Raw genomic sequence first — 72,089 nt, 5'->3', positions numbered from 1 at the left:
AACTCCGATTACCCCAAGAGCTTAGCAACATCCATCCTGTATTCCATGTCTCTAATCTTAAGAAGTGCCTATCCGATGAAACCCTCGTGATCCCTCTTGATGAGATCGAAATCAATGAAAATCTGAACTTCGTAGAAGAACCAATCGAAATCATGGATCGGAAGGTCAAACGTACGAAACAAAGCCGCATCCCAATAGTGAAAGTTCCCTGGAATGCCAAGCGAGGTCCGGAATTCACTTGGGAGCGTTAAGACTCAATGAGACAGAAGTACCCCCACCTTTTCTAAGATCCATCATTGTATTTGTATTCCTTAATTTCGGGACGAAATTTCCTCTAACGGTGGGATAATGTGACAACCCGAAACTTCTATCCTATGTAATTGATCCGTGTATCGGTATTAAAACTTGAATTCATCACCTTTTAATGAATTTTGTGGGTCCATATGGGTGCTCTAGGCTTAGTATAATCTAGATATGAGTCTTAGGAAGGTTTAGAAAGTGTTTAGCATTACAAATTCGGGTCAAACACACCAATGAAGGTGTGTGCGGCCACACACCCAACCGCAAACACTCTCCAGCCTCACACCCAACCCTATATAATGGAGAAGACTCCCTTCATTCACTCCTTTCTTCTCTTGAATGCACCTTTTCCTCTCTCTACTTTCTTTCTCTAAAGTCATCAACCAAGAACACTTTGAAGGCCTCATAATCATCAACTACTCCATCATCTAGTTGGTTATAGTGGTAAACACTTGAATCTAATCTTAAAACTCATCATGTTCATCATGTTCTTCATCCTTTGAAGGTGTACGACCGCACACCTTTCATATGGTGGCAGCACACATTCAAAACTCCCCTTAGTGAAGAGAAAACACTTCAAAAATCAACATGTTGACTCAAATGAGGAGTGTACGGACGCACACTCCTGTGTACAGCCGAACACACCCTCTGTACGGCCGCACACTCTTGTGTGCAGCCTCACACACAAGCCTGGCCGCATTCCCCAACCGCACACTCATTTGCAAGGCCATACACCCACTCCAATGCCCATATTTGGCCCTAAACTTGCATAGATCACTAAGTTTGGAACATGAGACACTTAGTGTTAGTGATTCCAAGCCTTAAGGGTGACTTCCCATCATGTTTAGTCATGAAACACCCTAGTCTAACTCACGTATGTGTTATCACATGAATAATAGGGACCACTTGCGTTCAGGGCATCCGTTGACACTCGAACCCTACGTTAAACTGTGAGTTCATACCCCTACACCTTTTTCCGTGTGTTTCTTGTTTTCAGGGGGGGAATACAAGCAAAAGTACAAGGGAACTTGTACTCAGAACTGATTATTTCGTATGAAATGTTTACATGATCTGTATGCTTTTTACACCGAAACCCGTTTTACTAACCAACTATGAACTTAACTGTGAATTGGTTTTCAAAACTAAAACAAGGATACTTGTGAAACTTATTATAAAATATTATATTCCATATTTCACAAGGGATAATGACATACATAAAACAGATTTTTCCATATTATTACTTGTAAATTTGTTATTCTTATGGTTGGAGACATGTCCTTGGTAACACTCCCCGGGTACGAGAGTGTAGGACTACCCCTATAACCAGAATCACTTGGAGGGAGAACGTGAATTCTGTGTATAGATCTATACGGGGCTGACTACCCCACACCTCACTGCTAGCTACAGTCGGACCGGCAGGTCTACGGGTGACAAAGTCATAAATTTGATACTGACCTTGTTTCGAGTCATATCTAGTCTATCATATAGTTATAGAACTCGCAACTCAGATAACATAAATTTACTTTTAGTAATAATGAACCTAGTGAACTAACCTCAAAGTAATAATTGTTTTGATTACTAGAGGATATCGGTAATACCCTTAGGTATTAGTTCACTACCTACTGATTAGTTTTATATATATATATATGTGTTAAAACTAACGTACTTTTCAAGGATAACCAAACTTTCAAGGAAACTTTACTTAATGATGCAAGTATGGTAGATACTTGTACATTACGTTCCGAATCGATAACCAAACACTAACTTTTAAGGAAAATAAGGGTTTTTTCCTGGGATAACTTACCTTCATAAACCTGATGTTTAACAAATGGATAACTAAACTTCTTTTATAAGAAAATAAGGGATTTTCTTAGGAAACAACTTTTCATAAAACTAAAGGAACATCTTCTTTCACCAGAACAAACATACTTATGAACTCGCCAGCTTTACGTTGATATTTTAAAACTGCTTGTATTCTCAAGTTCTCGTTAGACAGGTATCCCGCTTATTTTTAGAGAAGTCAGAGTTTTCAGAAGTCTCGACCTTACTTTTGTTTTAACCTGATGTATTTAATCTATGCTTTCTACATTTGAAACAAATGTAAATAATCTTATGCAATGTAATGGTTGTGTTTACTATGCTTACTATGTACATTGGTTGTGATACTACGCATGACTTCCTCCACCCCGGAACGTTTTCCGCTGTCGGTTTCAGGGTGTGACAGATTGGTATCAGAGCCCTTGTTTATAGTGAACTAAGTATACCGAACCTTACATGGTATATAACTATAAACACTAAGGGGCCTAAGTGCTCTGAACTAAAAGTATACTTAAAAAAATACAAGTATTTTTCAAAAAGTATACAAGAATACTTAAACGCCAGAAACCGTATCCATGAGTAGAACGAAACAGAAGTAATTGGATGTTGGGCACTGCGGTTAAACCTGGGCAGTTATGTAGTTGTGTCTAGGGTCAATATAGCTTGATCAACTATATTCATTCGAGACACAGCCAACATGTGCTAGGGAGTGACTGTGGTGTTCAGCAGGCCTAAAACTAACAAAATACCCAAACAGGGTGTGCAGGCCGATGTTGGATCGCTCGGTGATCGTGTTCATGGACGACATATTAGTGTATTCGAGATCCAGCGAGCAGCATGAGGAGGGTTTGAGGGAAATCCTCAGGGTTTTGATATTGGAGAGGCTTTATGCCAAATTCTCCAAGTGTAATTTTCTGTTACGAGAGGTCCAGTTCCTAGGGCTCCTCGTTAACCAGAAAGGGATATTGGTCGATCCGGCCAAGATTGAGGCGGTGATGAGTTGGGAGGTGCCGAGGTCACCTACAGAGATCAGGAGTTTCCTAGGATTGGCAGGCTATTACCGGAGATTTATCAGGGATTTCTCCAAGATCGTCGTGCCACTCACCAAGTTGACCTGAAAGGGTGTTGCTTTTTCATGGGGCCCAGATCTAGGGGTGTCGAACGGGTAAAATTTTCGGGTTTCGGGTAGAACGGGTATTTCCTTAAGAAAATAATACCCGATACCCGACCTATATTGTAATTCGGGTTTTTGGGTTTTGGGTATTCGGGTTTGAGGTCGGGTCGGGTAATTATCGGGTATACCCAAAACTTTCTTAAATGACACTTATTGATAATTTATTTTTTTATTTTTACATGTTGGTTGGTTTAATAATGAATCGGGTAGGAAAATACTCCATACAATTAACAAGTACATATATAATAACAATACAAATCATTATAATATGTTATGTACTTTTTTAATTCCATTTTGTGCGATAGTGAGAAACTGAGAATTGTGATGACGGTTCAGGACTTCAACTTTAGCGTCGTATTCCCTTTGCAAGTTTGCGTCGACTGTCGAGTCATCGTTCATAAGTAGGAAACAAATGGTTTTGTTTTATTTGAAGTGTGCGTACGTGACTGCATTGTATATTTGATATTATTTAAAAAACGAATTCGGGTATACCCGAAAATAAATATTCATACCTAAAACCCGACCTATATTATTATCGGGTTAACCTATTACCCGAATGTTCATGCCCGTTACCCGTTCTACCTGACCCATTCTACCCGAATGCGAAACGGGTCGGGTGGGTAGAACGGGTTTCGGGTTTTTTTGACAGGCCTACCCAGAGCAGCAGGCCTCCTTCGAGACACTTCGCCAGAGACTATGCGAAGCCCCGGTGTTAGCCCTTCCAGAGGGAATGGAGGATTTCGTGGTGTATTGTGACGCGTCGATATCAGGACTGGGAACGGTGCTTATGCAGAGGGGGCATATGATAGCATACGCATCGAGGCAGCTGAAGCCTCATGAGACGAGGTATCCCACCCAAGATCTAGAGTTGGGGCAGTGGTGTTCGCCCTCAAGATCTGGCATCACTATCTGTATGGGGTCCGGTGTACCATATACACAGATCACAAGAGCTTGAAGTACTTGATCTGAATATGCGACAGAGGAGATGGTTGGACGTGGTAAAGGATTATGATTGCGTGATCCTGTACCACCCGGGTAAGGCTAACGTGGTAGTCGATGCCCTGAGCCGTAGGGCGGAGAGCGTCCCGATGCGAGACGTTTGTATGAGATTAATAGTGACAACTCCGTTGTTGGACACCATTCGAGGGGCCCAGGCTGAGGCCGTGAGACCAGAAAACCAGAAGAGGGAGCGAGTTATCGGGCAGGTATTGGAGTTCGTTACCGATAGCCGGGGCTTATGACATTTCAGGGTCGGATTTGGGTACCGTTTGTGGGCAGGACGCGTACCATCGTGATGGAAGAGGCTCATCGATCTAAGTTCTCGATCCATCCCGGGGCCACTAAGATGTATTTGGACCTGAAGAGGGAGTATTGGTGGCCCTGTATAAAGAGGGACGTCGCGTGGTTTGTTGAAAGGTGCCTAACCTGTCGTAGAGTTAAGGCCGAGCACCAGAGACCGCATGGTAAATTGTAGCCGTTAGAGGTTCCCAAGTGGAAATGGGAATAGATTACTATGGATTTTATCACCAAATTGTCGAGGACTGCAAGGGGCGTCGATGCAATTTGGGTGATTGTAGACAGGTTGACGAAGAGCGCTCATTTCCTTGCTATCAGTGAGAGCTCCTCCGCTGAGAGGTTGGCAGAGATGTACGTGAGGGAAGTGGTATCGCGACAAGGAGTTCCGATCTCGATTGTCTCAGATCGAGATGTGCGTTTCACTTCCAGATTCTGGAACAAATTTCATGAGGAATTAGGTACGATGCTGCATTTTAGTACTGCATACCACCCACAGACTGACGGGCAGAGCGAGTGGACGATTCAGACGCTCGAGGACATGCTCCGAGCATGTGTGTTGGATTTCGGCGGGAGTTGGGACACGTATTTTCCCTTGGCAGAGTTTTCCTACAATAACAGCCATCATCCGAGCATTGGTATGCCACCCTTTGAGCTGTTGTATGGGAGGAGGTGTCGGACCCCCATTTGCTGGGGAAAGGTAGGGCAACGTGTGATGGGTAGTACAGAGATCGTGATTCAGACAACAGAGCAGATACAGCAAGTCAGACAGAGGTTGTTGACCGCTCAGAGTCGTCAGAAGAGTTATGCGGACAGCGCCGGTATGAGCTTGAGTTTTAGGTCGGCGACTTCGTGCTCCTGAAGGTCTCTCCTTGGAAAGGAGTGATCCGATTCAGGAGGAGGGGCAAGCTGGGGTCCCGATATATTGGTCCTTTCAGGGTGATTACGAGAGTAGGTAGGGTAGCCTACCGTTTGGAGCTACCTGCAGAGTTGGGTCAGATTCATGACACCTTCCACGTGTCACAGCTGAGAAAGTGTATAGCCGATGAGTCGGCAGTGTTACCATTAGAGGATATTCAGGTGGATGTGGGCCTGAACTATGTTGAGAGACCGGTGGCGATTAGGGATCGGAAGATCAAGGTTCTGAGGAACATGGAAGTGCCTCTGGTGCAGGTCCAGTGGCAGCATCGGAAAGGGTCAGACCTGACTTAGGAGCCGGAGCGTGAGATGCGTGAGCAACATCCAGAGTTGTTTGCAGAGTGAGACTTCGAGGGCGAAGTCTGATTCTAGTGGGGGAGAATTGTAACATCCGGATTTCCAGGTATATTATTTTATTCATTTATTTTGGAGTTTGTGGAGGAACTCGACGAGTTGGTGCTTAGACTCGCCGAGTAGGGTCGCGGATTCTCATTCGGGTTCATGGCAGGACTCGGCGAGTCCATGAGTGGACTCGATGAGTCCACGCTGTTTAATGAAACCCTAATTTCCCGGGTTTGGGACCTATTTAAAGGCTCTTAGGGCCGACATTTGCGGCTACCAAACCCCAGAGAGAAGGCCTAAAAGAGCTAGAGCGATTGTGAGAGGAAAGGAGCCATTTCTTGATCTTTGTGGTTGATTCTTGTAAGAATAAGCTGTTTCCAGCTTAGAGGAGACCAAGGAGGTGGTGCATCTATGGATTTCGAGCAAAAGACTTCATCTTTGAGGTACCATATCGCCCCTTTATCTGTTTTGTTGAAGGAATCCATAGATGTAGAGTTTTCATGTCCTCTAATGGAAGAAATTGTGAGAACATGGCCCCTATTCGCATTGAGACTTCAGATTTGGACCCATAGTGTTCTAAAGCGCTTATCTCAGTTTGCTTTATGTTGAGCTATGGAGGTGTTGAGCTTAGGATGCTATTTTAGGGGCTAAATCACCAAGTGAAGCCTCCTAGATGTCCCATGAGTGTCAAGATTCGACCTTTACGTGTTTATCACGCTTGGGAAGATCAGATCTATGGATCAAAGGAACAGATCTGACCTCAGGAGGTCAATTGAGTTTGTGCATGGCATGAACTCGCCGAGTCCAAGGACAGACTCGGCGAGTAGGGATAGGGTTTCCCGTAAATCACTTAGTGAGTAGACTTGCCGAGTTGGGGGAATAACTCAGTGAGTCAGAGGGGGATTAGAGGACTGGAGTTTAAGGCCAAACTCACCGAGTTGATCTTGAGACTCAGCGAGTTGAGTCGGGGTGGCCCCGCGATTCATGTCAGGTGTGACTCGTCGAGCAAGGGGAGGGACTCGATGTGCCAAACGAGACTTGAGAGTTAGTGGACACGTGTAGACTCATCGAGTCGCCCAAGTGCACTCGACGAGTCGGGTCAAAGTTTGACCGTTGACTTTTGTTGACTTTTAGGGTTTGGTCAACAATGGGGGCCTATGAGCCAAGAGAGGGGTAAAATGGTCTTTTACCCTTCTGAGGGTGCCAAGAGAGGGTGGAGTCTAGTCCCGAGAGTTATATTTATGAGAGTATTTATTTTTGCGTGATTAGGCGGAGGCTAGATCGTATTTCCACCGAGTCAGAGATTTACCAAGACATCTGAGGTGAGTCTTCTCACTATGCCTTACCTAATGGGGTAATTCTGTGTGACCGGAAGGTCTTATGTGTATGCTGTGTATGTGATCTATGCTATATGTGATATGTTATGTGATATGAGTATGGTGATATGGATCGGAAGGTCAAGAGGATATGGACCGGAAGGTCAACAGAGTTCTGGGATGGAAATCCCCTAAGACACTTGGATCGGAAGATCCTAGGGCCTGGAAAGGCGCATGTGCAGTATGTGGTATTTTGGGGAACTCACTAAGCATTCGTGCTTACAATGTTATGTGTTATGTGTTTCAGGTACTAACGAGGATCGCAGGAAGGTGCCAGCTTGATCAGTACACACTTGCAGATGTCATGTTTTTGAGATCTTGGGTTATGGATTATGTTATGTATTTTGTGGAAACATCAGATATTGACTTTTTGATGATTTAACAATGAAAATTTTTATTAAGAATTAAATGAAAAAAATTGGTTGAAATTTTACGTCATTAGACTCATAACTCTAAAAAAATCTTAATAAAAATTATAATGCAACCGTCAATTACTTAATAACTATCGTTTAGAAAAAAACAATTAATAGTTTCTTTAAATATAATTAATTAATTATGATTTATCACCTTCCAAATTGATTGATTACGTTTTTTATAATGATTAATAGTTTCTTTATATATAAATAATAATAGTTGATTACAAAAATACTTAAATAAATAAATTTATTTTAATTGACTTTCATTAATAAAGTTTAATTGGTTTTCCTTATTGAGTGGTATTAGCATAAATAATTTGTACATAATGCTTTAAGAATGAGTTAAAATTCAAGAAATTTTTAATATGTTTTATAATATATATATATATATATATATATATATATATATATATATAGAGAGAGAGAGAGAGAGAGAGAGAGAGATAGGTTCAAATGCTTTCAATATCTATTGTGTGCATGTATGATTGATTATGGACCAATCATTTTAGTTATTTTAAGAAAGTAATTAATGCATATTAAATGCTGAAGATGTAATTAATACTCATTATATCTTCAACATGTAATATGTATTAATTACTCTCTTAAAATAACTAAAATGATTGGTCTAGAATCAATGATAAATGCAAATAATAGATAGTGAAAACAAAATAACCTAACCTCATATATATATATATATATATATATATATATATATATATATATATATATATATATATATATATATATATATATATATACATACATACTTTTTTAAATAATTAATAATATATAAATAAATTGTTTTGAAAGGGTATCATTACAAATAAAATGGCATATAATGGCATATATTTTTAGTGGCATATGGTTAATGTGTCACTATATCATGGTTTTTAGTGGCACTAATTATATATATATGCCACTAAAAAATTAATATATTTATTGGCACTTAATCTTTTGTGTCACTAAATTTCATAGTTATTAGTGGCATAATTATTTTATATACCACTAAAATTTTTTTTTTTATTAAAAATACCATATAGATAACTCTTATAATAACTAAAAAAATTAACTATAATATTAACAAAAATTTCAATCCAAGTTCCTGAAATTACAATGAACCATCTGTTGAAAGAACAATTTTCCATTGTGAAGAGAAATGGATCCCACGTGGAAATGAAGCCCAAATTCATTTTCCTCTATGTAGTCTACGGAAGAATGAGCCCGATATTGATTATCAAGTACTTATTAACGACTTCTAGCTAAGTTTTTCGAACTCGGATAAAATGTATACGATTGGAATAACGAATATCATTTATTCAATAATGTTTATCGTCCCTAAACCCTTTAGGATATTCATTTTATAATTGAATACCCACCTTGACCTTTGATTAATTCCCTTACTTATTTACCTCTGCTAACGATCTAAAATGTTATTTGACATTTAATAATTTCCAATTTCAATGGTTCGATCTACTTCCGATGATAAAGAGTCTGCATCATATTCTTGCGGAGTAATCTGAACGCACCATCACTACCCTCTCTTCGGGGTTGTTTCGATAGCGAAAAAATAGACTGTTTATTGCTTAATCCCACCGCAATAAGAAAATTTAACACCCCGTTCCCGAGTTCAACTTAACAAGAGAAAATAAAGGAAATGAGTGGAAATGAGAAGAAAATAAAAGAAATTGGTGTTCCCGAGTTTCATTAAAGGAGGAAAATGGAAGGGAGTGGAGGGAAATGAGAGGATCGTTTTCTCTCCTAACTTTCCTACCGATTTGGGAGGATTTGGAAAGAAATAAGAAAATCATTCATTTTCCTTCCACTTCTCTCCAACTCGGGAACACAAAAGAAAATTTTGTTTTCCTTTCCTTTCTCTTCTTTTCTATCGTGACTTTCTTTTCTCTTCTTTTCTATCGTGACTTTCTTTTCTCTTCTTTTCTTTTCTTTTGTTAAACTCGGGAACGAGGCGTAAGTGTTTGGATATGAGTCTTTAAAAATTATCTTATTGCGGTGGGAATAAGCCAAATAAGCTGATTTTAATAAGTAAGAGGGAATGTTTATTGCTTATTGCATATTGCTTATTGGTCATTTTACTCATATAAGTTGTTTTATTTTGCCAAACACTTAAATGCTTATTGCTTATTCTCACTGCAATAAGCTAATTCAAACACATTTTAAAAAAATGTTTATTCCCACCGCAATAAGAAAATAAACAATAAGCTAATAAGCTAAAAACTATTTATCCAAACACCCCCTTCGTCGACGCCGGACCAACACACTGTCGTCAGCCTGTGCGTCGCTGCTACTGAGATCGCCACCGCTTCCTCGATCGCCGCCGCTGCATCCTCAATCTCACGGTTAGGTATTTTTGTTGCTCAAATAACATATTTACATATTTCATTTGTTGGTGAATTGGAAGTTGTATACTGCTCGATTTGTTGCAAAGTCATTGCCCAAACTGCTAAGGTTTATCAAATTTGAATGATGGATCTTTTGCTCTCTGTTCAACACATTCCTTAATGTTAGGGTCCTATAAAAAAATTATCCACTCATCCTTCTGGAGCTTGTCAAACTTTCCATCTTTTAATGTGTAAGAATGCCACCTTGAAACTGTAGGACACCTTTCTAACATATGTACATTAGAGTATCAAACGTACTGAATGCACTCAGAGTATCAAACGTACTGATCGAATGCACTCAGAGGCTTTCTATGCTCCCAAAAATTCAATGTTGATAATGAGGTCCTATTGCCCTACTGTAATTTCCATGATGCAACACAACACCCGATTAAATTGGAGTCAAATGTTTACCATTTTATAAAAGGAAAATTGTAGGAATTAATGAATTCCATAGTCATTTACAATCAAACTTCGGAATGGAATTAAATTTCAATTCCAACCAACTTCATAATTAAAATATCCTTTATATTTGCCTATTTGAAATTGCACAATCATCTTGTAGAAGAATCCAGTTGGGGGAAACTGTGATTGCATTCCCACAAACATTACCATCACTAAAGCCTATTTTCTTGTGATCCTGTTATTTTTACCATATAGTTAGCAATCAAATAATCAATAGAAATAAATAATAAAGGATATTAACAGATAACAGATGGGTTACCAGAGAGAGATATTCATGAAAAAAATATATATCCAACTAAAATTTTGTAAGTATCAACTTTTTTAGAAAATGACACAAACTTATGACCCCTTCTTTTATATTCTTCAGATTTCATAGTGACATATATTGTGAATTGACATGTTTTCTTTTGATTCTCCATACCCCAAGAATTTGAAATTAATATTGCAATAATTGTGGTCATATCATTAGATTGCATATATAATATTGGTCACAGACTTGGAACAACATCACAAACCGAATTAGAAATACCATATTTACTCCCCATGCTCATGCTTCGATTTCCAAGAAGTATTCTCAGCCTTCTGCTTTCATCATTAGCAGATTATGATGTCATGTTTTGTTGTGCCAATAAAAGTTGTTGTTGATGCTATGGTGTTAGCATTTGTAGTTGATGAAGAGGCTAGGAACCCTGCATGTATGACTTTTGTTGCTGCAGTAGACTAGACCGCAGCTGATCCAAACCTTATCATACCCCATTGAAGAAAATATGCCAAAAATTGGAAAATTTTCAAATTTAATTCACACGTCAAAAGAAAATTACTTTCAAATGATGATCACTCGTTATAAGATTTTAATCACATGTACAATTTGTATAGATACTTGACTTCTTAGTTGTATATTAGACACCAAAATTCCACCGTGTTGACTAGGCTTATTTTTTTATGACTAAGAGTTGACTAGGCTTCAAACTTGCACATGTTGCAACTTCCTCTAGTCTATGTTTCTTTATGTGTTCCAACATTTATGAATTTGTTAGTTTCTTAGCTTCCTCCTGTGTTTATATGATTCCATTAAGACTCATGAACTAAATTTTTGTGTGTTAACAACTTTTTTTATATCTTTGTTGTTTTTTTGCTTTTCCTGCAATAACTAAATTTTTTACCATCAATATGATTACCAAACTCGGTCCTATATGGTAACCTTTTTTTTAATGTCATCAGAACTTGTTTTCTTTTCACTGGAGCAGTTATGGATAGATCTTGGATGTATTCTGCACCAAGATGTAGTGAACCTTTTATAAACGGGGTTCAATTTTTCTTGAATTTTGCATTTGAGAGATCAAATGTTAATGGAAAGATATTGTGCCCTTGTGCATGTTGCCTAAATATGTATTATCGTGGAAGAAGGTTATTTTGGATCACCTCATCTGTTCTGGGTTTCGTTCAGAATACTTGGTATGGGTGTATCATGGGGAAGGGTCAACAGCTACATCGTCTGGTATAGTACATAACTAGATTATGACCCCGCGTAAAACGCGGGGGAACATATAAAAATGTACATGTAAATGTATAAAAAAGTTGGCACTATAAAAAAATAAAGTAACATAACCATACTTAGCATTATTGCTAACATTTAAATGTTTGAAAAAAAAAAACAAAGAAAACTTGAATATCTATAATAGTTGAAGGATCTCTTTGTAAACATAACGTTTTGTTTTATTAGTTGGACAATCTTCCTCGTAATATATGAGTACCTTCAATCCCTTTTCACTTGTGACGCAAGAAACAAAAAATATATAACTGAAAATGAGTGAAGACAAGCTTATGCAAGTATAATCCAACATTTGATAATTATTGTCATTGACTTTTGGTAGTGGCCATAACAAAATAAACTACTATAGGGAATTGCCTCCGCTGAAAACAGAATGAGATTCTTTCATTAGACGGAGTTAAATTCATGCAATGTATATAAGTAGTCTCCATAAAGAATCTATCATATATGATTCAGGCTTCAATGACGTTTCTTACAAGCCTAACAATCTATAATCTAGTACAATTGTATAGTCCTTTGGTTTGGTCGATATTACAAAGTAATATGACTGGAACACCTATTTTTAGTGTAAGTTTATGGTTGGAAATTCTAGATGCCTTAAAATCATTCAACACAACTGAAGAGTAAATTGATTCCTCAAAAAAACCTGGTAACTCTGTATCACGTAAAGAATTTGAACTCATATGTTGTCCCTTCATCTTTCATCAATCCTAAAATGTAGTCATTGGTAGCATCAAATTCTTCATTTGTAGGGACCAAAATAGCTTTATCTTGAAAATATGATTGATCATCAAGATGATTTTCAAAGAATAGATAAATGATGGATACAATTGAATGAATATGGTCACCTATAGAGCGAACAACAACGTCTTCTGGAAATTCAGTTTCAGCTTCACCATCATTAGGGCCGCCAATATTACCATTACCAATTTTAACAATCCACTCATCAAATGCTTTTGTCTCATCCAAATCTTAGTTATACAACCAAAATAAATCTCATGTTTACGGTTAAACGTAAAATTGTACATCACGCCGTAATTTGGACGAATATGATGCATGCACAGTGTCTGGACAATTGCCTCTTTGTATTGCTAGAAGAATTTTTCTAAAGCCATCTCCATATAAAATGGTCTGGCCTCCAAACGATTCTTAAAGATAAATACCTACAGAGCAATGATATCCTCTTTTTTGACAATATTTGATGTATAAACTTCATTGCCATTGAATTGTTCGTTAGAGTTCACTAATACTTTTGTATTGGCACGTGATATCCATCTAGACAATGCCACAAAAAGTTGGCCATGCGTGAAACCGATTCTGGGAGATAAATACCTACATTTGAATTGTTTCTCCGTAAGCTTTATTGATTGCCATCGTGAAATATAATTTGATTAGAAATTATTTTCTTATCAGCTTCAATGGTAACATGTCATCTTCATGCGGACATAGAGGAAACCTTGGACCAAATCTCTAGATAGTTTATTTTGACTATTAGTGATGCAACGATACCAAATAGTTTCTTTTGATGATAAGTTTCAAACGACTATTTAGGGGCTTAAGGTTTACATGGAGGGTGTGTTGCAATAAATATTAGCAAATTGGTTAAAAATGAGACTTATTTATGAATGCAAATTTTCATATGTTCTTAGCAGGAACATGCTATACTTTAAAGAACACGTAATATATTGTTCTTATATCATCTCTTATTCATATATAAGTATACATTAATCCTAAAAAAATAGTTATTTTGTCAAAATATCTGTTTAAAAACTAAAATAATATGTGAAATTTATTTTAAAATGGGTAGATGCTAACACTCTTTTTCGTAATATGATTTTCATATATGAAAAACATAAACCATGATTACTTTTATAATTTGAAAAATTAAAACATGATTTCTTTTATATATCTGACAAAATTTTCGTATAACAAAACTTTAGAATATAATTAATCGTTTAAAGATAATAATGAAATATTGAAATAAAGAATCAATTAATTGGTTGCTATCTTATTTTTATTTTTATAAGGTGATAATCTCGTTATGTCTTATTTAAAAACTTATATTATAATATAACTTATATATATATATATATATATATATATATATATATATATATATATGATAAATACAAAATAAATTAATATATTGTTATGATTCGACTTTTTTTTTTTTTTTTTTTTTTTTTTTTTTTTGCAAATTTCAATACTAAAAACAAATTTTCCCTAGAAAATTGTCATATTAATGACCTACTAATTAACAATTAAATTTATATACTACATGAATGGTTCACATGTGAACAAAAGTACGCAAATGATCCATATTTGAAATGTTTTTCTTACATAAATGGTCTATTATGCGAATGAAAATGAAAATGTACTTTCCATTAATAAAATGTTTTGAAAAAAATCCTATTGATTAGCTCTAATGTAGAAAAAAATAATTTTTTTCTAGATTAGCCAAAAAGAATACAGAAAAGTCATTTTTTGAAATTATGATGATATTAATGAACTTTTTTGCAAAGTTTAATGCTATTAATGATTTTTTTTGCCAGAAAACAATCGTTTAAATGAGCTTCAATATACAAAAAATATAACTTTCCATATCAACTAAAAATAATCCAAAAAAGTCATTTTTTAAGAGTATGATGCTGTATATGAACTTTTTTTTTTCAAAGTTTAATATTAAAAGCAATTTTTTTTTTCAAAAAAGGTCATAATATAAGGTTAAAAGAACATATTGTAAAATATTTATCGATCTACATGAGCATTCCATCAATACCCAATAAGGTATATAAATCATGCCTCCTTCTGTAATGAATTCCAACGCCCCACAATGTGGAATCCGCTCATTCGCAGCATTCCATAACTCAAACCACATCCGATAATCAATATAAAGAGAAGCTACAATAAAAAATAATAATTGTTACCATCTTATACAAATATTAGAGATTATTGGGGTATTAGATAGTGTAATAACTTGCAATTAAATATAATTTTCAAATAAAACTTAGTATGAGAAACTAAACAATGTGATCAAGGGTCAAAGAAGGCACTATAACTAAAACATAAACAAAGAACTATTAGAGATGAAACATGAAACTTTAAGGAGAAATATACAAATTTAAACCGTGAAGGATAACAAAGATCGACAAGTATATTTTTTAAGTAATTTAAACCAATATATTTTTAAATTAATTTAAATCGGGCCGCAAGTTTATCCCAATATTGTTCCCTTAAGCATTTCATCGAAAAGGTAGTAGACAGGTAGACCAAACAAAATTCCCAAGTATCCAAATCAAGGTCTCAAATCCTAACACATAAAAAAACAAATTTGTGATTTTAACAACCAAAAGTAAAGGATATGACATACATTGTGTATAAGTCTATCGTTTATAATTTTATTGCTCAACTTATTGAACAATTCATCAAAAGTATGAAAAAATGGGGAATCCCATAGAAAGATCCGATTCAAATTTCTAAATAACACAACTATGACAATTAATTTTCAAACCACAAAATTTGACACCCTCATAACATAAAAATCAAAATATATTTTACTTACGTTCACAAGAACTCAGATGAATTTGACCATTTCTGTTGTTTGTCAACTCGAATTTCGACCTACATAAAATCTAAAAAAAATCAAGCAACTTGAGTAACAATCATTTTCATGTTGTCACAACTTTAGCATAAATATCGATAAATAGTACAAATATTAGTTATCAAGAAATAAACATATATGAGATGACTAAAAAGTTGTCAAGTGGAATTTGAGTTACTTGTTTTATTACCTTTATCTGATGTATTTATAATTCCAGTCGTTCGACTACAAATCTAAATCGTTAAGTAAAAATCAAAACAACATGTTTTTCCCCATTTTCTTCTCCACTACAAAACTTAGGTTAGATATATTACGTAAAGAATTGAGGGAGGCGAGGTATTTTTGTATTTTATTTTTTGTGAGATTTAATTGTCATTAATAGAATTCCTAATTTAATTCATTTTATTTTTGGTGATATTTAATTATCATTAATAGAATTCCTAATTTAATTCATTTTATTGTTGGTGAGATTTAAGTGTCGTTAATGGAATTCTAATTTAAAACGTAATATACATTTTATAAAATCTATTGACAAAAATAAATGGGTTGACAAAGATGATGTTATCAAATAATCCAAAGGTGCAAAATATATGATTGAAATGCAATCAATGGTCCTGATTTCTTCAGTTTAGAATTAAAGGTTCTCTTTTAATAATATTTAGAGATGTAGTAGAAGATCCATTTGACCATGACATGTATGAAATGTTTAATGATGTATTTCAACCTGGAATTGGTGGAACTGGAGTAGAGACACACGAGGCTACCTTGAATGGTGGTCAAGAGGCGGAAAATGGAGGAAAAACATTTGATAATATAGTGAAGGAGGTTGAAGAGATGTTATATCCGAATTGGAAATACAAGTTATCTAGTATACTGCATCCGCACCATCTAAAGTGAAAAAAAATAATGGCTAAACTGGGATAAGGATATGAAAAAAATCCATTCATGTCCTAACAGATGCATGTCGTTTTGGGAAGAGAAGGAGAAAGATGAATGTTGTTCTATTTGTGGATCATCGAGATGGAAAGTGTCTCAAGATAATTTAGAAAGTGGAACGAGTCCACCTAAGAAGAAGGTATCAAAAATATTATGGTGGTTTCCTTTGAAGCCTAGACTTCAGAGATTGCTCATGCCATCGAAGACAGCTAGTCTGATGAAGTGGCACCATGTGGAATGTGTGGAAGATGGAAAGATTCGACATCCGGCTGATGCACTAGCCTGGAAAGATTTTGATAAAAAATTTCCAGAATTTGCTAGTGATCCCCGCAGTGTTCGTTTAACTCTAGCAAGTGATGGTTTTAACCCATTCAGAACAATGAACATGTCGCATAGTATTTGGCCTGTTTTTCTTATTCCCTACAACTTGCCACCATGGTTGGTTATGAAACAACCTAATTTCATTCTCTTTTTAATTATTCCCGGTCCAAGAGCTCCCGGAAACAAGATAGATGTGTATATGAAACCTTTGATAAAAGAATAGAAGGAGTTGTGGGATGTTGGAGTTGAGACATTTGATGCCTCGACTAAACAAAACTTTCAATTAAAGGCATGAATCAGTTCTCTCTACTATATCCGACCTTCACAATTATGCCAATTTGTCTAGGTGGAGCACCAAAGGAGCACTTGCAATGTCCATTATGTGGTTTTGATACTGATTCTAAATGGCTAACCCATGGAAAAAAGTATTCTTACATGTGTCATAGGAGATGGCTTCCAAATAACCATCATTGGCGTAGAGACACTAAATCATTTGTTGGAAGAGAGGAATTACAAGTTGCCCCAAAACCTTCTTCCGGAGAGGAGGTTCTCCAACAGTTAGATGGTACAGAATTTCTTGTTGAAAAAGTAGATGGTGGTCCATGGAAAAAGAAAAGTATTTTTTTTTATGTTGCCATACTAGGAGCACTTGTTGTTGCGTCACAATTTTGACCTGATACACATTGAAAAAAATGTATCTGAAAACATTGTAGGGACTTTCTTAGGTCAAGGAAAAAAGTCAAAAGATAACTATGAAACATGGACTGATCTAAAACAAATGGGTATAAGAAACGAATTACATCCCAAAAAGCGACCTCGAAGCGATACTACTTTCGTGCTAAAGGCATGTTATCAAATGAATCAGGATGAGAAGGGATTGTTCTTAAAAATATTAAAGCTAATTAAGCCTCCTGATGAAATTTCATCCAATATCTCTCAATGTGTGCAATTGAATGAGAAGAAACTAGTTGGGATGAAAAGTTATGATCACCATATGTTGATGCAAGAATACTTTCCCATTGCATTACGAGGTACTTTGCCAGACCATGTAAGCTCCACTATAATAGGGTTGAGCGATTTTTTTAGGATCATTTGCTACAAAGACTTAACCGAAGTTGATATCCAATATCTCGAATCCAAGTTCCCCTCACTTTATGCAAATTTGAAAAGTTTTTTCCTCCTTCATTCTTTACTGTAATGGTGCAGTTGGTGATCCACTTAGTTAGAGAGGTTAAGTTAGGAGGTCTGGTTGCTTTTCGATGGATGTACCCTATAGAGAGGTAAACAATATTTCTTATGATTTTTCCTATTATCTTCTATTATTCTATAGATGATCAGTTTTTTTGTAATTGTAATCATAGGTACCTTCTAACACTTAAGTCCTACGTTCATAATAGAGCTCATCCTGAAGGTTCAATTGTTGAAGGCTATTTAGCTCAAGAAAGTGTAACATTTTGCTCCAGATATCTCTCAGGAGTAGAAACCATATTTACTAGACCAATTAGGAATGATGATGAAGATCACCAAAATGAGAATGAAGAATATAACAATCTTTGCCCAGGTCGCCCATTAGGATGTAAAAAGCCTTCTAGGGTATCACTTTAGAAAAGAAAGAGATCTTCAAATTTCATCCTGGACGAGAAGTCACTCACTCAAGCATATCTTTATGTCATATTTAATGCCGAATCAGTTTCACCATTCTGAGAGATAGATAAACTGGTTTTCCTATGTGTTTACATATTATTCTTCATTTACCTCATATTGTTGTTCTTTATCTGAAGGGGACACAAAAGGATAATAAAGCGACAGAGTCGATCTCGGCGGATACATGATTATGAAATCAACAAGATTCACTGCCAACAATTTATTGATTGGTTTCTTGGTTTAAAAAAGCACGCTTGATGCGATGATGCGGCTATTGCATTGCGTTGCAATCGGTTATGGGCAACAAACCTGTGGGGCGTTGCGACCTACATGTTGCCAGGCAATGCATCCGCTTCCAACCGCATCCAGCGCATCACGCATTGGCGCATCATGATCTGGCCCATTTATTTGAATAATGTTAAAAAAAACAAAAAAGCCCATGCAACTATTAAATAATTCTGTCTGACCCTACTTCTACCCTAGAGATCTACGTACCAAAATACAAAGAGGCACAACACATTGATCACACGATCACAGTCTCACATGACAATCTTGTTCTTCTCTCTTTATTTATCTATTAGTCTTCCACAGCTCCACTCTTCCTTTTCCCTCCTCATTCTTGATCGACAGTTAAGTAATTAACCTTCTCTTCTCTTCTTCTCTGTTATTCTTTCTACTCTCATTCATGGATACTTACAATGGAGTTAATTCTTCATCCGACTTCAAAACAGATCTTGTAAGAAAGTATAGTGTGCAAGACCCTAACATTAGAAACAATTTTACATGCACATTTTGTTTGAAAGTAACTAAAGGAGGTGCAGATCGTATGAAACAACACCTTGTTGGAGGTTTTCCGAATGTTACTAAGTGCCCACAATGTCCTGATCATGTTCGGAAAGAAACGATAGATTATATGAAAATGAAGTAAGAAGCAAGGGACAACATTCAGATGGTATCAAGGATACAGGATCTTGATGATGACTATTATCGAGATGAAAAAGAAGATTGTATTGAAATAAAGGGAAGTAGCAAACTACCTCCCAGGAAGAAACCAAAACAGTAAGGGCCAATTGCAGTAGCGGATCCAGGATGAAAAACCAGGGGTTGCACAAATTCTTTAGGGGTTGCACTACTATAAAAAAAAATTATTACCGAAGGAAGTTTCCATAACAAAATCGTCACTAAACCAGTGAATTTACAATAAATTTATAATTATCAGACTTTGTGATGGATTAATGACGGATTTGTGATGGATTTTCGGAAAAAAAAAAACACGAAATTTATATTTGACAGGAAAATTGGAGGGGTATCCCGGGCTACCCCGGGCTACATAGTAGCTCCGCCCCTAGCCAATTGATATGTTTTTCACTCCAAAACCCGAAGATCCAATTAAAGGTAGAAAAGGAGGGAAACAACAAACGATAAATGAGGTGTGTTGGAAAGAACTACGGGATAAAGCATGCCAGGAAAGAGCAAAATGGTTTTATGATGTATTCCTTTTAAGAAGTTGTTTTTTTTTGATAAACTTGTTACATGTTTATAATTTTTAGTCTTATACTATTATAGAATTTGTGTTATGATGTTATTGTTGTGTACTTGTGTAGGCATTCCTTTCAATGCTGCAACATACGATAGTTTTCATATTATGATAATTTTCATATTATGATAGTTTTCATGTTATGCTGGTATGATTTTTGGTGAATTCTCCACGTGGATCTTTCTTCATGAAATCCATGGATGTATCTGAAGTTTCAAAGGATGCAAACCTGCTGTTTGGCATTCTTGATGACATGGTTGAGGAGGTGGGAGAGGATAATTTTATACAAGTTATCACAGATAACGCTTTGGCTTATGTTAAAGCAGGTAAATAATGTATTTTTTTTCTAACTTTGTACTTTGTTTTATTTTATTCACTTTATGTTTTAATTAATGTTAATCAAATTTTCTTTGTTTTCATCTTTTTAGGAAAGTTATTGGAAGCCAAAAGACCACACCTCTACTGGACTCCATGTGCGGCGCATTGTATTGATCTTATGTTAGAGGGCATTGGCAAGCAAATCCCTAAGGTGAAAAGTTCTTTGAAGAGATGTATGTTGGAAAATGGGTACATATATAACCATGCTCCTGTTGTAAACATGATGAGGAACTTTACCAAGGAAAGAAAGTTGCATAGATCTGCTATTACCCGGTTTGTGACTCTTAATACTTAACTTATAATTTGTGTAATTGTATCTATTATTCTGTTATGATGTTTTCTAATATTCCACTGTTACATCTGATAGGTTTGCAACATCATTCATCACTTTGTCACAATTGAGGAATCAATTAATCGAGAATGAAAATGAATCAGTGTATGAAATTCAACTAAGTATGTAAGATTGAACATTGGATGTAAATATGATCTTGTTTCAGCTTTATTACGCTTTCAGGTTTACAGAGAATCAAAGATAGGTCTGTAAAACTCTTATCTAACCTCTAGTAAAAGTCCCTATTTATAGGGAAAAGAAAGCATACAAAAAATATACTAAGGCATAAACTCTAAGCTTCGTATAAAAGAGCCTTAGTAAAATAGATTACAAAAACATTCGAAACATTCAAAGAGTACATAATATACTTCGACTAATTACAACAAAATTATCCCTTACAATCTCCCCCTTTGTAATCATAGTCGAAGTCTTCAGTTAGTAAGAAGTTGGATGGAGTATTATTCTCTTATGATGTTATCTAATATTCCACTATTACATCTGATAGGTTTGCAACATCATTCATCCCTTTGTCACAATTGATGAATCAATGAATCGAGAATGAAAGTGAATCATAGTATGAAATTCAACTAAGTTTGTAAGATTGAACACCAGATTTAAATATGATCTTGTTTCAGCTTTATTACACTTTCAGGTTTACAGAGAATCAAAGACAGGTCTATAAAACTCTTGTCTAACCTTTAGTAAAAGTCCCTATTTATAGGGAACAGAAAGCGTACAAAAAATATACTAAGGCATAAACTATAAGCTTCGTATAAAAGAGCCTTAGTATAATAGATTACAAAAACATTCTAAACATTCGAAGAGTCTTTAGTTAAAAAGAAGCTCGATGAAGTACATCATCACTCTTCGAACTTCAGTATACCAAGATATGATCTTCTTAAGCTCCTTCTTATCCCCTTCGTTATTCTACTTGCATTGATTCATACGAACAATCAAGTCCGTATATTGCGAAGTTGAATACCTTTCCACTTCACCAACATGGAATAAGAAGCGTTTTGATTTCCCGGCCTTGTCCTTTCCTGCGAAAACCAAACCGAATGGCTTCAAGAAAATTTCACCATCGGCATACTTCTTTAGATCTGCTTGAGTCTTCGTAGGTGCCATAGGAGCAGTTATCTCCAAACCTTTAGCCGTAGCTAACTCAACATCAGTCATGGCTAAGCATTCATAGTAATTTTCGATGAAAATCTTGATGAAAGCAACTCCAAGCTTGTATTCATCAGGATCTGTATTTTTAAGATAAGAAAAGGATCTATCTTTCAACATCAATGCAACTTGTATAAGATCATACGAGTTCATTAATGGAAAGTCTGCAATAGTAAAATCACAAACTTTTCCATTTGCTCTAGTCATCACATATTTAATGTTTTGGACTGTGTTTTCAAAAACCACATCCTTTTTTTATACTGATCACCTTCTTTATCTTGATCAGTGACCACACTTCTTTGACAGACTTAGCCAGAACAGCATGAAAACGAATTTTCATGTGTGTACTTTCATCCTTTACTTTGAATTTGCCTTTGGCTTTGAACTGGGACATGATGAACATCATTTCGTTGATAGGAAAATCCAATTGGCTTGCATCTGTATTCGTTACAACATAACTCTGCTTTGGCTTCTTTTCGAACGAATACATGTGATTGAATGCAACCTTGGCTTCGATTGTTTCGTAGTTATAATGCTTCGCTAGATCTCCCTTGTTCAGACCTGGAGGATCACTAGCTCTCTATGCTAATATGCTTTGAATTAACCTCATCCTTTGCACCTCAGCTTCAACTTCTGCTTTTTTCTCCTCCTTTGATTTTTCTACAAGGATAGTTTTTCCCTTATCTTTGGAAGCTGACTCATCAATTATTTCTTTCGTTTTCGAACCACTTCCACCAGCATCAGTAGATTGACCAATTACAATACCTTTCAGAATTGGTCTTGTAATTGGCACAGTTGTGACAACCGTTGAAGTAACCGGTCCAGCTGTTGCAATGAATGGCTTTCTAATTGGGATCTTTGAAGGAAAAAATTTTCCCACTACCTTCGCATCATCACCCCCAGCCTTCGAATCTTCAGTTTTTCTTTCTCCCCCTTGCACCCCTGTGAAAACAGGCGGTGCATCTGTTGTTGGAAGAAGGTTGGTGATGCGAGAAAGAGGAGCAAGTTGTTGATGTAAGATGGCTTCGAATTGGATGAACTTTTGTGATAAAAATTTTGGAGTAATCGAAGATAATGACACCGACCTTGTAGAGAGTTCTTTAAGCTCTTTTAACAACGTAAGCACCTCCATAAAATTTTTGTTTTCAGTTGTAGAAAGTTGAGTTATTTGAGGACTCATATTTTCATACAACTTAACAAACTTGGTAACGACATCACAGATGATATCAACCTTCTGATTCAGAGATGCATAGTCCTGTCGAACACATGCAATCTCTTTTCCATGTCTTGACGATGCTCTTGAATTTGGAGATTGACATCCTCTCGAACCTTCTTTACGTCCTAAATAAACAATACATGCCTCTCCTTGTCTACACTTTTCAATTCCTTCAAGTCACCTTCGAATGTTGACTTTTAAGATTTAACCCTCTTTTCATTGTTGCGATCATTCATATCTATTGTTTCCAAAAGTCGAGCTTCAGACTCTTTAATCAGACTTGATACCTTCGAACTTATCCGCCCTTCACATAGTTTTAACATTCCATAAACCTCCAAACTTGACACCGATTGACCTCCTCCAAGATTTGGTTGAGATTGAATAATTGAATTTAGCTTTGTATTCAATATTTTGAACTGCTTCATTGTCATAAGCATGTAATCTGGAAAATCTTCTTCATCTTCATCAAATACCAAATCTTCGAAAGTGCCTCCAAAACCTTCATTTTCAAGATCTGTTTCCATAGAGAGAGATTTGTGAATAGGTGAAGTGATTTTGGGTGGATCAGTCGATTGAGAAGAGAAAAGAGAAGTAAAAGGATGGTTGATGATAATTTCGAAGGTTGGTGAATCTGTAGTGGAAGTAATGGTGATGATTTATGGAGGTAAAGAAACAAAGGTTTCGGATACAAAGTTAAATATTTAATACTCTTTAAAAATATGTACAAAGTCTATTATCTAGTCTTACAGTGAATACAAGAGAGATGGTAGAGAGATTTCATTGCATTTTATTAAAACTATATATATATATATATATATATATATATATATATATATATATATATATATATATATATATATATATAGAGGGTAAAATGAATATACCTAACAACCTTATATAAGCTTAGGTACCTAACAACATTATACTACATTGTTTTGCATTATATTTTCATTGCAATCATCTAAGGTTCTTAAACTTCAACCCTTAACTTGATTTACTTCCAAGATTTTCAGACATTCACCATTATATTCCTCCTACATCATTTGATTTGTAACGGTAGTATATGAAGCCCACCAAGGGGTCTCCGATAGAAAGACGTCATTTGAAGGAAGATCATGGTAAAAGTCCAAATATTTTGGAAGCAATCAAGTTATGAGGTTGAATTTTAAGAAGTTTGGGTGATTACAATGCAAATATGATACAAAATTCCTTAATAGGATGTGGTTAGGTACCTAAGCTTATATAAGGTTGTTAGGTATATTCACTTTACCCATATATATATATATATATATATATATATATATATATATATATATATATATATATATATATATATATATATATATATACTAATTAGTTTAACATTAAATAAGGATATTGGATATTATAAATTGTAAATGATCATGATTATATTTATTTAACATTTGTTAAATATTAAACTCTTTCTGTTGTTTTAAATTATAGTTACTAAAAATTCAAATCATTTTTTAAATGAAATTGTGATTGGCATTAGATAATAAAAATTCCAACAAACAAATTCTAGTTTGTTAAAATGTGATAGACAATACAAAAACCTTTGTTTCTTCACTTTCTATTTATGGAGAATTCAATCAAAATGTTTATGCATCTGACGCGTTCATTTTATTTAACTCTTTTTTAATTTATTTATATGATTCATAGTTAAGTGAAATAAACTTATATCGACTTAATTTTATGTAAATAGATCATAACTCTCGCCTCTATATTGGAATAACTTTTGTTCCCAAATTTTCAGCTTAATCAACCATATCAACTTTGAATTAATATGGAAAATTCCAACCATTAATAACCAATTCTATTTGTAGTACCCAAATAGACCTACAAAAGCTTTGAATATTTTAACAAGGCCAATGACAATGACACCTTAACATACCATACAATGTTCCGCACTCCCCCCATGAGAAGTTCCCGTACAAATTGCTACAATAATCATTGCATTTTTTATCTTGACAACTACTACCCCAGTTAAAATACGACTCACAAATGTGGATGTTAATCTTGGACTCGGTATTCACAACGCCTAAAACAAGTCACAACAATACACAATCTTCGTTAAAAAATTTACTTTTTTTTTCTGAACCATTAAGAAGTTGAAATCATTTATCAATAAATGAATCTTTGACAAACAACCTTAGATATACATATATAAATAATCATATACAAAAGTATGTAAAATTACCTGATGTTGATGTTGATGTTGCAATTGGTGTTGTGATAAGTAATACAAGTATAGCATACATGCTTATAAGCTTCATTGCTAATGTTTGAATTTTTTTTATATTGATTTCACGTTGTTTGACAATGAGTGAAACAACTTTTCACAAACTTGTGTTTTTATAGTTTCTAATGGAACAAAATTTGTTTACGGTCGTTCCTTATATTTGATCATTAATTAAAAATAGTATAATGTTATAAATGCTATATTTTTGTAATGGAAAGAATATGAATATTTTTGTAATGGAAAGAATATGAAGTTAATTTAATACCCAATATAAATTAAAATCTTACAAAAAAGAAACTAATTGTAATGGAAAGAATCAAGGGCGTAGCTACATTATATGAAGGCGGGTCCTAGGACCTACATTTTTTTCTTTTTTAATACAAAAATTCTATATAAAAAAACATAAAGAAGTAACTTATTTTTGCCAAAAGATCTATATTTTCATATTTTTTTCTATTTATTTATATAAGGAACCATGTTGATTTTGGTTCTAGATTCGTCATTGGAAAGAATATGAAGTTAATTTATTACCAGATATAAATTAAAATCTTACAAAAAGAAATTAATATTATTTTTATTTAGAGTAAAAAAGGTTCCATTGTAAACCATAAGTCATTAAATGCATTAAGGTGATAAGGTCTAAGGATTACCTTTTCATTTAATGCTTACATGGCTACGAAGTTGTAAGGGTATACCGCCATTTCGGTGGACCGTTGTAGCATTTACAGAGAATGGTGTTCCCTCCTCCCTCCATGTCGGTTATTCCCTTATTCATATTCTTCCTTATTTGTTTCCTTTCTAAATTGGCATGGAAATACCGATTTTCTCTCCAAGCTCCATCAATCTCCATTAATCATCTTATTTCCCTCCATTTCCCATTTTCCCTCCATAATCGTGTCAGCAACCACGTAGGACACAAGATGCCGACACCACACTAAAAAACCTAAACTCATCACAAATTTATCATTTTCATATTAGAGATTAAATTTAAATAAATATGTCAAAGTTAATTAAAAATTAAAGATTAATTCTATGAACCCAAAATAGAAATAAAATTACAAAAATATTTAAAACATAGAAATTAAATATGTTAAACATTATAAATTAAGTAATCGAACTTACGACTAAGGCCCCATTTGATATTCGTCTGACCGAGTCAAGTCGGACGTTTTTGGCTGACTCGGTCAGCAAAATGTTGTTTGATAATCTAACTCGGTAAGAAATGTCTGACTGAAAAAGGAGTTGGCAGGAGGCTGAATGAGAAAGAAAGCAAGACTTTACAATAATACCCTTGGCCTTGGATAAAAACAAATGAAATTGGAGGTTACAAGAATTGAACTTGGCTCTCCTTTATACATAGAATGACATTTACCAACAAGCTAAAGAGTTTTTTGTGTTTTAATCTCTAAAATAGTAGATTTAATGTCTGTTATGCTGGAAGTTTTTGTATATATTATTATTATTATTATTATTATTATTATTATTATTATTATTATTATTACTTTTATTATTATTATTATTATTATTATTATTATTATTATTACTTTTACTATTATTATTATTATTATTATTATTATTATTATTATTATTATTATTATTATTATTATTATTATTAAGAGCATCAGGGTAAAATGATCATTTTGCATCAGTCAGCACATTCACTCAGATGTATAATCAAATAACATGGTTTCTTACTTAGTCAGAACTTATTACTCAGACAGACCTTTCTCAATCAGCAACTATCAAACGACCCTAAGTAGTTACTATAATTCGGTACATTGATTACATTAAAAGTAAGATTTGTTCATGGTATTAATAAGAAATTTTAAGGCATAGTTGATAAATTTAGTCAATGATAGATACTGTAACTTTAAAATCAAATATGAAACTGGAAATACTAAAGTCAAGAAACAAAATTAATGAATAGAAATATTTAAACATTTACTTATTTAAAATCAAATATGAAACTGAAAATACTAAAGTCGAAAAACAAAATTAATGAATATAAATATTTAAACATTTACTTATTTAAAAGCAGACATGTTATTAACACTTAAATATTTTACCATCATATAAAATGTGTTTCCTATCGATCTTAAAAGAATCATAGTGGAATTGATAATCTAGCATAAACAATCATTCAAACAATAGAGGTGTATTGACCATTTTGCCCTTCTTTTTAATTTACAAAAATATGTGTGTAGAGAGAGAATGATCCCTAACGTCGGTTTCTTTCCTTCACGCTAATTCTTTTTTCCAAAACGAAACGTTGATTCATAGTTGCCATTCAAGAATCGATGTTGCTTCTTCATCGTTCGCCGAACGATGCTGTTTCTTTGTCTTTTGCCGGCTACCATTACTTCTTCCAAGTCTCCGGTCCCTTCTGTATCAATCCTCCTTTTGAATCAATCCCTAGATACATCTCGATAAAACTGAGACCCACCCCCAATCGATATTCCATTTGTGTGTGCAGGTTTATATCATGATCTCTATTTCGCTTCTGGATGGCGTGACTGAAAAGAATCTGAAATCATCCATACCCAGATCCTTTCTTGTAGCCTTTTCAAATCTGTAAATTCGTATACCTTAAGACTTGGAATAATACTAATGAAATCACCTACGATTCTACTGTTGGCTTGTTATCTGATAGCTTTGAATCACCAAGGGTGAAATGGATGAATACATACATATTATAGAATCACTATTTAACTATTATATATAAGATGTGATTCTCTTCATATTTATTTCAATGAAATGAACATACATATATGGTGATAATTAGAACATGGAGGGGTTAATTTGTTTGCTGGTTTCTTGTTGCAAGTTTGATGGTGCTGGTGTAGGGTGAAGCCAATGAAGAGGGAACAAGGGTGGAGATGATGGTAATGGCCTGAAGTGGAACCGTGATGATTTTTAATGTGTGTGATGAAGGTTGTGTTGAACTGGGCCTGATCAAGAAGGTCGTGGAGGTTGTGTGGGAATGGTGTGTGGCGTGAGATGATTGTGATGGTGAGGCGACTTTATGGTGTATCAAAGTTTGATAGTGGTTGGATGTGAATTATGGCATGCTGGTTGGGATGAAGAGATTGTATAAATAGCAAGTGGTGGGATGTAGACGATGACCGGTTGGAAGAGAAGGAGGGTCGTGCAGATGGCGACGGAGAGCCTCAATCATAAGAGGGGGGGAAGGGGTTGTAGATGGTGGTCGCGAAAGTGTTTGGAGTTTGGACAATAACATAGAAGTATAGCCTATTTCTCTGTTTCATATAAAATTAACAATAAGGGCAAGAAAGTCATAACACTTTAATTTTATTTTAAGTGGATGGATAAAATTGAGATGTGGAAACATTTCCCTTATATAAAAAAACAACTGCCTCCGAAACTTAATGTTTTTTTATCTTTTTTCATGCCTAAAAAAATTTGTAATGGTTTTCTTCCATAAAACGTTAGCCGGGAGTTGAATTAATTTAAATGGTCTTGTTACCCTTTGTTTTACATGTTTTGTTTTTATTTTATTATATTTATTATTATAATTTATGTAAATGTTGAATTAAGTCATTTTATATGAGATTTTCAAAAGTTAGACAAAGGGACAAAAAGTGTTACAGATTCTAATTTTTTTTTGGAAATGATATATATATATATATATATATATATATATATATATATATATATATATATATATATATATATATATATATATATATATATATATATATATATATATATCATTACCTATATGTTAAAGAGTTGGGTTTATGTCCACGTCGATGAGCTGCTTCCCTCCTCCAATAAAAAAACTAATGGGCGGCCAATTTTATCTTACGCTATGTTCTGCACCATCCTTCCATTAGCTGCTTGGCTGCGTGCATCACCAATCTGCCTGCTTGTTTCCGGTCATCCTTGCATCTGGCTGACGCAATCGACTTCAAAGGTCGGTTTACGTAATTGCTTTTCTGCCGGCGTTTCTCCCAAAGTTGTTTGCCGCCTCAATTAACCTTTCTTAAGGTGAGTCGCTCTTTCTTTTCTCATGTATTTTTTGGTACTCTTTCTTTTCCTCCTCTTTCTTTCTTCTTGAGAAGCAACCGCCTCTTCACATTCCCCCCAGAGTATATTGTCAGCTGAATGTGTAGTCTTTTCATGTTGCTGAATATATGCTCCAATTGAAGCAAGCAACTTATTTTTTGGTCCAATTAATTGGCCGGTGTTCACATGAGGGGTATTAATCGATTGTGAAGCCTTAAATCAAAGTTGTTCATCTGCATATATGTCAAAGCCCTAATTGGATTTGTTATTTCCATCTCTAACTAGAAGTCACATGGTTGATGCTTTAGTGACGCAGGCCGCCACCGATCGTTTATATCATATGCTTCTGATCGTTAGCAAAAGACTTCATGTATGTCGATTTAAGGTGAACTAGTTGACGTGGTGCTTACTTCTTAAAAAACAAACCCTTTTTGATGGTTGATTTGCGCTGGAAACAGCGGTCCAAGATGACGTCTCCGGCTTCCCAATTGCAGGTAGTTTTCTGTCACTAGGTATGGCGGTCAGGTACCGCTAACGTCTCTCCGTCCCAGATATATGATGTTATTTGTTTTCCTGATTCACCAACTTGCTATCTTGCGTGTGCATACCTCCCTCTTAAGAAAACTGGTCTCTTAAAATCGATTGGCTTCATTTGCTTTTCTTTGTTTTTCTCTGTTCTGAAACCTACGTTCTGCAGGTATGGTTCTTATTTATTTTTTCCGACGACACCATTGCCTCTCTTGTTCCCGAGAAACATGATCTTAAACCTAATCTCCTCAAATCACTCTCAGTGAACAGTGAAGGTAGGCATCTATTTTTCTGTTATTTTCCGTCGATGCTTTTTATTGAAGAAAGAAATCATGTTAACATTTTTGTTTATGTTTGTAGTTTGTTATTGAGGAAGCCTTGCCATTTACAGGTTCTATTTTTATATACAAGATTATTAGGTTAAATTATCTTAACGATGGTGTGTAATTCAATTTTGTATTTGACCTCAATATTAGTGCTTCATTCTTTTTTTTTTTTCCAGTTTGGATGGGTGTTATATTTTGAGTAAAAGAATTTGATCATGGCAACTCTGGACGTTTTTGAGGAAGAAGACTTGGAGAGAAGTTAAGATTAATGCCTCTCTTCCCAACTTTCGTTTCATTCCCTCTGGTTTCCTTTTCCCTAATTCTTTATTTTTTAAAGCTGCAAAATATCATTAACAACTTCTCCCTAATCTTTTTCACCTTGAATTTTTTATTCAACTTCAATGGTGTCGGATGTAGCAAGCCCTCACAGAGTTGAATACATAAAGAGATTAAGGGATTTACATTTATGTTGATACCCTTCGGTTCTCTTTCTTCTAGCACCTCCTTTTTATGCTTATTTTCTTTTTAGCTATTTATCAATTGGTTATTTTATTGATAGAAAATGTTACGGATTTGGGGAACATATGGTTGCTTTTGGATGTCAAAGACTTGTTTTACAGGACCCAATCTGTGGGTTTTTTAGTTGCCGAAATGCAGGTAGCTCGCCTTCGGTAATTGGTTTTGGAAGAATTACCAATTACATTGGATAAGTACTAATTAACTACTGGTATGTTATTTGCAGAATGAATATCTCCTGTCTAAAAGTAGATTCAGAAACATATAAACTTGATGAATCCCTTTAACTTGACTAACATACGGTATAAAAAAATCTTCTATATTGAGTAGATAGACACACAACTGATAGAATTGCTTTCTATCTCTGAAGGTCCAATACTCCCAACTCTAATTTAAGGAGTCGGCGAGTTCCCCTTCACACCAAATTTAAAGAAGCTCCATGAAATTTGGTCTAACTAGGGAAGACATAACAAGGATCTTTTGTCATTTTGTTTTTTAATTACTGGTTTTCATAATTTTGAAGCTTGAAATTTGGAGATTGAGATGGAAAATAAGAGTTACTAATTTTTACAATTATGTCAAAATGGTTGAAATTAAGCAGTTTCCCTCGATCTTTTTCCCTCTTTTGGCTTTTTTTTGGTATTATTTTCCAATAAAAGAAGAGGTATTGGTGGAGTTGTTTTGAAGTTGGAAGTGGTTACAGCAGAAGAACTAGCTGCTAACTTATTGTTTTCCATTGATGAAAACATCGGTGGTGGAGTTTCTTTTGCACAGGTCACTGAACGATTTCAATCGTGTGTTTCTTTCGATCATGTGCTTCATTTTTTTTGTCGAAAAATGTATGCCTTTTAGAGAAGATGACCTAGCCTTTTAATCCGAGTCGTATAATCAATAAACATGTTGCAGGTGGTTGCTGTTGATAGATATAATTTGGTGCTTCATTCATAGTACTATCTACCAGTAATGAAATTTTATTGATATTTTTCTTTGGTTTTAAATTTAAGGCATTTATGAAGTTGAATCTATAAAACCTAATGAAGGAGGGATTGCTTTTTAATAACTTCGAATTTTTAGTTGTCGGTCTTGTAGTACATCTAATTAATTCTTGAGGTAATTACTAAAATAATTTTAGAAACCTTTAAACTTATTCCTCGATTTGATGTGATTTTGAATGATTTTAATGCTTCAAACATTTAGGTTTGATTGGGTGGAATGATGGGTTTGTTTTATATCAAGTTTCCTTTGATTTAAAGGTTTTGTTCCACATCTGAGATTGATTGTGATTTTCGACTTGTCGCAATTTTGAACGACTGTGAATAGAAGGCATGATTTTGAATGGTTTTATCGCTTCAAACATTTCTAATGGATCTTATGGAGTGATATAGTTATGATTTTTTCCCATTTGCAGGTTGATTGGGTGACACTTTCAGGAGTTAAATGTATTTTTTTGTCTATTACGAAACCATTTGGCATGGTCTTTTAAAGGTCCATCCTTTTGGGTAACCAGAAATGAAATAATTAAAATTGTTCGGGTTATTATATAAAATTTACCAATTAAAAAATGTTTAACAATGCATTGTAAGAGTTTTTAACACTCATTGGTAACAAGTCTGTCAGTGTATCAACCATATCTTCAAATAAATGTTACTTTTACTTTTCAAATAGTTAAAGTTCATATCCTTTTGTTAAAAGCTTCGTTAATATGTTGGTGGATGTGCAGGTGTGTGTAAATCTTAATTATCTAGGTAAGAAACAGATTTTATTGCAATTCTTCTGAGTTTATTTATCAAAATTAATTTTATGATAATGAAAAGATGCTGCTACTTTTCCACTTAACCAATTTCTTATTAAATAAATACAAGAAACGCAACATATTTAACATCTTCCTTATTTACTTAACCAATTTCTTATTAAAATTAATGTTATTATCATTTCTTATTTACTGTTTACTCAACATCTTCCTTTCCTGTTGTTTTTCCATTAAAACCATAGTTTCAATTTTTTCATTTCAAGACACTATACTGTGAAAAATAAAAAAATAGCTTACCCATCAATTCTTTAGGTCCGTGATTATCACGGCCCAAATAAGTTTCCTAGTATATATATAATAACACCACCAACAAGACTACAAGGAGCTAGTTGCGACGCCACAAAGAATACAAGTTTACATGAAACTCGAAAGCGAAGAGCAACTTCAATCATCACATTGATATGTACCTAACCCACCCTATATTTCCATCATAAAAAAGATAGAAAAATTACATTATCAGCCACTTTAGTTGGGTAGGGCTCAATTATATTGAAAATGTGATTGTTTCTAGCCTTCCATAAGTTTCATAATAAACAATAAAAGATGTTGAACACAATCTTTCTTTTTCTAGGGCAATTCCCTCAGCTTGCTACAGAATCCAAGAAGTTTGTAACACCAAAGAACGATACCACACCATTTTAGTACCCAATCTCTAGCCACCATCACAATTCTACAGTTGATCAATCGATTCATCAAGATCACCACAAAGGCCACAACAAGGGGGTTGAATATTAACTTAGGCCCCGTTGGATATACATCTTTCCGGGACCAAACAGATCTTTCTGACTGAATGGACCGGAAAGACTGTTTGATATGCACAAAAAATAGGTCTTTCCTGGTAAGATATATTTTTTCCAGAAAGCTTCAAAACTATATCTTTCTGGTTGACTAGGTTGAAAAGACAATTATACCCTAAACATCGTCTCTTTCTTTCTTGGATTATTAATTACTTTTAAATAATTTTTTAAAATTCTTTTTATTGGATTATTATATATTAATAAATATTATTTTTAATATATAATATTTATGTATTAATTAATATTATTTTATTGGATTATTAACTTCTTTTAAATAATTCTTTTACTATTTTCTTTTTATGGATTAATTCTTTTTATTGGATTATTATTATATATTAATAAATATTATATATATATATATATATATATATATATATATATATATTAATAAATATTACTTTATTGGATTATTATTTTCTTTTAGTTAATTTTTTTAATTCCTTTTTATTAGATTGATTCTTTTTTTTTGGACAACACAACATCATCCTGATATATTTTAAAAAATTTCCTCCATCCCACAACTATCATACATAAACCGGATCAAGAATCATATGTTGAGTTATAAAAAAAATAAAAATGCTAGAAAGAATAACAACGTAACATCATCTTGAAAAAAAAAATAAACTAAAAACAACTTAATCGGTATTAATTCTATTGAGATTTTTAAATTATTAATGTGTAATTTTGATTTTGTATGACAATTTGTATATTTTTATAATTATTCAACAACTTCATCCATCACAATATAGAACAGTAGGGTTATTTTTTTTTTTTATCATTCGGTACAGTCAATCAGATATACAATCAATTACATGGTTTTTTTCCCATTTAGAAAACTTTCTCATACAGTACTTTCTCAGACAACACTTTTCCGAACAGAAACTATCAAATGAGACCTTATATAGTCTTCAACTCATCAGCAACAGGAAGCCTTCCCAACTTTGTCTTCCATACAAAGCATAAAAAATTTGAGAGGAACCTTTTTAATCCAATTGATGGAAGGGGCAGAGAGCATGGTAATTGAAGAATTCAATTTTCTTCGAAGAGCTTCAACCGTGAATACACATTAAAAATAAAATTGCATTTAGTGACACAAAATTTTAGTGGCATTATGCTTTTGTGCCACTTAATCCCACTTTTAGTGACATTTTGTTTATGCCATTACAACTTTTGAAAACAATTTCAGTATCGCCTACTCCCTAGTCATTTTGTCACACCCCCGAACCAGACGGCGGAAACGTTCGGGGACGGGTGACTTCATTTTGTAATATCATCATATATGTATATAAATGAATCATAGACAACATCATCAGCATACATAAAACATAACAACCATCATAGTTTACATCATTATAATTGTGTGAAACATTACATCCAAAAATATCAAGTATAGTGAAAACAAAAATACAGCAAAAGTCTTCATTCCTTATCATCCAACCTGTTTTAACAAGTTCCTGAGCATACAAGTTATTTTGAAAAACATCAACATAAAATGTTGGTGAGTTCATAAGCAAGTTTGTATGAAAAACTTTGTAATAGTTTGTAAACACCAGAAAATCCGATATTTTCTGTAAAAATAGTTTGTATGTTTTGTTGAAAATCTTGTATTAAAGCATGTGTGTTTTTGTTCGATAGTGTGAACAGAGAGATCCCAGAAAATCCTATATTTTTTGTTTAGTGAAAGAGTGTGGTCTTAACCCTAAGACCTGAGTGGTGAAAGTTGAACAAAAAACAGTGAATGTATAGTTCGCACGTTGTATCGGTTATTTTTCATAAGTCAGCACATTCAGTCAGATGTACAATCAAACAACCTGGTTTCTTACTCAGTCAGGATTTCTTACCCATACAGGCCTTTCCCAGTCAGCATTTTCTCGGTCAGCAATTATCAAACGAGACCTTAGTCGAGACACATGTATCATTTTTTAAAGCATTTTAAGTACTCATTCATCTTACAATTTCATATTCTTTTTTCTTTTCACCAATTTAGACCCTCATTTGTCCTTATGCTTAGTTATGGACCAAAACCAACAATTTAAAATATACCTAAGGACCAAAAATGTAAATTAATGGTACATATATTTTGTTTTGTGGGGCCTCCTCCATGTTCCCATTTCCTTAGAGAGAGGATAGAAAAGAAAAAAAGTGGTGTAACATCAACAATAACGGTAAGAGCATATTTTATCCAAAAACCACTCATTTGAGTCTTCTCTGGTTGTTTCTTTATCCAACACCCAAATCAATCATGCAAAAAAAATATTTTGGAACAATGGGGATTACATTGAGTATACTAGCTACCAAGAGCATACTTTACACTCCCTGTTTACCAGTACATTGAGTATATTAGTGACCAAGAGCATATTTTACACTCTCTATTTATCAGCGCAATATCAACACTCTTTCAAACATGACAATCATCGATCAATTGATAATGGGGTTGATTATTATTAATAATGACTTGTCTATTATGAATTTTATTTTTTTACTTCAACCAAGGAAAAACCCATTTGATGATCTTCGTGGAGAATGTATGTATTTTTTAATAAGAAAGACATTTTGTTACTTATCAAAATATTTTTAGTAAATATGTTAGAAACTACATTCATTTTGTAAAAAATAAATCGATCAATTTTTTTTTAAAATCCGTCAACCCAACCAACAGACGGGTATAACACTAGTTACTTTATGACAATCACTTATGAGGTTGAAGATATAGAAGGAGCAATAGTAGAGGTTACTAAAGAAGATACATAGACAAATCCTCTATATCTAAACACATGGATGTTTATATGAAGGAAGCTGATTTTTCCATTTTATTTTGTTATCCATCCACTGAAAAAATAATTACCGGACAATTATACCCTCACTTAATTCAACCCTCATTTAATTTACTCTACATAATAATGAAGGTAATTATACAACTCAAACACATCACCTACATATGTTAGGTAAGAACACAACTTTTGGCAAATTGTTTTTGGACCAAACATAGTTTCCGATGCGAGCCATTACTAGAGATTGCAATTCACCTTATTGTTCATAGCTGAAAGACGGCTGTTAACTAAGCATGAAATCTTTACCGATTAGGATGAGTCAGAAGAGGTTGGGGAAGCTGAAGTTGCCCAGATTCAAGATTCAGTAGAGAGAACTTCTTTCCGGTTGTTCTACAAATCATGACACTTGACACTGTCATATCAAAATTAAAATTTTCATATAATGAAAAAAATGGCTATGTGGCCTGTGCTGAAATTGATAATAAAATATGCAATTAAGCATTAGAGTAAACAAAAACTCAAACCCATTACAAGATTATAAGAAAATAACAAAATTAATCATGTAAAATCGAAATCCAAACAGATACATAAACTAAAAACGCAAATGATACCACAAATCTTGATCGGTCCAACAAAATTCGGCTGTCGCAAGAACATATTGCTCATCTTTTATGTTGATGAATCAATTAAGACGTGTCCGAATTATCAGAAAATCGTTGAGAGGAAAGATGGATTTGTGGGTTCTTGAAATAAAGATTGATAGCCGTAAATTAATTAAAAAAAAAGGGGGGGGGGGGGGGGGGCATAATTGTAAATGTGTATATTTTGCTGTGGATGGACAGCCGTGGAAATATCAATTCCCTTATATGAATAAACTTCTTGAAAAGATAGGTCAATTTACTCGCCATTTAACCATATCAAAGATTAAGCATCACTAGAACGTTAACAATCACATATTCATATTTTACCTTCATTTCTAGAAAGAAAATTTTTTTTAAAGTTTTTACAAGGATCTGTTACAGGATTAGCTGGAATTTCTTCTTGAAGAATGGAATCGAACAAGGCTACATCAATGCAGAGTTTGATATTAGGAATTGTATTTTTATTATTATTAAAAACCTACACAAAAAATGACAATATACTTTTCAACTTTTTTATTATGACAGTGTACTTTCAATTTACACTTAAATCAACAACTTATATTTTGTTTTGCCTATTGATAATGCCTCTGCCACTGTGTACTTTAATTATGCAAATTAATAGTCTGTCGGTTTCCCTAGATATAGATATATAAAATTTACATATATAGAGATATAGATGATTTTCTAATAATAAATTTAGAGATATAGAGATATTGATGATTTTCTAATTCTTTTTGTTGGCAAAAAACCATACGTGTAACACTTTTTTTTTTTCTAATGAAACAAACGATGTTACTCCAGTCCTAATTCTTTACTACTAGTAAAAACAATTCTACTTTCATCTTATATTCATTAACCTTCTTCAATTCCAGAATCAATATCCATCTTCCCCAACTGTTCTCCAACTTCTTTGGCAGCCCCATTACTTCTCACTTTAAGTTCCTTATTCTAATAAAACCAAAAAACAATCAATCAAACCGTTTCTTGTAATCCAATCACACACATATATATATATATATATATATATATATATATATATATATATATATATATATATATATATATATATATATATATATAACTTACCACCTGACCAAGCTGATCATTAATCATCAACTTGGCCTTAAAAATATCCTCCTCCTTTTGACCATATACCTTGACCTTTCTATCCAATGTATCCACCTAGTTATATGTATATTAGTATCAAATGATATCGGTTAACCATGGTTTGACCATAATTATAAACTAACCTCTATCCATGTCTTGGATTCTGATTCCATCTTCAAAATATTGATGCCATTGGTGCCCATGAAAGGTTCAACTTGGTCTAACTCAATGTTTATGACAAGTTTAAAAATAGGTGTTGGCATTAAAGGTGTAGGGATTAATGGCTCTGTATATCCCTGAAAATGTTGGTTTTTAATATTAATATACATAAAACTGTAATAATTACCGGTGTTGAAAGTAGAAATGTTTGTTTTACCTCTTTGATTGCTTCCTTAATGAGGAATTCAGCAATTTGGACTTGGAGATCACTACCCAGAATTTGGATATATAACTAACCATCTTTCTTGGCTGGGGCATGTTCTATAATCCTGATTTCGGCTCTTGAGGTAGTGTGAATGGAGGTTATGACTTCATCTTCATCACCGATAATCTTGAGTAACTAAAAATAACAACAGAGCTCAATAGAAACAATTCATATTTGTGTCGTGAAGAGAGAAAGATCGGTGTAGAAGACGAAACAAAGGACGCTTACTTACTTCTTTTGCACGAAACCTATGTTGTACCTTTGCAGAACCGAATTGAACTCGTTTACCGTTTATCAGTGGACCTGTTAACAGAGGCATGATTTAATCCACAAATTCATTGATATAAGTCGAACAATTGACAGCAGTTATAGTGCATATAGATTAAACAAGCCCAGAATTAGGGTTTCCAAGGAATCATCGGTTTTGATGTCAATATAGCAGGATCAATCCCATGAATCTAGATATCAAAGAATTGAGAAATCGTCACCAGAAATTTCTTACCAATAATTTTCAAACATTTGACTTCATCGCTAATCGGTGTAGGTTTAGCAGGAATTTGATTTGGATCAACCATCGTCTTTCCCTTTCCTTTCCTACGGTTTGCTTCGACTCTTTTGAAGACAGACGAGAATTGTAGACGATAAGAACACAAAATTGCAAAAATGTAACGTATGCATTTTTTTTTTTTTTTTTCCAAACATCGATTTTTTTTTTTGGGTCCGTGCTCCTTTTTTAGCTTGATTTAGTTTTTCTGTAAACTAAAATTTTAATACCCTTGGGTATTTATTTTATATTTCTAAATTTATTTTTTTTTAAGTTTTAATAATTATTTATTTATTTTAATAATTAAAAATATAAAAAAGGCTCTCTCTCTCTCTCTCTCTCTCTCTCTCTCTCTCTCTCTCTCTCTCTCTCTCTCTCTCTCTCTCTCTCTCTCTCTCTCTCTCTCTCTCTCTCTCTCTCCCCCCCCCGGTTGCTTTGCATCAGAACTCAAAAATTCCATACAAAACCCCAGGTAGAAGATATTGAATTCAAATTCATTTATGACATAGAAGTTCTCTCCCTCTCTGTTTCTCGCTCCATGTATCTCACCCCACAAAGGATTTCATGGGCTTCGAATTGGTGAGTTTCAGAAGGCGATCGAAGATCGTAAAGGCAATCGAACCCCCATAGGGTCCGATCAAAACCCTCATCCCGTAATGTAACGTCCCAATTTTCATGACCAAAAATTTCGTTTTAAAAACATTACTTTTAGAAAATATAAAAAGCTAAAACATTGTCTGATCAAGTTATCACACAAGTGAACCATGTTTAAAAGCCAATTCATACATTCAATTAAAATATCATAGTACAAATCCCAATGAAGCTCGTAAATGCGGAAACCAGAGAGTGCGTGTGTGTGACGTGCCGCTACCGCGCCGGCTCCTTTCCCCTAGCTGAGGAGGTACCTGAAACCGAAACTGAAAACTGTAAACACAAAGCTTAGTGAGTTCCCCCATAATACCACATACCATGCAACATATAACAACCATTGTTCAGCTAGGAGTTACGGGCCTTGCCCACACTCGGGAAGATACGGGCCCTGCCCACACTTCGCTAGCCGGGAGATACGGGCCTCGCCCACACTTGTGAAGATACGGGCCCTGCCCACACTTCGCTATCTGGGAGATACGGGCCTAGCCCACACTCCAACCTCGGAGAGATACGGGCCCTGCCCACACTCAACCGCCAACTCATAACATACAAGTATCACGCAGACAGCAAGTATTAGCAATTCTATCATATTAACACATTTATCATACTTGACTAAACCCAGAGATACGGGCTCGACCCACACTCTAGTACTAACATCTCGTCTACACGGGTCGGCCTTGGTGCCTTGGACCCGTTCCTACTGGAAAGGAAACTCACCTCGAAATAGCTGCTGGTCTGTGTGGGAACTGATCACCTACTATTGCTGCTGCTGCTCCGGAAACCCTCCGGCTGCAATTCCCACAATATACTCAATCAAACACTGCTCACTGACCTTTGGGTAAAATGACCATTTTACCCCTGACCTTGCCCTAAGTCAAAGTCAGAGTCAACTTTTCAGTTGACCACGACTCGCCGAGTTGGCTTTCCAACTCGCCGAGTCCCTACGCAAACGACTGTCCTGAATCCTAAACCTACTTGTCGAATTAGGCGACGACTCGACTGGTTCACCTTCTTAACCAATATTCAAGTCCTTCATCCTACTCGCCGAGTTGTATGAACAACTCGCCGAGTTCATCTTCATCCGATGAACACTTATGCGAAGACTCGCCGAGTTGTATGAACAACTCGTCGAGTCTGTTCTTGATCTAAGGAGATTGCCTTGAACTCGCCGAGTCACGGCATTGACTCGCCGAGTACCTCCATAGATGAGTTAAGCTTCCGACTCACTGAGTCACACCCCGTGACTCACTGCTCACTCGACACTACAAAAAGAGGACAAACTCGGAGACTCGCGAATAGACTCGCCGAGTCATATGAACGACTCGCCGAGTCGTTGCCATGCACCTACAGAATACACGAATTTGCTCGATTCCAGTCCATGCCATTCATAGATCTGGACCTCTAGGACACGAATCACACGTAAAGTTTCCAACTTTACGTGTGGATATTCACCAATATGGATTTTAGGGCTCAAAATGTCTCAAAAGGGTAGATCTAGGACTAACAAGCAACATGGGGCCAAAAAGCTAACAGATCTGAGCCCCTGGAGCTCAATCTTGCCTAGATCCAAAGGCCAAACGCCTTATTACAACATACAATGCACATACAAGCTTGGGGATTTGACCAAGAAGGACCCAAATGAAGTTTTAAGCATAGAATCAAGGGGAAGACGGGTTATACCTCAAAGGAACTGCTGGAAGAACACAAATAACGCTTGGATGGCTTCCCTTCTTCTGGATCTACTTCCTTCCTCTTTCAAAGCCTTCAAAAACACACACACAAACCTCAAACTCTCAAAGAATAGCTTAGAACGAGAGATACAGGGCTTTAAGGGTCAATGGGGGCCGGCTTGGGGCTGATAAGTCCTTTAAATAGGGTGCAAACCCCTGAAACTTAGGGTTTCATCCAACAGCTGTGACTCGCCGAGTCCAGGATATGGACTCGCCGAGTCACCAACTTAAACGTGTCCCGGGTCCTGCATCCACTCGGCGAGTCGGACCTATGACTCGCCGAGTCCAAGGCTAAAAGAAAGGAAATACTCACATAACATTTACGTACCAGGAACCGGGTGCTACACGTAACCCCTTTTCGATTTAATTCTTCCCTCTTCTCTGTTCATTATTTTGTATCTAATCTCTTTTCCCTCTTCTTTGATGGATGCTTCCCTTTTCAATGATTTGTGGAATTCATTGTTGCTAATTGCTCTTCATCTTTAAAGTTATTGTTACAGAGATTTTGAAGTTCGATAACAAAATTAATAGCATTTTAAACTTTAGGCATCTGTTCTTTTTTCCTCCCGTCCTTTTCAATTCCATGGTTCTGGACTTTAAGGAAATCACAATTCAATCCATGAAGATTATACATTTCCCGATTTCTCTCCCTTACTTACATCAGATTTTGTTCTTTTTATCCTTCGAAAATCTCTCCAGATCGTTTCTCAACTTGTTCAACATCAGATTATCGATCGAGGAAGTCAATTTGGATCTCTGGACTTTTGTTTTTGAATCAGGCGCAAATTCTTTCTTTCCACAAAGATTGACAACATATGTGATGTTTGGGTCGGTTTGCTTGACAGTACGATTCATGACTTCGAATTGGAGGTTGGGGTGGTCGGATTTGGCAGGTAGATCGATGTTCCTCATCTTTTTCTAAGGTCTGTATTAGTTGGAAATTGGAGCAATAACAAGGTCTGATGGAAGCACAAACAAGCAGGAGATGTAAATACTCCTAAATCATTATGTCATCGAATCCCTCTCAGGTCCCCAAACTGAAGATTATCATACAAATATCCAGTAATGACTCAATGGAAAAATCTAACAAAGAGGAAAGAAATAAAAGTATTAAGAAGGAGTGTGGTGGGTTGCTCCATAAATCAAAATAAATGTTTGTTCTTGAGTTCTTGAAAACCCAGAAATATTAGGTGGAGAGAGAGAGAGAGATGTAAGGAGGGAGAGAGAGAGAGAGAGAGAGAGGGGGGCCATTTATTTTTAATTTTTTTAAATAAATAAGTGAATATAAGATTTTAGAAAAATGAAAGAAAAATAGAAAATAAATATCCTAAGGGCATTATAGTCATTTCAATTTACCGAAGGACCAAAAACGCAATGAAACTACCTCAAAAGGACCACCAATCCAAAAAAGTCATGATTTGGACTAAAACGCCAAAAAAATACATACCACAGGGACTATTTTTGCAATTTTATGTCGATAGAATATTGAGCCACTCTTGATAGAATTAGGGCCCAAAGATTTTGTTATGTGGGCCGATATTCAAGTGTTGTTATTGGACACCTAAATATTAAGCCAAAACAATTATAAAACCAAAACTTATAACCCAATCATCATTACCATAATAAATGAAGTTTTTTTTCTTTTTATTTATTTATTTATATAAAGGTTACATTCTCATTCAATTTGTCAAATATAATTTTGTGGTTATTTTGAAAAAAATTTCTTTACAACATGTCATTTTATGAGTTTTCTTATTTTATTAAATTACACATAATATTTTAATACAATAAGTGTAATAAATATAGTAATAAATGGATATCAATTTCATTGATGAAATTGTTTTTTAAATTCAAAATTTCCAAATTAAATCTCTTTATTTATTTATTTATTTATTTAAATTATTTGTTTAAATTTAAAAGATTAAAAACAACTTGTTGCCCGTTTGTCATCTCACTTGTTGTACGATGATAATTAAATTAATAGTATTGCTATTTGCTTAATAAAAATAAAAATAAAAAAACAAACAATTATAATAATTCATTATTTTTCTTATTTTTTAAATAAATTCAAAGTTCTCAAATATTTTGACCTTTATATATATTTTTTTAAATTAACTCATCTAATACATGGGTCTCACACTAGTCTCTAATAAATGAAAATAATTTTGTCACTTGTCATCTTCTTATGTACTATGCCACATGTCATGTTGTGGTAAATTTTGATTAAATTATATCGTGTGTTATTTTGTGTTTTTTTTCCATATTAATAAATTTCATATAATATTTAAAAATATAATAAATGAAATAATAAATGTATATCCAATTCATTAATGCAACTTTTATTATAATTTCTAAAATTCTAAACTGAAAGTAGTTTAAATTTAATAGATAAATAAACACTTCAATTTTAATAATTAACTTTTTTCTTATAAATTTAAATCCTGCCTAATAAATGAAAATAATTTTGCCACTTGTCATCTTCTTATACATTATATTACATGTCATTTTGTGGTAAATTTAGATTAAATTATATTCATGTGTTATTTTGTGGTTTTTTCCATTTTATTAAATTTCAGATAATATTTAAAAAAATATAATAAATATAATAATAAACTAGGTGGGTTCGGTTAAGACCATACTTTGAGTCTTTTTTTATCGGTTATGTATGTAGTGTAGCGATATGTAGTGTGTCGTTGGTTGTTATGTTTGGGGTTGGAACATGTCGCTTCTGTGTTAAAGTGCCTTCCAAAGACACCTGAGAACTAAAGTGGCTTTACAATATTCTTTGTATTGCAGTTTGTATGTTTTGTCTCATGGATTACAATAAACCAATATATTTGATGCATTTACTTATTCTGTATGTTTAAGTGTTTAACAATTCTACATAACATCTATGCTTATGGAACCTGATTAACAACATTTAATTTACATGATCACATACCAATCAAGATTCAATAGGCACTTTCTTTTATACTAATAAAATATGAATTCTGCTAGAAATTGTTTCATATAAAAGTTATATTTGTTAAAAAGATTTATCTTTTTTCTTCTTTCATAGTGACCATTGTTCCAACTCCATCTCTTTGAAATAATTGCTTCAAAAACAGTCCAAAAATATTTCCATCTAGTAGATGCACTCTCTTCACACCTCCCTATGGTAATAAAGTTTATGTTAGTTGAGGGCATTTACGTCTTTTTGTACAAACAAAAGATGTAGAGAAAGTCCCTGACTCCCTATTCTATCTTGCTCCACTATTTTTGGTTAGTTTAAATAAGGGTTAGTATACGTAAGGTATGTTTCGTTTCTAGACGTGATAAACCGTCTAAATGAGACTAAATGACCATTTTACTCTTACATTTAAGAAACAAATATTAAGTAAAAAGAAATCAATCGCTTACTCTGCACACAAAAGCTACAACACCCAAGTCTGAAATATAACCATTTGATCTACACAGTCTCTGTTGATCACCAATAGCAAAACCATTCCCATGGTGAAATTCAAACCCAATTCCATCCCAGAACGTGCGATTGGCATTGGAGTTGGAATTGGAATTTGAATGGTCTTTCTCAGCAATGGCATTTACGTAATTATTAGCTATTTCACTCTGCTTCATCAAGTTATCCGCATCTTCAACACTCAAAAACCTAATAACACGGACCAATTCATCCAGTTTGTCATCAGCTATTTCACGTTGTGCTTTTTCTGTATTTTTCTCCCAAAATCCAAGAAAAAACTCACACGATTCATATTACATAGCAGAAATGCAGAAGAAAGGCATGTTATTACCTGCATTTGCTCCAAATCTTTGCTAACTATAAAAGAAACACTTATATATATATATATATATATATATATATATATATATATATATATATATATATATATATATATATATATGTTAACATATTAAGTTTTTTCCATTTTAGCTAATTAAAATCCTAATGGTGTCAAGGGCCCAAAGCATTATGTATATGTATAACTTCATTAGTTTTTTGTGGAAAATGGGAAAAAAAAAAAAAAAAAAACAATTACAAACATTGAAATCAAGTATCCATGGAAACTTAATGAGGTTTTGACATTTACTCATATATTTTCTTCATTGGTGTAGAAGGAACATTCGTAATAGCCTCTTGTTGTTGCCTTGATCCATGAGTAAGCATGAGATATGGAGGTAAGAAAAAGTAGCCCCAACTATCATAGTTTAAGGGGGTGTTTGGTTTAGCTTTTCAAACCCCAAAAGTTCTTTTTGGAAAAGTTACAAAAAGTCAGGATTTCCTGACTTTTCCAAAAAGTTCATTTTCCTTATGTAAAAACTTCAAAAGTTGCTTTTAAAACTAGTTTGCCAAACATCTTTTGCTTTTTTTTCTTTTCCAAAAAGGACTTTTGGCTGTGAAAAGCTAAGCCAAACACCCCCTAAATAAGTTTATAAAATTGGTCCACTTTGAGAAATCTAAAACAAACTATTAGCATCATAACTTTAAATCCATACTCTTTCCACTTTCTTGGAGGCACTATTCCACAAGTAATTTGTGGCTTCTAACCACCTTGGTTGAACCAAAAACTTGTTTTCTTGAGCCGCCCAACGACACCTCTCATGTCCACCATCTATGGAAATGACGTGTGTCAATGACATGTCGACATCCATCACACATTTAGCCCTTAACTTCTCTGCTAATTTCCATAACTGACGAAATTATGTTGTCAACACATGACATAAAAAAATCTTACACCCCTTCAAGATTTCACCATGATTTGTCGCCAACACCTGCAAGAGTATATATCTTTTGGAGCAAATTACAAAAAAGGTCACTAAACTTATTTATTTATTTCATATTTAGTCTTAAAATAGAATTGTTTTCAGTTTTGATCCTTAATTTAAGCTTTTGTATATATTTTGATATTGTTGGTTCTTATTGCAAACTTAAGAACCATATTTGGAAGAACTTCATCATAAGGAACAAATCTGGTATGTTTTGCTAAGTATAGGGACGATTTATGTAATTTTATTAAAAAATTAAATTCTAACCTGTCTTACATCTCGGCCTGTGAAATTATCTCCAAGTTCCTAAAATGGAAAGTTAAACCATTAATTAAACGCAATTTTTGAACGTATGCAACAGTTTGGTTTCCACTATGTGAAATCTGATGGCTGGAAATCCAGTCCAGATTAGAAATGGTAAACAAAAAGCATATGGGAAAAAATAGGGACAAAACCTGGCTTTTTTTTTTTTTTTTTTACCTAGAGTGCCTTTTTAGGAAATTTTGAAGGTTCTTAGAGGTAGGCATTCCATCGAACACTTGAGGTGTCTTACTCTACCATCCATTAAAAAAATCGCTACAACTTAAAACAAAAACTTCACCCATTAGGTTAAACTTAAACGATTAAATAACAATTAAGATTGAAGTTAAACATGAAAGATTGAAAGAAAAAACAACAATATTCACCATCAGCAAAAAAAAAAAAAAAAAACGATGTTGAAGCCAGATAATAATTTGAACCAAATTCCCCTGCTTGCTTACACACCAACTACGAATGAGAAATAACCCAAATTTAGTTATAGATCTAAAAAAAAATATAAACAAAACCTAAAACTCCATTGAAATTTCTTCATTTACTCATAACGGTTCGATTATCAAAACGGTGTCATCTATATCATATTAATCGAAATTTAAATTTGAATATAATTATAATTGAAATTTATGTACCTTTCCAACGATAGCAGGTAAATTTCAAATAGGATCAATATTGGTAATTGGCCCTTTTTCTGCAACATCATCAATATCATCTTTAAATCTTGTTATTCTAAAAAACAACCTTCCAATTCTTCATCAAACCTGTAAGAGACATTTCAACAAACATATAATGGGCATACCATAAAGCTAATAAAATAACAAATACCATGGATTTGTAAACCTTGTTACCTCAAATCATAATGTCGAACTCCAAATTAAAACCAGAGTTGGTACCCAAAACGATCAACGTTTCAATAAGCCCTAATATCAAATAAAATTTCTGCAAACCTCCTGAAGACAAACACAAATATGGGAGATTAGCTACAAGTATAACGACTTGCAGTTTGCATTAAAGATTGAGGGTTGTAGCTTCAATAAGAATGGCTCAAAATCAGTTTCTAGTTTTGAGTTTGTCATGTATCACAGTACAACAATCTGAAGCTTGTATCATCTGAATGGTGGAAACCCCATACCAGGACAATGAAAAGAAACGTGAAGGTTTGAAGTAAAGTAGAAAGTAGAAGGTAGTTGGGTGTAAGAGTACCAAACAGAAAGGTTTCAGATACAACAATTGTTAAAGCGGTAGAGATAGAATCTTAGAAAGGGAATGATACGCAACTGAGCGATGGAAATGGTGTTTTCGTTCATTAACAGTGTTCTAATGCAATGAAATCATACTTACCTTATTTTGAATCTCTGATAATTCCGACAGTTTTACTGGATCGTTGTCGGATTTGATGAATCTCACAAACGTGAATTTAGTGGAGCAAATAAGGAAGAGAAGTGAAATTGTGTATACTCTTTACCTTATTAAGGGACCAAATTACCAATATTATAAAGTTTAGTGCCAAAAATCTGAACCACTTAAATATGAAAACTTATGACCATTTCTATCAAACAATTGACCAATTCACTATTCATCTTGGTGCACAACTTTAATATATATATATATATATATATATATATATATATATATATATATATATATATATATATATATATATATATATATATATATATCCAATTCATTAATGCAACATTCCTTATGTCTTTCTAAATTTCTAAATTGAATCAAATTATTTTAGTTGTTTATTTATTTAAATTTTTAGTTTAAATTTAAAAGATAAATAAGCACTTCAATTTTAATAATTAAATATATATATATATATTTTTATAATTTTAAATTTTCTAAATTGTTATATTTTTATGTTTGTTGAGTGCGGTGTAAATAATTCTCACTATGATTAAATCAAAATAATATAATTATATTTATATTTAAGGTCTTTTAAGTTATCCCACATTTTACTATAAATACTCTAAATTCCATTCTCTTATTAAGTGAGGTGTAATTGAATCCTACTATGATTATTGAGTGCGGTGTAAATAAATGTCACTATGATCAAATTGTAACAACCCAAATTCCCAAAAAAAAATTCATTTTAATTTAATCAAAACATTCCCATAAAATATGAAATATCAATGACATTGCTATCAAAATCTATATCATCAACATTTTATTTCAAATATCATAGTGTTCCCATATAAAATACTATAGAGTGCATGTCGCACCATCAAACCGTGTCCTTGCCCTTAGGCTCTGAAGTACCTGAAACAATCAACAAACTGTAAGCTAATGATTAGTGAGTTCCACAGAGCATACCCCACACAATCCACATAATCACATATTCCATATTAGCTATACAAGCTACATAAATCACATAAGCCATACATACTAATATATAAGTATGCCGTGGGCTCCCCCCCCCCCCCCCCCAGGGTCTTATACCTACATGTCATGGGATTCCCCCATGGTCTTTACCTCGGATGCCATGGACGGCCACGAGCTTTCCCTGGGGACTTCCATGCAAACAACACAAAGTCAACTAGCATACCATATATCACAGAAATATCTATCATACTACATAACTCATACATAAACATATAAGGATGTCGTGGGCTCCCCCCAGGGTGTTACTCCTATGTGTCATTGGCTCCCCCACATGGTCTTAACTACTTGCCATGGGCTCCCCCACATGGTCTTATATCCAACTACCACGGGCTCCCCCCCCCCCCCCCGGGGTTTTCGCATATCTAGTCAATAAGTACTAGCACATCCTCATATACATGCATATCAGAAATATCAGTAGTGAATCTACAATAAACACTACAACTAACTAAATGAGCCGGCCTTGGTGTCTTAGACCCATTGGTATGGTGATGAGACTCACCTTAGTTAGTTGAACATGAAAGCTGCTCGCCTAACAGTCCGAAACCACCTGCGCTGAACAATAATACCATTAACCTTAAATTAGGGTTAAACATAATCTAATTGTAAAACCCAATTACTTAAACCTAAGTCCTTTCACCATGGCCCAAAAGTCTCTCCTAGTAATGGGCCCCAAGTCTGTGTCCAAAACTACTCATGGTCCATTCGGCCCAATAAGGCCAAATAATAACAACCATGACCCAAAATAAATAAATTGTTCCATTAACCAAAACATGCCCAGGCCCAAAACTGGTCAAGGCCCAACAATATTTACAATCCTATACGAAGCCCAAAACCCATCTGAGTGCGTATGCTCAACGTACCCCTCAAGTACACTTGGCGTACCATGGTCCACTCATTACACGTTGCATACAAGCTGCTACGCGCAACGTACTAGTCTGATATGGAAAACTGACCATTAAGTGCTTAATACTTGGGATTTCAACGTCCAACTTTAGACTTGAGTTCATTAAGGCGTCCTAAGGCATAAATTTGGAAACTTTATGCCTTTTCATGCTCCCAACAATCCATTAAGACCTTTCCAAGGGATTTTACCCATGCATTTGCTCAAAGTGCTCACTAAGACTACATTTTTATGGTATAGATGAACCAAAGGACCTCAGATCTACTTTTCCTAAGCTCTGGAGTTGCTCAAACTCCCAAGAGATGATCCATTAACACAAAAAGGGACAATAATGCAAATCCTAACTTAATCTAATGAATAAGGTGGCAAGATCAAAGCTTTATACCTCCAGAAGCACTTCAAGGTGAAATAGATGCAAGATCTTGAAGCTCAATAACACACCAAGCTTGCTCACTAACTTCTTCTTCCTCAATACACTCTAAAATGGCCACAAATTCACTCTTTAAGCTCAAGAACACTCTCACAAGGAAACTCTGGGGTAAAAGGGCGAAATGAGGCTATGGAGGCTGATTAGGGTTTAGTCCATGAGGCTTAAGGTTGTTTAAATAGGTGTCAAGTCCAAGAATTAGGGTTTTGCTCTTCAGTCATGTACGCCCCGCGTACACTACCACCCTCTGTGATCAATTATGCTTAGTACGCTAAGCGTACTCCTGGAGTACACCCAACGTACATAATGGACCATTTTGCTTTTATTTATTAGTTCAAGATTTCAAATTGTAATACCTGATTTGGAGTGTTACACAAATAAATATAATATAACTATATTTAATTTATCCCATCTAATGTCTAAAAGTTTGTCATTTTGGCGTCATAATGGACCAATACGTTTAATTGGATGAAAAATAATATTGTATAATGCTTGTTTGAATGCATATATTCCATCGAATGCACCATGTAATAATTATAACATTCATATAGTTGATATCCCTAATTATTAATAAATTTAATTTAAACATTATTAATATTACATGTTTTTATTGTTAATATTAAAATATTTTAATAAATTGTAAAAGACGATTGTATTTGAGAAAACTATTGTAAAAAAAAACAATAATTTTGGTTTATTGTAGTTGTGTGTGATTTAAAATAATTGTAATTATGCTTCGTTAATTATAAATATTTTACCATCTCAATGATTTAATTTGGACCCCACAAAACTTTTTGGGTGTGGATGACAAAGCATACATTTCCACTTAACAAACCGTACCAAATGTAAAACCAATAAAATTAAAATGACTATATTTTAAATAATATTGAAATGCATGTAAACATTAAAATTTTAACGGCTAAACTTATAACTTTCTAGAACACTGAAAAATTAAAGGAAATAATTTCAAAGAGCTTGAGAGGAAATACTTTATGGACAATTACTATATACGAAAACACAATTATAATTTGGATGCTTTGTAAATATATTTTTTTAAAGTGTAGTTCGTATTGATCGAGTAGACGAAATGAAATCAGAGTATCGTTTAAATCTAGAACACAAGAGTAAATATAATTTGGTTGGCTCAATTAAACTTCTAAAGGTTACAAGGAGTTAATAGAGTTAGAACAAGAAATGTACAAAAGTTACTTTATCTCTAGAACTTAACACCTATTTATAGGCATTACAAAAGTTAACAAAAAATACATAAGGGCTAATTCTCTTAAGCTTCGACATACCAAAGTGCCCCTATGAAATACATATAATGACAACTGAAATATAGACTTCAACATTAAGACAGACTCATGACACTTCGACACCTCACAACTCCATTCGACATCAACATTCTCCCCCTTTGTGAGCAGTGTCGACTCCTAGGTCATTAGCATCTTCGTTGCTTAATGAAGATGTCACACCCCCGAACCAGACGGTGGAAACGTCCGGGGGCTTGGGTGACTTCGTCTTGTAATATCATCACAGTGTATATAATTGAAACAAGACAAACACCATCATCATACATATCAAAATACAACCATCATTGTTTACATCAAGTATAGTTTCATAAATTACATGCCAAAATATTCAATGTATGATGATAACAAAACACGACAAATTCCACATGTTCTTGTTGACCTTTCCGCTTAACGATTCCCTAAGAATACAAGTTATTTTGAAAATGTCAACATATGAAATGTTGGTGAGTTCATAAGCATATTTGTATGAAAGGTTTTTGTATCGTTTTGTAAATACTAGAGAATCCGATATTTTCTATAAAAATGATTTGAAAGTTTTGTGTCAGAGATCTTGTATTAATGCATGTGTGATTTCTGTTTTGGGAATGTACAAAAAGTGTATTTTCTAGAAAATCCTATATTTTATGTTGAAAGTAGAAGGTATTGTATAACTGTATGTTTTCCTAGAAAATCCAATATTTTTTGTTTATAAAAGTGTCGTGGTCTTAAAACCCTAAGACCGAGTATTAGTGTATGTATGTTTTTGTATCGTCAAGATTGTATATGTATTTCCGTAAATTTATGATGGACTTAATCTTTATGTGAGTCGTTATAACCATACTTGATAATGACTAATTCGCCTGTCATGACGTTTTTTAGACGCCAACTTGTTTAAGGTAAGGTTTGTCACCCTAGACTGGCCTAGTCTAACTGTAGCGAACAGCTCAGGTGTGGGGGGCCAACCCTATATAGATCTATACACAAACTCTCGCTCTCCCTCCAGGAGACTCTGGTTATAACTACAGGCTACGATCGTACACTCGAAAGGTGTCAATCGGCATGTCTCACTAGATCCTTAACTAAATTTACGCGAATATTGTATTACACCATGTAATGCATTAAATAGTTGTTAGGCGTGTCAAACCCTACAAATGATAGGGGTACAATGGACTCCAAATACACTACTTTAATGCACTAAAAAGTAGTACAAAGCAAGCAGGGTCGAACCACAGAGACACGGGACAAAATTCTATACCTCTTTGCACAAGGTACTTTGGTCACAAAGGGGGGTTTTGTTTGCAAAAGTAAATAACTAAATAACAATCTCCTTTAAAAGCATGCACAAAATGAAATAGATTTGTAAATAAATTGTAAAAGTGCTTCCAGTTCTAGTTCTCAATGTTGTTGTTCAACTTGATTGTGACTTGATGTAATTCATGATTGCTATTCTAAGTTGGTACTGAAAGTTATTAATGTGCTCTAATACCTCTCGCTTGCCAAGATATCTAATCAAAACACGCTCTTTTACTAGACCTAGCTTTACTAATTCAACCCAAACACGTTCTTAGATTGCATTGAAAAACTGCATTAAGTTTTGTACAAGCTTCCCAACAATGTTCATTTCTTCTCATACGCTCAGAAGTGTGAAAACATGTGATAAATGTTCTAGAATAAGAAAACCTGTTGTTCGTTACCAGTCGTTAACTTTATAGAACGATTAGGTGCCCTAAAAGTTAATTAACTACACAAAAATTCAATTCATGAAAGTGGTCAATCAAACACAAATCAAATTTAAGGATTCTCGTTTAAAGAAGAACATAATCACTAGAATAGATTCAAAAATCAAACATCAAATCACATGCTTCAAGTCAAGCAGTCAACATGTTTTGAACAAGAACTTGAAACTAGGGTTTCTTAGCCACACATGGATAAGAACAAATCAAACAACAAGAATAAAGATGAAATTGAAATGTTTAATTCTTACTAAAATGAAATCAAAAGTGTTTTGCAATGATTAGGTCTTCTCAAAAGCTCCAAGAGTTCTCCCAAAATCGCCCAAGATCGCCAGAAGTTGCTCTAGAAACCTTTTTTTTATGAAATGGCGACATCCCATTGTTTTAATAAAGTTCACGTGCTTGCCATAAGGCCATGTGTTTTTGGCATGGCCATGCATTTTTGGCATGGCCATTTCTCTTGACCATGTGTTTTTGGCGTGGCTCATGCTTTTTGCTAAAAATTAAATAAGTCTTCATTGTTGGCTCCATCTTCAGTCTAGCTTCACCACAAGTCATGTTGCTCAAATATGAGATGATAAATGACAAACATGACCCGTGTCGGTGTGACAAGAACTGCATTTCAAACGTAGTCCTTTGCTATGATGACAACACAACAGTGACTCGAGTTATATCTTCATGCTTTCCTCCATGGAATGATCGGTTCATCTTCTCTTCATGTTCCAAAGCTCCATGCTCCAAGTTCCATGCTTCCAAGCTCCAAGCTCCATGCTCCATATTGTCTGCAAAATAAATCAAAAATAGTGAAGTACCAGACATTCTTAATGAAACATGCAGTTGCCCAAATAATTAACTAAATGCAAGAATTATGAAGTAGAATGCTATGAAATGACGGAAATAAACATGCAAAATGGGTGCATAAAATGCACTTATCAATAATGTTCTCGAGTATGTATAAGGATTACAAGGCCCAATAAGTATGAAATGTGTGTGTGTTAGGCCCAATTGGCATGTATGTGGGTTACTAAGGCCTAATAAACATGAAATGTATATTCCCTGCCCAATAAGCATGTAAATGGACCACAAAGGCCCAACAAACATGTAATGTATATTCTAGGCCCAATAAGCATGTAAATGGACCACAAAGGCCCAATAAACATGTAATGTATATTCCAGGCCCAATAAGCATGTAAATGGACCATAAAGGCCCAATAAACATGTAATGTATATTACAGGCCCAATAAGCATGTAAATGGACCACAAAGGCCCAATAAACATGTAATGTATATTCCAGGCCCAATAAGCATGTAAATGGACCACTAAGGCCCAATAAACACGTAATGAATATTCCCGGCCCATTAGAATTGAAAATGACGTAATTATCCCATTTGTTATTGTATTGTTTGTTCTAGTTTAATTATTTACCAAAATAACTTAACAAGCCCACTTTTTGTAATAATGACATTTTTGGTCCATTAGACCGAAATTTTACAATTTAGGCATATATTTGGTAAAAATGACACTTTAAGTCCCTTAAGACCAAAAGTTTACATTTAAGGGTTTAATTCAATTAAAATGACATGTTTAGCCTACTTTTTTTTAAAAATTACATTTTCGGCCCAATTTTATAAAACTTGATATTTTCGGCCCAATTTCATGAAAATTGACATTTTCGCCCCAAATTTATAGAAATTACATTTTTGGCCCAAGTTTGATAAAATTTACATTTTCAGCCCATTTTTGATAGAAATAACATTTTCGGCCCAATTATTTTGAAAATGACATTTTAGGCCCAAATTTAATAGGAGTGACATTTTCATCCCCTTTATCTGAAATTTACATTTTTGGCTCACATTTGTTTAAAATGACAATATAATCCACAAAAGTCAAAAATTTACAAATTTAGCCTAAGAAACCGCGAAGGCCCAATTTGTGAAAATTTGCACTTTTGGCACTTTTAAAACCATAAATATCTTAAAGATCCATTTATATCTTAAATGATCCTTTTTGAACCTTCTAAAACCATGAGTTAACAAAAGATCCTCACTTTTTGTTTATTTTGTCAAAAACGGCCCTTTACAAGATTTTGTTTAGTTTTTCAACATCCTTTACATGTTTAACACTTTCATCTTCATGATAAGTTGTATAAAGTGTTTTGATTTACAAACATCACCATATTTTTGTAGATATTTCAAATTCTAGGAAGTTTCAACACATAAGCACAACATATAACATAGAAAAACACACATTATGTAACACCCCAATTTTCAAGTCCAAAAATTTCTTTTTAATTAACCGGCTCATAAAAACATTCATAAGAAAATACTGTGAAAACACATCATCTCATAAAACATTGTATCATGTCTGAAAACCCAAGCCATAGAATAATAATATATCATAGTACAATCCCAGAAAACTCCATGCGGAAATCATGTGTGTGTGTGTGATGCGATGCTACGCCGCCAACTCCTTCCCCTTAGACGAAGAGGTACATGAAACCAAAACCAAAATCGTAAGCACAAAGCTTAGTGAGTTCCCCTATCATACCACATATCATACAATATCATCGGTATCTTTCAACCGGTAATCATTGTCGGTATCTTTCAACCAGTAATCATCGTCGGTATCTTTCAATCGATATCTATTGTTGGTATCTTTCAACCGATAATCATCATCAGTATCTTCCAATCGGTAATCATCATCGGTATCTTTCAATCGGTAACTGGAGACTATTCCACCCCTACCACTAGCATACAACAGCAAGATATAAACATACAGTCAGGCATATCCGGGTACTGACCTACCCTTCGGTCCTAAGGACCGCTATCAGGGAAACTAATCCCTATTACACACGTAACATATCATACAGATAAAACTTATGACCAAAGCACGTAACCAGACCAAGATAATAATCACAAAGACAATCATCTTCTAAATACTCCTCTTTGGTGGGCCGGAATTGTGGCCTTAGACCCACCGCTACTCGAAGGTAACTCACCTCGTACGAGTAGCTACCGATAATCTATACGGGAAACCTCTGTCTGCTGCTCTGGAAATCCTCTGGCTAAAATCCCCACAAAACACTCAGTCAGAAGCTGATATCTACTCTTAGGGTAAAATGACTATTTTACCCCCAACCAAGTCCAAGTCAAAGTCAACTTCCAGTTGACCCGACTCGCCGAGTTGGGCCGTTAACTCGTCGAGTCCCTTCCCTTTACTCGTCCTTATCCATGACTCGACTCGTCGAGTTTGGCAACGACTCTACGAGTTCCTCCTCTATATGAACATCGAATGAACCTTCATCCGACTTGCCGAGTTGTATGAACAACTCGTCGAGTTCATCTTCATCCATAAGGAGATTGTCTTAAACTCGCCGAGTCTGTTCTAACACTCGTCGAGTCCGATGAACTCCAGGTCTAAAACTAAGTCCAATGTGTTGGGTCACTCTTTATGTCCTGCTACAACCCTTCTAACACCCAACTGAGTCCTTTGACCCTCAACATATATGGACTTAAAGCCTTGGACTCGTCGAGTCCCAAGAACGGACTCGCCGAGTCGATAACGTCCATACTCTAAATCCTCGATTTCTGATGTACAACACTTGTCCAAATGATAGATCCAAGACCCTAAGTTCGATCTAGCACGTAAATTTATGAACATTACGTGCATGCATGGGACTTTTGAGCCAAAAGGACTTTAGATCCGAAGTCTTAACCCCCAACCATGTTTGCAATCATGGTTGGCTACCTCATATGACTTAAAAAGCCCTAAATCTTCCCCAAAAAGGGATCTAACAAACAAGCAAGCAAGGTACAGACTTTATACCTTTTAAAGACTGCAAATGATGAACCAAACTCGAATCCTTCAGTCTCTTCTTGATCCTTCTATGCTCTTCCTTTTTCCTTGAGGTCAAAACCCACAAAAATCACTAAAAAGCCTTAGATCTTGCACCAAAACACTTAGGGTTTGCTATGGAGGGTTTCTGGGAGCATAAAGGGGTGATGGAGGCTGTATAAGGTTGTTTAAATAGGGTTCAAACCCTCAGATTAGGGTTTTGTCTAGTCAGAGCCTACTCGTCAAGTCCGAGACCCGATTCGACGAGTTCATCACTTAAATCCCATGTCTCATCCCGCTTCTACTCGGCGAGTTGGTCCTTCAACTCGCCGAGTCCAAGGCCAAAAATGCAAAATTACTTAAATAAAATATATACCGGGAACCAGGTGCTACACATTATCATGCATAACACATAGATGTAACACAAAATCAATTTGTATTCTCCCCTAAAACATAGTAAAAATAGAAATCAAAGGGGTATGAACTCACTTTGGTTGATGAATTCGGTTTTGATGAAGAAGTGGAAGAGGATGGAGGTGTTTTCGGTCTTAAGTGCTTCTTAGGAAGAGTTTTCGAAACTTGGATGTTTCTAGGAAGCTAGACCACGAAATAGAGTGTTTATGAGTGAGAATCCTTGCATGAAATGGAAACAAATCATTTGATGGTGATAACAACTTACCTAGAGGTGATCTTGTTGAAGAATTCTTAGACACACACACACATGCACACACAATTTTTAGAGGGGGAAATATGGGATATTATTTGGGTTCTAGAGAGGAGGATGAGTGGATTATATGCTAGGAAAGTGAATGAAGTGAGGTGGTGGTGTTGCTTCTCTCTGCCAAAGATAAGGAGGAAGCAGGAAAGAGATTAGTGGTTAATACATTATGGCTAATACTTTGCTTAGATATATGAAATGTAAATTGCATGGATAAACTTTATGTAAAAATGAGGTGTCATCAATTATTTCCATGCAATTTCTCTTTTTTTATTGTGAACCGAGAATTTAGGAGATGGGGAAGAGGAAATTTGATGTTGGACTCATATCTGATTATCAACCAAGATTGTATAGCCCAAAAAGAAATTTTTCGGCCCATTAGAAGTTTACGGCCCAAAATTACATAGTAAATGGGTTTTCGGCCCATTAAGATTAAATAAATGGTTTGCGGCCTAATAAGGCCCATGAAAGATCTTATGGCCCAAAAGGCTAGATCTTAATGAGTGTGGGTCCAATTAGAGCCCAAATAGAGTTCCTTGGTCCAAAATAGCCAAATTGAAAGTTTACTGGCCCATTAGGCCTAATAAGAGGATCATGGCTCATTCTGAGATTGAATTGAAACATTAGGGTTACGACCCAATGTTGAAGGTATAACATGCATTGAATTAGGTTCTTGGAATGAACATCATGTATTATCAAGCTTAAAGTTGCAGAATACACCAAAAGTTGATTACATATAGACATAATTTCCTAGCTGAAAGTGCTAGTTGTGACATCATCCCCCCGTTAGAGAGAATTTCGTCTCGAAATTCATATGAAAGATGGAACTATGAACGAGAGAATAGGTGAGGGTATTTCTGCTTCATCTGGTCTTTGCGTGCCCATGTGAATTCCGGTCCACGCCTTAGCATTCCATCGAACTTTCACAATCGGAATGTGACTCTGCTTTGTACGCTTCGCTTCTCTGTCCATAATCTCGATTGGTTCTTCGACGAACATGAGATTCTTGTTTATTTCGATATCTTTTAGAGGAATGACAAGGGTTTCATCTGATAAGCACTTTTTCAAATTCGAGACATGGAACACGGGGTGTACGTTGCTGAGTTCCTCAAGTAGCTGCAGCTTATAAGCCACTGGACCAATTCGGGCAAAGAATCTCGAATGGCCCGATGTATCGCAGATTTAGTTTTCCCCGCTTCCCAAAACGGATCATCCCTTTCCAGGGAGAGACCTTCAGTAGCAGCCGATCTCCGACTTGGAATTCTAGAGGCTTTCGTCGTTTGTCAGTGTAGCTCTTTTGTCGGTCTCGCGATGCTTGGAGTCGAGCTTTGATTTGGATTATCTTTTCTGTCGTTTCTGGAATGATTTATGGTCCTATGAGAGTGATTTATGATGATTGCCAGTTTTCTTGCTGGGTGTGACCCACCTCAGCCCATCATAGAGGCGATCTGCATTTACGACCATATAAAGCCTAAAAAGGAGCAACCTTGATACTTGTGTGATAGTTGTTGTTGTACGAGAATTCGATCAAATGTAAGTGGGTATCCCATGACTTTCCAAAATCAATCACACGGGTTCAGAGCATGTCTTCGATTTTTTGGATGGTTCGCTCGCTCTGGCCATTAGTTTGAGGGTGGTAAGCAGTGCTCGTGTCTAGATGTGTTCCCATAGCCTTCTGAAGCGCCTGCCAAAATCGTGAAGTAAATCTACTATCTCGATCCGAGATAATAGACACTAACACCCTATGAAGTCTCACGATCTCTTTGATATAGATTTGTGTCAATATTTCCATCTTGTAAGATTCTTTTACTGGCTGGAAATAAGAGAATTTAGTTAACATATCGACAATTACCCAAATAACATCTAACCCGTCTGTTGTCTTAGGCAATTTAGTCACGAAGTCCGTAGTAATCCTTTCCCATTTCCACTCGGGTATCACTAGCTGTTGTAATAGTCCTGAGGGCTTTTGGTATTCCACTTTCACCTTGGCGCAAGTGAGACACTTGCCCACGTAAGTGGCGATATCTACCTTCATATTTGACCACCAATAATGTTGCTTAATGTCCAGGTACATCTTATCCGAACCCGGATGGACGGAATATCACGTCTTATGAGCCTCATTCATGATTATTTTAATGAATTCCCCAAGTTTTGGGACTCAGATTCTATTCATGAAATAATAAGCTCCGTCCCCTTTGGCTTCAAGATTTTTATCCATCCCACGCAGTGTTTCATTAGTGACGTTCTCCGGATTTAATGCATCCAATTGGGCTTCCTTGATCTGCGAGGTTAGGTGGGATTGGATGGTTATTGATAGGGTTTTCACTCGGCGACCTGAGTACTCCTTCGTGCTTAATGAATCGGCTACCACGTTACCCTTGCCTGGGTGGTACTTGATCTCGCACTCATAATCATTTAGCAGCTCAATCCGTCTCCGCTGTCTCATATTTAATTCTTTCTGATTCAGGATGTGTTGGAGACTCTTGTGGTCCGTAAAATGGTGCATTTAGTACCATAAAGGTAGTGCCTCCATATTTTAAGAGCAAATACCACTGCTCCCAATTCGAGATCATGGGTGGTATAATTTACTTCATGCGTCTTCAATTGTCTAGACGCGTAAGCAATCACCTTTCTGCGCTGCATGAGGACACAACCTAACCCCTGGTTCGAAGCATCGCAATAGACTACGTAGTCTTTGGTTCCCTCTGGTAAGGATAGCACTGGTGCACTACAAAGGGCTTGCTTCAAAGTTTGGAAGTCAACCTCTTGCTTTTCAGTCCAGCTGAAAGGTACACCTTTTTGTGTCAAGGTGGTGAGGGGTTTGGTTATATTGGAAAATTTCTGGATAAATCTTTGGTAGTAGCCTGCGAGACCCAAAAATTGTCGAATTTCGGTTGGTTTCTTTGGAATTGCCCAGCCTTCAATGGCCTTGATTTTGGAAGGATCGATGTGAATTCCTTTTTCACTGATAACATGACCCAAGAAGTTCACACTGCGTAGCCAGAATTCGCATTTGGAGAGCTTCGCATATAATCTTTCAGCTCTTAGGGTTTCCTGGATTTGACGGAGGTGTTGACCATGCCCTTCTTTGTTTCGAGAGTATACAAGAATATCGTCGATGAATACGATTACAAAGTTATCAAGGAATGGGTGGCAGACTCGTTTCATGAGGTCCATAAACGCTGCAGGAGCATTTGTTAGACCCAAGGACATCACAACAAATTCATAATGACTGTATCGAGTTTGAAAGGCAGTTTTTGGAATGTCCTCATCCCGGACTCGGAGTTGATGATAACTAGATCTTAGATCTATCTTTGAGAAATAACTAGTCCCTTGAAGTTGGTCAAATAGATCATCGATTCGTGGAAGTGGGTACCAATTTTTGATGGTGAGCTTATTCAATTCCCTATAGTCAATGCACATCCTGAAGGATCCGTCTTTCTTCTTGACGAATAAAACCGGAGCTCCCCAGGGCGAGAAGCTTGGTCTAATGAATCATTTATCCAGGAGTTCGCTTAGCTGGCTTAATAATTCTTGCATTTCAGCGGGAGCCAACCTATAGGGTGATTTAGCAATTGGAGTGGCTCCTGGTAAGAGGTTGAATCGAAATTCGACTTGCCTCTCCGGGGGTATTCCCGGAAGATCTTCAGGAAATACATCGGGGAAGTCGCATGCCACAGGAATGTCTTTAATGTTTACTTCTTCTTTGGTTTTATCTACAACATGAGCGAGGAATCCATAGTTTTTCTTGTGTAGGCACATTTGTGCCTTGATGCACGAGATAAGGTGAAGATTGGCGCCAGGTTTATCACCATAAAATATTAGGGTTTCGTGATTGGGGAGGTGAAGGCGAATGACTTTCTCGCGACACATAATATCAACATCATGGGGCTTAACCAATCCATGCCAATAATCACATCAAAACTCCTAATATTTATTGGCATCAAGTCTATTTGAAAAGAGTGATTGTTTAGTGTTAACGTGCACCCTACATAGACATCTTTGGTTCTTTCAATTTTCCCATTAGCCATTTCCATCGTGAAGGCTTCGTTGAGCTTATAGGGTTGTTGATTTAGTAAGTGTTTGAATTTATTACTAACAAAACTCCGCTCCGCTCCACTATCGAATAAGATGCATGCGTAAGTATTGTTAAGTAGGAACGTACCAGTAACAACGGTCGGGTATTGGACTGCCTCACCTTGCAGAAACTAGGGTAGTAGTTGCATAAGCTGCTACTGTTTGCTGCTTTTTCACTGTCCCTTGGTTTTGTCGCCCCTTTCATCTGGTGTCTTTTCTGCTTGTTAGTCTTTCCTTCCTTTCTGCCTTCAGTTTCCCCAGTCTTGTCACCTTTCTTGTTGCCGTGGTCATAGAGCTCCTTGGCTAGTCTCTTAGCACTATCATACGTTTCAGGGTTTGCAACAGGTTAATCCCCAAATGAATCGCTCAATCTTCTTCCCTTCAGAAGTGATCATGGCTGGACGTAGAAGCGACAACTCACTAAACCTCGAGATGTAAGCGTCAATGTTGGAGTTTCGAACTGTGAGGTTCCACAACTCTTGTTCCATTTTATGAATTTCCACTCTTGGATAGTATTCTGCCATTATCATTTCTTTAAAGTCTTCCCAAGGTATAACATTTGCTACTGGGAGCGTCATGGCATCCATATGGTCATTCCACCAAGTAAGCGCTTGATCGACTAGGGTACAAGCTGCAAATTTCACCTTATGCTCTTCGGGGCATCCGCATATCTCGAATATTGATTCAACTTTCTCTATCCATTTTTTTAGGGTTATCACTCCTCCTGTTCCATTGAAGGTCCGAGGCTTGGCGTTTGTGAAATCCTTGTAGGTACAGACCTTTGTAGGCGCTTGGTTTAACCCTTGATTTGAGCTTCTGGCTCCTTGCCCGTTACCTCTATCGTTATTTCCATTGTGAATGTGTGCCAGTGCTGCTGATAGTTATTGCCGAAGGGTGGCAACCTCATCCTCTAAGGAGTGAGTCCTATCGATGGGATCTCGTGGTGTTGCGGTGTGATCGTGTACTATCTCTAAAGTGGGAGGCTCACTGGAAACTTCATTACTGTCTCCTTCCTCCTCCATAGCCTCATCAGATTCCCCGAATTCGTAGTCTGTTTCCATGTACTCCTCAGGCCCCACATCTGGTTCTGCCTCTTGACCCATTGCAGGGTCTTCCTCTGGGTCTAGTCCCCCTGCATTTCCCTAATTGGGGAAATAGGGGTCCCCTTGCAAATGAAATCCACCTGTAGCGTCTGCATGAAAGTGTATAAATATTAGAAATAAATAGCACATCGATTACTTCTATAGTATTTTAATTATTTAGGTTTGGTTTTATAAGCTCCTTTTTGGGTATCTAAAGGGTAAGTTTTTAATTCATTGACCATAACGATTACTCACGAACATATGTCAGCCGTATTTTGAATGAATGTAGTTGATCAGGCTACATTCACCCCCAATACGACTACATAACTGTCCAGGTTTAACCACAATGTTCAAATCCTCCAAAAACTTTTATTGTTTATTATTATGTTATTACCCTAAAATGCACACATATGTATGTATTTTATTTGTTTTATTCAGAGATATTTAGTCCCAATGTATTTATAGTTGCATATCATGTATGATTAGATATGCCCCATAAATGGTCCCTAATGGGTCAAAAATCTTTATTCAACACTCACACCTAAACCAAAAATCATTATTGGGCCTAATACTTTCTTTTGGGCCTAGTAATGGACCGAAACTATTCTTGGGCCCAAACCGAGCCCAATAACCTTATGCCAAACGAAAACGATATTGGGCCTAAGATGTTCTCGGTTGCCTTCTAGGCCAAAAGATCATTTTTCTCCTTTCTCCTTCGGGCCAATCGTTTAACCCATATATGTTAAAAAAATAAAGAATACATTGGATAAATGTGATGCCACCTCCATATGGTACAACATGTATCTATGCATTTATCTTGCATACTTCTATGCAAGGGCTTATTAACCCATTGCAATAACACTATAATCTCTCATCCCTCGCCCCTCTAAAAATCGTCTGATCCTTCTCTCTCACCTACCCATTCATTTCAAACTCCACTCACTTCTCCCTTCCTCTTTAATCTTCAAGTGCTCTCTCACTCCTTCCTCGAAGAAATCGTGGGTTTGGTGGGTGTGTCTCAAGAATTTTCTTCAAACATTACACCCTTGGTAAGATTCTATCAAACTTATGAAGTTTTATTTACAAAATCTACTATCATTATTCCTTATACAACACCATTTTCATGTGTTGTTTCCTAGAAACCACCTGAACTTCAAAAATCTTCTCAAGGAAGCACTCTAGGCTGAAAACCTCCTTCATTCTCCTCTTGAAAACCTAAAATCCCCAAGGTAAGCTTCATACCCCTTGTTTTTCGAGTTTTCTTTCTTGGGGGGGGGGGGGAATACAAGTCAAAATCTTGTGTAAATCATTGTATATTTTCTTGCTTGTGCATATGTTGTATGATATGTGTGTTAAATGTTGTGAAATTCATGCTAAGAGTCCATGAACTGGAGGTTTTTGGTTGAATCTCAAGTTGTTGGACTTAGTTAACTTGATATGTTCTTAAATAGGGAAACTAGTTTGTAAATGAAATATGTTTCACTTGATGCATGGTAAATATCACAAAGATTAGTTCAAGAATGTGTAAACAAAATTTTGGCATGAAAACGTGAAAAATGATAAAATATGGAATTTTCATTAAAAATTGACTATTTTCGGCCATAAAAATAAGAATGGGCCATTTTTGGACATTTTAATAAAATGGGCCGAAAATAGACTATTTAGCAAACATGGGCCATTTTTGAACACTATTGTAAAATGAGCCTTAAATTAATATTTTAGCAAAATTGGGCCATTTTTGACAAATCCGATATTATTGGACCATTTTTGACAATAAAAGCAAACCTGGTCCATTTTTGAAAATTTTTGGTAAAAATGGGCCTTTTATGACATTTTCGGTATTAATGGGCTAAGATGAACATGTTTGTTAAAAAAACGGGCCTTTTATGACATTTTTGGTATTAATGGGCCAAAATTGTCATTTTGGTATTATTGGGCCATTTTTGACATTTTTGGTAATAATTTGCCATTTCAGACTCTTTTGGTAATAATGGGCCAGTTTTGGACAATAATATTAAAAATGGGCTATTTTTGATATTTAATATAAAAGTGGGTTATTGTGACAACTACAATAAAAATTTAGGCTATTTTGGTAATTATGGTAAAACGAACCATACCGACAAAATATGAAACCGTATATTTTACGACAGGATTATTGCATATCACAAACTGCAGTCGTAAATATACACTATTAACGTTATTTATAATATTAAATAACAGGATCAACTATTTGCGTAAATTTATGTTAGGACTCTTATGAGACGCACATTCACCATACCTATTTTAGTGTACACCATAAGTCTTGTAGTTATAACCAGAGTCTCCTGGAGTGAGAGCGAAAGTTTGTGTATAGATCTATATGGGGTTGACACCCCACACCTGAGCTGCTCGCTACCGCTAGATAGGCTAGTCTAGGGTGACAAATATTCTATTAGAAACCGACGCCTGAAGAATGTCAAGACAGACACTCTGTCATATTAGTATGGTTATAATGACTCACATAGAGTGTAATTTAATTTACGCAGGATACACGCTCAACTTGTAACAAACAATGTGTCGACTACTTTGTAACCAATTTCACTACTCCGGTCTTAGGGTTTTAAGACCACAACTTTTGAATAACAGAAAAATATAGGATTTTCCGGGAATACTCATTATATGATTTCAAACAAGGAAAAACAAGCAACACACATGCAATTATACATGATTTGAAACAAGACTCACAAACCATTTTTACAGAAAATCTTGGATTTTCTAGAAGTTACAAACTATTACAAAATTTTTCATACAAATATGCTTATGAACTCACCAACATTTTATGTTGACGCTTTTCCAAATAACTTGTATTCTTAGGAACTCAGTGAGTAGGTTCCTTTTCAGCTATGGATGAGTGTTATATTTTGATTTCATGATACATTTTGTTATTTTGGGATGTAATTTTTATGAAAAAACACAAGGTTGTAAACCATGTATGTTGTTGTCTTGAATGTATGGTGATGATGGTTTCTATGTTTCAATTATATACAATTGTTATGATATTACAAGATGAAGTCACTCGCCCCTGGATGTTTCCGCTGTCCTGGTACAGGGGTGTGACACCCATGTTGTTTAGAGTTGGACTAAACCTATATGCAAGTCCACAAAGGTTTAGACCAAAAGGCCTAAGAGGTATGAAGGATCATGGAGGGTTAGGGTTTGCATGGATGTGAAGCTACACTATATAAGAAGCCCCTAAACACCTACAATCGGTGACCAATGCACACTAAGAGTTGCTAGCCGATTTTAAGCTCCCATCTCTCTCTCTCTCTCTCTCTCTCAAGTCCATTCTCTTGTACTTGGTTTGTTATAAATGATTTGAGGCATCACACTTGAGGTGCTAGGCTCCTAAAAGTCATTCATAAGCAAGCAACTACACAAGGTAATCTTCTAACTAATTTTTCGTGATTTTAATGTTATCTTGCATGCTAGTTTAGGCTTCAAGATTTAGAAAACAATGTTGCATGTACAATTAGAGAAAACTTGGATTCAAATCTTTAGGGTTGTATGTGCACCATAGGAATGTTAGAGTATATAAAACCCATCAGTGGTATCAAAGCCATGGGCGTTTTCTATTGTATTGATGCAATTATTTGATTTTCAAAAGTTGACAAAATGACCTTTCTGGCCACTGCCAGATGAACTCGACAAGTCCTTAGATGGACTCGACGAGTTGGTTGAGTTTTGCCTTGAACTTGATGAGGCCAAAGCCTGGCTCAACGAGTCGACTCACCAGATGGTAGGATTTTTGAGTTTTTGGCCGATTTTGGATTAGGATCATTACAACAAGCTATTTTGGTTTATAAAATTTAATTTTAGAAATATGGTAATGTTCATCCCCATCCAAAAACATGATGTTTGTCAAATTTTAAGATAGTTACATGATTTTGTGAAAAACTAATTATTTGTGAAATTTGAAACTATCATGAATATGAACTAGGCCAAATTGGTAAATGACGAATTATAGGATAATTTGATCTATGTGTTTCTTGAAAAGTTCCATAACTAGTCCTCAAGTTATGGAATATGAAAACTCTTAATTTATGAAACCATTAACTAATGTAAGTTATAGAGTTCAAGAGTCTTGAAAGGTTTCATAACTTGTCCTCAAGTTTGGAATTGGAAAGGTCTCATTCATGGAACATAAAAGTTCGTAAGTTATGAATTTCAAAAGTATTGACAAGTTACAAAACTTGCCCTTAAGTTTTGGAACTTGAAGTGTCTTATTTATGGAACTTTAATTCCAAACCCTAGAATTTTAAAAGTTTGAAATTCAACCCATATACTATTATAATATTAAAGTTTAATACTTATATATATATATATATATATATATATATATATATATATATATATATATATATAAGGCAAGTCAGTCTTACTGTTAGTAGGCCTCATTCACGAAGACGGTCTATAAGGGGGGTATAAGGTTACTACCTATAAAATGGTGGTTTAATGGGCGTCCACTCTCACCCACCGCTTCCTTAATTGGTGGAGGGTCGTTAGCCGAACGGGTAGGATAGGACATTAAGGTGCTGTTTGTTTTTTCTAAGGCAAAATGTATGCAGTCTGCGGACCACATCTGTAGACCTCTGTAGTAGAAAATGTGGACCAACGTCTGCAGTCTGAAAAAAAAAGACTATTTGTTTTTTTAATATCTGCGGACTACTAAAATAAACTGAAATCTAAATAACCTGATTTTTTTAAACTTCAAAGTGTTATTTTAATATTTTTATGACTTTGTTATAAATAATTAACAAATCTATATCAACTTTTATGCATTATTGTGTAAAAATAAAAATAAAAATGGTATGAATTAACGTATATATTTGATAAAAACCAACAACTTTGGTTGCAAAGTTATAACTAAACATTATAAATAAGGATCAAAAAAATTGATACATAAATGGATGGAAATAAACTTCAATTTTTTCAATTAAATCCATTAAAAACGTAGCATAAATATTTTCTCAAGAAATTGACATAATGTATTAAATAATGTTTTAAAAAATTTAGCAAATAAATATAAGAATATATTATGATTTTTTTTTCGTATTTATATAAACAACTTCAACGACTATTATTGTAATAAATCTTTATTTATAAAATTTTCAAAAATATCATGTTTGTATCGTCGAACGTTTTTTATTAGTTTTGTAATTTTTTTTTTCAAATTTTTTTTATCAAAAATAAAGTTGGAAAAAATATAAATTAAAAAAAAACTTAAAAAATGTAGATATATGTGTTTTTTTAGGCTAGAAGATATATTAAGATGTTAGAAGACTCTGGTCCACATCTGCGCCAAGAAGAGGGCGTGCAGACATTTTTAGGTCTGCAGTCTTCAAAAAAACAAAACGTCTGCGCAAGTTAATGTCTGCGTGTGGTTTGCGCGGCACAGACAAAAGAGGTCACGCAGATCTGCAGACAAAAAACAAACACCACCTAATTCTCATTAAAAACTATAATGATAATTATTTAAAGTAACTAAACTTTTATAAATTCCTAATCTAAGTTACTTTAGGAAAAATGTGAAAATGGTGCTAACCCATGAAATTTCACTTTGCACCTTGTTAAGTCATTGGTGGAGCGTGTGTGGTTAACCGACACACTAACTTGGGACTGACAATGTGTGGCAAAAGGGTAACTTGGTGTTAATCGTGGATCAATGGAACATATGTGGTTAATCGGCACATTGATCGGATGATTTGTAACATTAGGTGTACCAAGCTAATTTGCATGGTTATTTACACCTTGTTTGTGATCCTTGGCATCCCAGTTACAAACTTGTAGGACACAATCGAGATTTAAACAAGCCATTGAAAAGTTCAATGAATCTCAAAAGAATATAGGAATTTCAATTTATTTAAAACATAATATTCAATTTTGTTTTTCATGATGGAAATTGGTAAATCGTCATTTACCTACCTTCAAATATTTTGCAATTGGATTACGACATCCCTCTTCCAAATTGTAAAATATTGTGTTGGGTCGTAGCCGTAATATTTCATTTGGGTGCTATATTAAGGATCCTTATCTAATATAAACTTTATCTTTCTTTTCAGATGTCTTCCAGCACTGCTTCAAACTCAACTGCTTCTGGCTCTTTCTCCCTCATGAACCTATGTGGGAGGGTTATATTTGATGGATTGAATTTCAACGATTGGATCCGAAACATCAAAATGTCCATTCGCTACGAGGACAAAAAAATATCTCCTGGATAAAGAGCTTAAGGAGATTGATGAATCCACTGCTACTCCCGAATAGATTGTTGAATACAAGGCGCATGAGAGGGACGCGACCAAAGAGTTGTGTATTATGATTACTACCATGACTGCTGAACTGCAAAAGTCCTATGAGGACTTTTGGCCTTATGAAATGCACCGATATTTGATGGAAAGATGCCATCAAAGTGCAAGGCCGAAAAGGTATGAAATCATAGCCTCCATTATTACTACCAAAATGAAGGATGGAGAGTCCATCACGACCCACTTGCAAAAGATGCAAAGGTTTGTGGACTGCTTGCTAAAGTTGAATGTCAACTTTGATGAAGAGTTGCCATAGATATCATTCCACACTCTTTCCCTTCTTGTTATGATCGGTTTCATATGACTTATCATATGAAAAGGAGGAGGTCACTCTTAGCAAGATTCAAGACCTTTTAAGGACTGTTGAAAGTAGTCTTAAAGGTAAATCTGTTGTACCTACTCCTACCACCACTGCCCCTGTCTTGGCAATAGGACAAGGGAAAGGAAAGAAGATGAAATCTTCCTCAAAGAGACACAAGGTGAAGTCCCATGTTGGATCCCCTTCCAGTGGGTCCAAAGGTGGTCCTACACCCTCCTCAAATCCTAAGGAAGAAGAGTGCTTCCATTGTCATGAAAAAGGGCATTGGAGGCGAAGCTGCCCAAAGTACATGCAGCACATAAAGGATGGGAAGATCAAGCCCTCCTTTGCAGGTACTTATTCTATTCTGTCTAATAACTCATCACATGTAATTCTTGGGTCCTTGATACAGGATGTGGTTTACATATTTGTTCGAATTTGCAGGGACTCAAAGGAAGTAAGGATGTGGAGCAAGGGAAGATGAATTTAATCATAGGGAATAGGAAAAAGTCGTCTATTACCAAGATTGGAGTTTATTCTTTATTGCTTAATAATGGGTGAAATTTAGATTTGAATTATTGTTGCTACTCGTCTGATATGACGAGAAACATTATTTCTTTTCACAGTTTGTATAAACAAGGTTTTACCTTTTTGTTTAATAATGAAGTTGGTAGTATTAATGCTTATTATAATGGTACATTTTATTTTGAAGCATTACCTTGTAATGGTGTATATGAAACTGTGATGGTTGTAGATAACTTAGCAAATAATGTGTTGCACATCGATTCATCCAATAGCTTGGATAAAGCATGCTTATGGCGTTGTTGTCTTGGACATGTCAACAAGAAGTGCATAGCCTAACTCCAAAAGGATGGAGTGTTGGAGTCATTTGACTTAAAGTCAGATGACACTTGTGAATCTTGTTTACTTGGAAAAATGACAAAGTCACCCTTCATCGGTGCTTGTGAAAGGGGTGAAGGTTTGTTGGACCTCATACACACCGACGTGTGTGGGCCCTTCATAACCGCCACAAGGGATGCTAACCGCTTCTATGTGACTTTTTACTGATGATTACAGTAGGTATGGCTATATCTAATTAATCAAGCACAATTCAGAAACTTTTGAAAGTTTCAACGAGTTTAAGCAAGAAGTGGAGAATCAATTGGGCAGGAAGATAAAGATGCTATGATCTGATCATGGAGGAGAGTATCTTAGTATCGAGTTGCTTGACTATCTTAAGGAATGTGGAATTGTTTCACAATTGACACCACATCTTAATGGTGTGGCTGAAAGGCACAATAGAACCTTGCTAGGCATGTATCGTTCCATGATGAGTCGAGCTTCGTTACCTATCTCATTTTGGGGGTATGCCTTAGAGAATGCCGCCCATATCCTTAATCTAATCACTACCAAAAAGGTTTCCAAATCACCTCACGAGATGTGGATAGGGAAGGTTCCCTCGTTACACGACATCAAAGTTTGGGGTTGCGAGGCTTTTGTGAGAAAAGAAACTCTTGACAAGCTCGAACCTCGAAGTGAGCGTTGTGTTTTCATCGGTAATCCACAAAAGTCTTTTGGATATCTCTTCTATAGACCTAGTGACAATGTTGTCTTCGTTGCAAGGAGATGAGTCTTTCGCGAGAGAGAACTCATATGCCAAGAGGACAGTGGGATGTAAATTAACCTTGAAGAGCTTCAAGAGTTAAGCGATGAAGGAACCTCAAACACTAGCACTCAACCCGAGGAGGAAACTCCTGTTGAACCGATTGACGAGTCCTTACCTCTGAGGCATTCCAGTAGAGTTAGACAGGCACCTGAGTTTTATGGTTTCCATATTACTACTGAAAGTGACACCTTTATTAGTGATAGCGCACTGGTAAACCTAGATGAACCTAACAAATACAAGGAAGCCATGGTAGGGCCTGAGTATGCTAAATGGAAAGAGGCGATGGATAGCGAGATTCAGTCCATGTATGAAAATCAAGCCTGGAACTTGGTTGACAATGTACCGGGTCGCAAGACAGTTGGGTGCAAATGGATCTTCAAGAAGAAGACTGACATGGATTGGAAAATACACACTTATAAGGCATGACTAGTTTCGAAGGGCTTTACTCAAACTCCTGGAGTTGACTATGATGAGACCTTCTCACTGGTAGCTAAGATTAAATCTATTAGGGTTATGCTAGCCATTGCTACATTTCATGATTATGAAATATGGCAAATAGATGTCAAAACCACTTTCCTTAATGGGAAGTTGGCTGAGGATGTTTATATGAATCAGCTAGAGGGTTTTGTCAATTCAAAGTACCCTAATAGAGTGTGTAAGCATGAGAAATCCATTTATGGATTAAAGCAAGCATCTCGCAGATGGAATCTTTGTTTCGATGAAAAAGTCAAAGAGTTTGGTTTTTCTAGAAGCGAGGATGAGTCCTGCGTACATGTCAAAGCTAGTGGGAGCATAGTTATCTTTCTTGTGTTATATGTGGATGACATACTGCTCATAGGAAATGACATTCCAACCTTGCAGGAGGTTAAGTCATGGCTTGGGAAGTATTTTGCTATGAAGGACCTCAGAGAAGCTGCCAATATTCTAGGGATAAGGATATTGAG

General features: G+C 35.1%; 3 protein-coding genes and 2 long non-coding RNA genes across 21 annotated transcripts; 2 read left to right on the top strand and 3 right to left on the bottom strand.

Moving 5' to 3' along the window:
- Nucleotides 1-20,285: 20,285 nt before the first annotated feature.
- On the top strand, nucleotides 20,286-21,031 carry LOC145089538 (uncharacterized). Its single transcript, XM_079027959.1, has 4 exons — nucleotides 20,286-20,415; nucleotides 20,518-20,740; nucleotides 20,835-20,903; nucleotides 20,965-21,031. The coding sequence occupies exons 1-4, from the start codon at nucleotides 20,286-20,288 to the stop codon at nucleotides 21,029-21,031; spliced, it is 489 nt and encodes a 162-aa protein (XP_078884085.1).
- An 8,165-nt stretch (nucleotides 21,032-29,196) lies between these two features.
- On the top strand, nucleotides 29,197-32,499 carry LOC145086715 (uncharacterized). Of its 11 annotated transcripts, none has more exons than XR_013700594.1 (6): nucleotides 29,197-29,449; nucleotides 29,776-29,852; nucleotides 29,926-29,961; nucleotides 30,165-30,270; nucleotides 30,356-30,386; nucleotides 30,498-32,499. It is a non-coding gene; the product is annotated as an uncharacterized LOC145086715 (long non-coding RNA). The 11 variants fall into 11 exon arrangements; XR_013700596.1 differs by having other exon boundaries at nucleotides 29,926-29,992; XR_013700587.1 differs by having other exon boundaries at nucleotides 29,197-29,852; nucleotides 30,498-30,978; nucleotides 31,064-32,499.
- A 3,719-nt stretch (nucleotides 32,500-36,218) lies between these two features.
- Nucleotides 36,219-39,104, bottom strand: LOC145086714 (uncharacterized). Of its 5 annotated transcripts, none has more exons than XM_079024541.1 (7): nucleotides 38,890-39,104; nucleotides 38,616-38,690; nucleotides 38,340-38,522; nucleotides 38,107-38,259; nucleotides 37,943-38,038; nucleotides 37,714-37,804; nucleotides 36,219-36,627 (listed from the first exon to the last, which is right to left on the bottom strand). In XM_079024541.1, exons 4-7 carry the CDS (start codon nucleotides 38,224-38,226, stop codon nucleotides 36,518-36,520), a joined length of 417 nt encoding a protein of 138 aa, XP_078880667.1. In that variant the 5' UTR covers nucleotides 38,227-38,259; nucleotides 38,340-38,522; nucleotides 38,616-38,690; nucleotides 38,890-39,104; the 3' UTR covers nucleotides 36,219-36,517. The 5 variants fall into 5 exon arrangements, 4 of the variants coding, with proteins under 4 accessions (XP_078880667.1, XP_078880666.1, XP_078880668.1 ...); XM_079024540.1 differs by having other exon boundaries at nucleotides 38,620-38,690; nucleotides 38,890-39,102; XM_079024542.1 differs by having other exon boundaries at nucleotides 36,219-36,605; nucleotides 38,620-38,690; nucleotides 38,890-39,100.
- Nucleotides 39,105-44,699: 5,595 nt separating this feature from the next.
- LOC145089537 (putative amino-acid acetyltransferase NAGS1, chloroplastic) lies at nucleotides 44,700-45,106 on the bottom strand. Its single transcript, XM_079027958.1, has 2 exons — nucleotides 45,101-45,106; nucleotides 44,700-45,026 (listed from the first exon to the last, which is right to left on the bottom strand). The coding sequence occupies exons 1-2, from the start codon at nucleotides 45,104-45,106 to the stop codon at nucleotides 44,700-44,702; spliced, it is 333 nt and encodes a 110-aa protein (XP_078884084.1).
- A 224-nt stretch (nucleotides 45,107-45,330) lies between these two features.
- Nucleotides 45,331-47,847, bottom strand: LOC145086713 (uncharacterized). Of its 3 annotated transcripts, none has more exons than XR_013700582.1 (6): nucleotides 47,730-47,847; nucleotides 47,237-47,338; nucleotides 47,021-47,149; nucleotides 46,554-46,655; nucleotides 46,341-46,379; nucleotides 45,331-46,079 (listed from the first exon to the last, which is right to left on the bottom strand). It is a non-coding gene; the product is annotated as an uncharacterized LOC145086713 (long non-coding RNA). The 3 variants fall into 3 exon arrangements; XR_013700581.1 differs by having other exon boundaries at nucleotides 46,554-46,649; XR_013700580.1 differs by lacking the exon at nucleotides 46,554-46,655.
- Nucleotides 47,848-72,089: the final 24,242 nt, after the last annotated feature.

Source organism: Lactuca serriola, chromosome 2, assembly GCF_051521515.1.
Source record: "Lactuca serriola cultivar US96UC23 chromosome 2, Lser_US96UC23_V15, whole genome shotgun sequence".
Classification (NCBI taxonomy): Eukaryota; Viridiplantae; Streptophyta; class Magnoliopsida; order Asterales; family Asteraceae; genus Lactuca; species Lactuca serriola.
The sequence above is the reverse complement of the archived record's forward strand: the minus strand, read 5'-3'. Positions and strand labels throughout refer to the sequence as shown.

Excerpts from the sequence above, each read along its gene's own strand:
- LOC145089538 (XM_079027959.1), top strand. The coding sequence starts at position 20,286 with ATGGATGTATCTGAAGTTTCAAAGGATGCAAACCTGCTGTTTGGCATT. Across the intron at positions 20,741-20,834 it reads CATAGATCTGCTATTACCCG|GTTTGCAACATCATTCATCA; the intron begins GTTTGTGACTCT and ends TACATCTGATAG. Across the intron at positions 20,904-20,964 it reads GAGAATGAAAATGAATCAGT|CTTTATTACGCTTTCAGGTT; the intron begins GTATGAAATTCA and ends ATCTTGTTTCAG.
- LOC145086714 (XM_079024541.1), bottom strand. The coding sequence starts at position 38,226 with ATGCCAACACCTATTTTTAAACTTGTCATAAACATTGAGTTAGACCAA. Across the intron at positions 38,039-38,106 it reads AATCCAAGACATGGATAGAG|GTGGATACATTGGATAGAAA; the intron begins GTTAGTTTATAA and ends ACATATAACTAG. Across the intron at positions 37,805-37,942 it reads ATGATCAGCTTGGTCAGGTG|AATAAGGAACTTAAAGTGAG; the intron begins GTAAGTTATATA and ends TGGTTTTATTAG.